This window comes from Miniopterus natalensis, chromosome 3 (assembly GCF_054644295.1).
Source record: "Miniopterus natalensis isolate mMinNat1 chromosome 3, mMinNat1.hap1, whole genome shotgun sequence".
NCBI classification, from domain to species: Eukaryota; Metazoa; Chordata; class Mammalia; order Chiroptera; family Miniopteridae; genus Miniopterus; species Miniopterus natalensis.
Genome location: NC_142083.1, coordinates 63,253,802 through 63,325,890, shown reverse-complemented (window position 1 = coordinate 63,325,890; position 72,089 = coordinate 63,253,802). Strand labels below are relative to the sequence as shown.

The window sequence follows — 72,089 nt, the reverse complement described above, 5'->3', positions numbered from 1 at the left end:
CCCGCGCGGGTGGGCTGGGGCCCGGCGGCCGCGCGCGGCTCCCCGGCGAGCCCGGCCCCGCGTGGGGAGCGCGCGGCCCGCTCCGGGGGCGCACGGCGGGCGCGGCGCCGTCCTTTCAGCCACGCGGTGCCCTCTGATGGGAAAATCCACGCAACTTTCTACTGTTCTTGTAAGTTTCACTTTGACTGGAAAACCCATTTTTTTTAAAGAAACCTCCGAGCCTTAGGCAAATAGCCCAGCGTCTTAACCGGCTTAAAGGTTCTGCGCGAGCCTCAGCCCGGCACAGACTGCTCACGGTTTGGGTTGTCTTATTTGGCCTCTTGCCCAAAAGCTAATTTGGATAAAAACCATTTGGGCAGGCAGCTGTGAGCTAGTTTTCAGTATTATATTAGTGAGGACCTCTCCAGTTTTCCCTGGCAGTAAAATTTTAAAAATGGGGGGGGAGGGGGGTCTTTAAAATATGATCTATTTTAACACTTTAAATAGTGTGTTGGTTATAAACGGATTAAGCAACTCTTTTATATGTAAGCAGCTGGAGAGGAGCCGGGGTAGAATACTGTCTTACTTCCTTTTGAAGCACAGGGAAGGCTACTCGTTCCAGCTGTGTGACACTTAAATATACACCACCTTTATACTGTGGAATCATTTGCTCCTCAGGGCATTTTCATTAATTCGTTTCACAAATACGAGTCAGCTGATAAACCTGGTCTTTAAAGAATTCCCCCCTCCCCCAGACCAAACATCCTCTTCTAGGACTCCCCCATTTCTTTTCTCTCTTATTTAAACAACCACCAAAAAGGGGGGGGGGGAGCATCTGAATACTTTCAGCAATAAAGATGAATTTTTAAAAGCAACCTTCTTTAAACGACTTGAGGCCTCTTCTGCCCTCTCCTCTGGGCGTTTTGTCTCCATCGGCCCCTTGTCACCTGTGGAATCCAGTGTCCACGCATAGCTTTCACTTCTTACGACAGGCGGTCGACGGTGCCCTCCTGCTCCTCGAAATGCTCGCTTGGTTTGGCTGCCTGGTCGCCGCTGTCTCCTGCTTTCCCTTCCACCTGCTGGTGCTCCTGCGTCTGCAGCTTCTCCTCCCCCAAACCACTCAGTGTGGGCCATTTTCCTTCCAGCCGTACTTTATCCCAAGGCAATTTCTATCCCAAGCCATAGTCCATGGCTGTGAATAACATCCGGAAACGTAAAGCTTCCAAATTTTTATCTCTAGCTTTGCTTCTCCTGGGCGCCAGATGCACACATCCAGCTGTTGACTCACCACCTCTGCCTGGAGGTCTAATAGGCATTTAAATGGGGTCTGTTCAGAATGACGGACACCACAACCACCCAGGCCTCCCTTCTGATTTCCCCTCGGTGAACGTTACCGTCCTTCAGCCAGACTGAAACTCTAGGAATCATCCTTGGTGCTTCTTTTTAGCTCCGACCCTGCATCCAACCATCCAGCAAATTCCATTGACTCTGCCTTGAAAAGAGGTCTGGTCTGACCACATCTTACTCCCTTTCTCATGCAAACTACAGTCTGTCTTACCTAGATGACTGTGAAGTCTCCGATTTACTCTCCTTGCTTCCGCCCCTGTTCCTCTACAATCTTTCTACAAATAGCAGTGACTTTTTTCAAATATAATCAGTTTTCACTTCCCTTCAAAACCTGTTGGTGGCTACTTATCACAGTCATGAAAATCAAACTCTTACAATGGCTTCAAAGCCCTGTGTGACCTAACCCCTGACGGACTCTTTCTCTGACCTCATCCTCTCCCTCTCCCTTGCTTACTCCACTGTAGGGACCCTGATCTTGCGGCGATTCCCTTTGCCTGCCCTGGGCCTTTGCTCGACCGTCATGGGCTGTGCACCTTCACTTCCCTCACTTCCCAGCTGAAATGCTCTATCTCAGCGATTCCTGCCAGAGTCCTTTTGTAACACTTTTTGTTACTGCCCCTCAGGTGGGTTGCTGTTAAATACTGGTATTCCATGAAGCTGCCGGTTGCTAGGACTCTCTAATGTTAAAATGCACAACCATCTTTCTCTTGAGCCTCATTTTGATAAGATATACAGTCCGCCCTTGAATTCTGTGTTTTTATAAAATGTTCTTCCTGGTTGGGAGAAGATTTTCCCTTTAGTGCCAGTTCTCATTTTTAAATATAGAAAATGAAAGAAAAATACCACCCAGTTTACAGAAAAGAATATGCAATAATGATTTTAATCAGCTCCTTTGCTTCAGTAGGAAGCAGTGGTCTCTGATTTGGAGACTTTCTGAATGGTACCGGTAACTGGTAATTTAAATGGAAAAGAAAAATGAAGTCACTTTTGTTCAGAAAATATTATACAAGTTTTTTAAGTGTAGGGACTAAGCAGACATCAGAATATCAAGATTTTACAGCAAAATTTACTTCTCTTTTTAAAATATATGGGAATGGAAATGAAAAACAATATTTTTATCTTTAGGAAAAGCTGTTGGGGAATAAAGAGACTATTTAATTTATAATGCTTATTTATCATTTTAATCCCAAGGAACTTGTTCTGTGATGTTATCAGTAGTATATGTATTACTCTACCTTCTTTTAGAAAAGGAAAAGAATTGTTGTTTCAGAATTGGGATGCTTGAATAAATATGTGCAATGGAAGATTAAATAAAATTTTAAAAATAAGTGGATTTGGAATGTAGATCAAAGAGAAGAGTAGGAGGATTAAAAGGAAGCCAGGCGGGAAGTTAGAATCAAAACATGTGCCACAAGCTTCTGTCTGTGTGAACTAGAGAGCACCCAGCACCTGGAGCTTCCCAGCAGCTGAGCCAAGAGACAGGCTTCACAGATGAAAAAGCAGGTGCCCAGGGAAGGTCTGTTTGTGTATTTTTGCTTTTTTACCTGGTCGAAGCAGGTGTGTGAGTGTGTGTGTGTGCACACAAGCACGTGTGTGTGTTTGTTTTCAAGTAATTAAATGTCTACTTGTTCAAGGACCTGTTTTGGGTACTATGGAGAGGATACTGCTCTGTGGTGCTTGTAATTAAGGAGAATATTGGAGAATCCCATTTTGGTTTAGAGTTAGCAAACCCAGACTCTTGGAAATTTTGCATATAGATAGAAAACAAGAGGTCAGAGTTAAACCTGGAGATGGGCCACACCCATCAGGAATGTGCAGGTGTGGCTCATAAGGAATAGACTTATATGGGCACCAAGTGAACATGATCTCTGTTTAAAATACAAAACCTAGAGAACAATTTTTTAGATTGTATTATTGTAGAAAAAGGATATTTATAGTTATACATACATTCACACACCTGCCGAACACAGATAACCAATGTTACCTTTTTGCTGTGCTTTTTTTCTAATCTACTCTAGTTTGTTTTACAAAGCTGAGATCATACTGTATATCCTATTTAATATTCTACATTTTTTCACTTATTATTATGGAAGCATTTTCTCATGCCATTAAATTATTCATAACATTCATAAATGTTTTCAATGATTTAATACGATTGAATTCTATTATGTTGTTGCTCTTCCCCAGCTTTTGGACTTTCTGATTGTTTACCTTCAGTGGAATTTTGGCTAGCCCATGACACTCTGTTAGTAATAAAAAAATACAGTGATATAACTCATACTTCAAAATTGCAGTAAAATGTCTTCATTGATCCTGTGACAAGAGAAAGCTGAGCAAATTGGAGGATCTGAAAGAAAAACCCATGTGCAGGGAGCTGGAAGAAAAAAGGGGAGAGAGGTAGGAGATGAGGTTGGAGCTGAAGGAGTTAGATACAGGGCAGCATTGACCATAGTAAGAAATTTTTATTCTAAGAGCAGTAGAAAGCCATTGCTGGGTAACAAGCAAATGGGAGTAACTTGATCAGATGTATGTGTTTAAAAGATCCTTGTGGCTGCTGAGTGGAGAAAGGATTAGATTGAGCAGAGTGGACAAAGGAGACCAGTTAGGAAGCAGTGTAGTGGACTAGGGGAGAGATACTTATCTAGAGTGAAGATGTGGTAGAGAGGGAAAGTGGAGCAATCGGAAATGTATTTTGGAGGTTGAATAGACAGGACATGGTGGCAGCTGGAAGTGAAAATGTAGGAGAGGGAGGGGGGTCAGTGATGCCTCAGGTTTCTGGCTGTCATACCAGGCAAGTGATGATGCCATTCACCTTGATGGAGTATTCTGGGAAAATGAGGTGGAAGCTACCGCCCAGGCTACCAAGGAAGACAAGTTAAGAGTGCTGTGCAATACATATTATAAGAGATGTGAGCAGGATATTATGGGTGTCCAGGGGGGGAGTACTTAACCTGACAATAAAAGAAAATGTTTTCTGCCAAATACGATCCTTGAGCTGTGCCTTGAAATGCATGCACCGTATTTATATTCACTTAATTTTCAGAAATGCAACATAATCGCTCATTTAAAAAATCCAACAAGATATATTTGGATTGACTAGTCCTATTCTGATTGAGTCAGTAATTTATATAATACAGATGATAAAGAGCTATCTATTTGGCTATCTCTCTAAACCTCAAAAACTATGTTAGTCATATTTGGAATTGTCTCATTCATTCATTCTGAAGGTGTTTTTGAGTGGTTACTATGTGCGAGACTCTGGGGATATAGTGGTGTACAAGACAGATTTGGTCATTGTTCTAGTAGATTTTACAGTCTAATTTATAGCCTACCAGTGGGAAAAAAGAGAAACTGAGCAGATAATCATACACGCTGTTAATTAAATGTAGTCGTGTTTAGTGCCTTGAAGGGAAGATACAGCGTACTACACTCCTGTGGAGCCCATAACTCTAACCTTTCTAATACAAGCTCTGGTACCTCATGAAAAATACAGGCGCTGGTTTACTTAGACTATAAATAAGTATCAATAGGTAATATTTTCTAATTCTTTTATTTATACTGGGCCTTTGCCATCCTTATAGATTCTGTGCAACCTCCAAAAGAAGAAAATAAATGACAACTGATACGTAATAATGTTATTTCAGTATAAAATCAGGATGGATTCAGATTCCACCTATTCCTGAAAGTATTGATTACCCTAGTTGGGATTTAAAGGGTATTTTCAGCGTGAAGTGAAAGGCAAGTCCACATGTTCCTTGTCTGGAGGACACAGGTCTGTCCTGTCATGTCCTGGAATCATGGCACTCCCATGCTGTCGTCCTGGGGTTGGCAGACTTTTTCTGGAAAGGGCCGGATAGTAAATATCGTCAGCTTTATGGGCCATATGGTTTCTTTAGTAACTACTCAACTCTGCCTCTGTAGCATGAAATTAGCCACAGACAGTACATAAATAAGTGCGCGTGGCTGTCTTCCTATACAGCTATATTTACAAAACCAGGCGGCAGGCCATGTTTTGCTGCTGACCTGCTGTAACTCCTTGTCGTGAATTTGGATGCTGTACCAATCACAAGTTAGTTGCAGAGAACAGAATCTACTCTAGCTAGTTGAGGCAGAGAGGTATGCATTAGAAGGTATTATAAGATTTACAGTCTCATCAGGAAAGTTGAAGAGCTAGACTCCAGGTTGAGTTTCTAGGGAAAGCTCCTAGCACCACCTAGCAGCATTGGCCTAGTGTTTCTGGGGCCTTTGCCACAACCAGGAAACCTGCCAAATCAGGAAGCTGCCAGTTCCTGAATTACACCAACTCTGCTAGCGTCTTAACCAGCCACATAGCGGCCTCACGCTGTGCCTGCCTTCATATTTCACCCAGACGTGCAAGCACACCTGACTGGCAGAACCTAACTTACATCTTCAACCCTAGCTTCAGGGGAGTCTGGGAAATAGAGCTTTTAGTACTTGTGTACAGGAAGTTCAGGAAGGTACACTGAAAGGAAGTTGGAATCAATTTTGCATGAGCAAATCTGCAGGAGTACCCCTTTGATGACTTCACGTCCACACCCCCTTCTTTCCTTACCGAAACTTCCAGACAACAATCGTAATGGCAGTATGCTCTCTTCCAAGATAATGCAACTATCCCTCATAAAAACAGAAGTGCGTTCACCTTCTCCGCAGGAGGTAAAACCCAGAGTCCACAGGTCAGCACCTTATCGGCAGTGTTTGTCACGAACATTGTCCCCATGACCTAGCACACTCAGGAACTGCGTGGCTTCTCTGCTTTCCTAGGGAAAGGGGAAGCTGCAGAGAGAGAGAACTGCCTGATGACTGACGGGATGACAGCTCAGCCTTCAGAAGCTCCCACCCATGCCTTTCATCCTTTCTCCCAGCAAATTGCCTCTGTTTCTAGGCGTTCCTGGTATCACTTCTCTCAATGAAATCCTCTCCGGACCCTGCGTTCATTTGTAGCTATTGGCCTGTCCTTTCCCTCTTAGCTGAGCTTTCCCCCTGCTCAGGCCCCCGCTTCCTTAGACTCCAGCACCCTGCATCTGGTGTGGGGCTCCCACCCTTGCTCTGTAGCTGCTCCCACACACCTCCAGGTGCTAAAAGTGGACTCTGGCCCCTGCTGGGCGCACGCCCTCCTCTGGCTCCAGATACCGATCCGATCAGTGCCTGATTTTCCTTCTGCTCCTTCCTCTCCTTTGTGGGCCCCTCCTCCTCAGGATGCCCTCAGGCCCTGCTTCTGTCTCACCTCTCCTTTCTTTCTACAGTTTCTCAGTTCCTTACGGGAGCTAGCACCCAACTTTTATCCCCCATACATAAAGATGCTCTCCTGAGCATGTAAGTGCCTATGTAAGTGCCGCCTGGACAGCTCCTCTTCTAGGTTACGGGGACCCCACCCTCCCTATATCCCAAACTGGATTAATTAGTCACACACACACCCCCCATCTTGGAGAATGGCAACACCACCAAGTTACGCGAGGCTCAGGCTTGGGAGGCACACCTGATCCTTCTTTCTGCCACCCGCCCGCCTTTGTTACTTACTGCATGTCTTAGTCTTCATTATCACGTCCTTCGGTCAGGACTCTGCTTTCTCACTAGGTTATTGCACCAGCCTCTCAACGGATTGTTCTCCCAGTTGAAGGCCTTACCGCCTCCTAGCCTAGTCTCCTTACTGTAGGCATTTTAACCTGTTTAAAACAAGTCAGGTCTTGTTACTCCCCCACTTAACACCTACCAGGGGCTCTCTATCTGCCAACGAGATCAGATGCAAAGTATCTAGGCCCCTTAAGCTCTCTAATCCTGTTTATCTCTCCAGTCTTATCTCTCACCACTACCTTCTTCCAGCCCTCATAAAGGTGGACTGGAGCCACATAAACACCTGGTGCAAAATGATCCTAACAGAATTTGCCCTCTGATGCCTGTGTTTTTGTGAATGCTGGTTCCACTGCATGGAAAATGTCCACCTTTTTCTCGGCCTTACTAACGCATGTGCTGTTCCCTGCTGCAGGTGCCCTTCCTGAGTGCTTTCGTAGCACCTGTCCTCCTGAAGGAAGCACCAGTGCAGTGTGTCCTACTTATCCTGGCTTCACAGCCCTAAAACCCAGCAGGTCTCGGTGCAGAGTAAGTTTTCAACAACATTTATTAATAACATCGAAATGTATTGACAAGTGAAGAAACCATTGATTTTAATGTGTATGTGCCACAAGATGGTGCTGTTTAGATAGGAAAGAAAACAAAGGCTGGAGGATTCAGGCTCTGTACTAGAGGTCTTAATTTTAAATGTGTTAAATTTCAGAGGCAGTGATTTAAACACAAAAGCATTTTCTGTGGTAAACACATGGACAGATTTAAAAATTGTATACATGTATGTAATCTATTATCAAATTATTACTGATTATTTGACTTACTGTTTGGGAGCTTCTCTTCTCAAGTTAAAAACGCAAAAATTAACTCTTAATTTTAGGGCAACAAGCTTTTAAAGAAGGTGGTATTAGGGTTCTCCAGAGAAACAGGACTAATACGTCAGAGAGAGAGGAAGAGATGGGGAGATGAAGGGAGGGAGGAGATATATTTTAAGAATTTGCTCACATGATTGTGGGGGCTGGCAAGTTGGAAATCCACTTCCCTTTTCTATCTGTACTCATTCCCTTAATAATTTCATATAGTCTTTAGGTTTAAAATACAATCTACACACAGATAAATGCCAAATACACATCTCCTAGCTGGACCTTTCCCCCAGACTCCAGGCTCTCTATTCTGTGCTTAGTCTACATCGTTAGCAAATCTTGTCCTACACTGTGCTGTGTTGCGTATTATATTGAATTACATCAGGAGACATATAACGTCTGGCTGTCATCATTAAGACTGATCATTGGATTAGGGTGGTGAATCTGTTCTATCTTTGAATTTTTTTGTTATGTTCATTGAATTTTTTTTCCAGATGCATTGGTTTTCATTATATTGGCCTTTTAAAAGAAATCTCCATAGCTATGTCTTTTTTTTCAAATTGCTTAAATTTTCTTTCCTTTTTCCTGTCCATATTCTGTGATTTTTTTCAAGCCTTTCCACCATGTTTAACTGATACGGTTTTGATTTCATATATTTCATTCTTTGCTGTTTCTATTTTTCCCTGATGGTGTTGGGTCCTTGATTTGTCTACAGCTTACCCTCTCATCTAATTCTGTTATCTCATCTTTAATATTTTTATTTTATTGATTACATATTCTCTTTGTGTCTCCCAGAGCATTATTCAAGGTGGTTGTCTATAATATAAGAAGCATGCACCGAGAGTAAACCATGCTGCTTTCTTCATTGAGAATGTCTTATAGCAAAAAAAGTCAGCTGAACTAAACAGCACACTTAACTGCTGTAGTTGTTTGACATCCTGGCACAATCTCTGTATCTTGTCATAGACTGGCACCAAAAATTTCGGAGACTAGCAATTTGTCCATGGACTACACTTTGAGTGGCACTGTGCCAGAGCATAAGCATTTGTCGTGTAAATTTTTAGCTTCTTTGTTATATACTCAGTAACAGTAATAGCCGTTAAAATTTGGGGGCAGCAGTGTTCATAATAGTAGTAAACTGGAAACAGCTTACACATCCAGGAACAGGGGACAGTTATAGTACATCCCTATGCTGGAAGATTGTCATTATAAATAGGAATGAGGACGTTCTCTGTGTGCTGATATGGAAAGCTCTGAGGTCCTAGAATTAATGGGAAAAGCAATTTGTCTGTATACTGGTGTTTGCCAGTGTGTGTATGTGTGTGTGAGTGCACTTACCTGCCGCAGCTAGTTATCAAGACAATGATGTTAAGTTGCCTTAACAAACCTATCTCAATGAATAGTGAAGATTGTTGTAATTGGCACAGTAAATAGATGTCTCTGAATGGTTTGACAGTTATTTTGTTATGCAGGGGAAGCTTCCTTCTTTCTGCAACTTTGCATAGTAAAACCTTTTTCATAATGCAGTAACAAAGCCAGCAGTTAATCCTAACTGGTGAGGAGAGTTCAAATTCATTTGTTCTTATTATTTGGTATGTATGTATGTATGTATGTATGTATATAGCTGTTTAGAGTTATTATGCCTAGAATACCTCTTGGCGGTTGGCATAATATACTATGGAGTCAGAACCTGAAGTACAGATATAATAAATGACAGTAGATGACAATTCCTTCACTATTCAGAGGTGGCAGCAAACCCTTTCACTCTTTATATACCTTAGGAAGAAGTTCTCTGTGATTTCTTATCTTTTCTTCCCATAACAATTTTTTACCATTTTTGCTGAATGGTTTCTTCTAAACCTGAATTATTTTCATATACGAAGCTGTATTACTTATGTCATTGTGAATGTGATTCTGATTTCTTATTGAACTCTGGCCTTTGCCCATGAACAAAAAATAAAAATGCTCTGGAAAATAAACAGTGTGGGCCCATATTTTAAAATATGGGTTCTATATTCATGTATTCTAAATTTTCTCTTTTGATAAAAGAATCCCCCTTGTGACTGCCTATTTTGGAATTACATTACCAACATTATCTGAACATTTATTTAAATTAGAGTCACATGGAATACTTTTCTTTCAGGCTGACCTAATTCTTCCACTCTGAACACAGAAATTTTAAAATAAAAGAATGAGAAAATCACAAGTGTTTGTTTCTATATTTCACTTCCAAACTGAGATGTTAATTTTTCCCTAAGGGAATAAATAGTTTTACTCAGTATTCCCAGGATTAGCTGGAGAAAAGTATTCCTTACTTTTCATAACCCTTCTTATAATTTCTCCACCAGCCCCATGACAGCACTGATGCCTGACCTTAGACAAACAAGAAAGCTCCAAACCAGGGAGATTTTTGCATTTTTGATCTTTTTGTGCTGCCAGTAGAGCTGCCTGCTGGCCAGCTTTAGGGTATTTGCATGCTGTACTGTATTTGTGTTTGATGTAAAAATAAATTTTATACTTAATATTTGAATATTCTGTTTCTTTAGCTTTTCATGTTTCTAATCTACATAATAATTTGATAGTGGAGGAGTTGGATTTTAACTCCAGATGGATAGAGTGGTGTGGAACCTCTTCACTACAGTACCAAAGTAACTCATTTTAATCTGGAGGTTCATAGTGCTAATATAGTACCATTTAAAAGTTCCAAATGCCTCCTATTATATTCCCCTGGACCCTCGGTTTAACGTATCTTTGACTACCTGTAGTAGCCCTTTGAAGCTCACAAGAAACAGGTGATTTTGTTTCTCAATGATCTGATATTTCTTTTCTTAGGACCTATATATTATCTTTTTTAGCTTTTCACGTTGAATGCAACTTTCTATCTTTAATGTTTTGATTACATTTACAGCGTTCTTCTCTCTGTTATTTCTTCTTTTAGAATGAAAAGAAATGCTGAGAAATAAAGCTTTTCTCCTCTGACTTGGATGTTTATCATGGGTATCGGGAAGTCTAAAATAGATCCCTGCCCTCTTTCTCTCTCTCTGGGTAAAAGCCACAGCGTGGATACAAGTGAAAGACGTCCTGAGCCAGAGTCCGGGAGACGCAGCGTCTCCCTGCGCGATGTCGCCGCGCCCAGCGGCACCGTGGAGACAGCGGCAGGAGAGCAGCGGGGAGCTGCGCGCGGGGACGGGGGGCCTGAAGAGGAAGCGGAAGAAGACGTGTTCTTCAAGTTTGTGATACTGCACGCAGAGGAGGACACAGACGAAGCCCTCAGAGTCCAGGATCTGCTCCAGAATGACTTTGGCATCAAACCTGGAATCATCTTTGCTGAGATGCCGTGCGGCAGGCAGCATTTACAGAATTTAGATGATGCTGTCAATGGGTCTGCGTGGACCATCTTACTGTTGACTGAAAACTTCTTAAGAGATACCTGGTGTAGGTTCCAGTTCTATACGTCCCTAATGAACTCAGTCAACAGGCAGCACAAATACAACTCTGTTATACCCATGCGGCCCCGGCACAGTCCCCTACCCCGGGAACGGACTCCCTTTGCTCTGCGGACCATCAATGCCCTGGAGGAAGATAGTCGTGGCTTTCCTACACAAGTAGAAAGAATTTTTCAGGAGTCTGTGTATAAGATACAGCAAACTATATGGAAAGAGACAAGAAAAATGGTACAAAGGCAATTTATTGCCTGAGATGGAGCAGAACAAATGGCTGGCTCTTGTCTCATAAAACAAATGATTTGTCTTCACTTGAGAAAGCAGTTTCCAGGAAAAGTTTAAATAAAACAGATCCTATTCTTATAGGAACCTAGGGAGCACGAGGAAGATAAATTTCTGCTGGACAATCAAAGAATTGTGGTACTTTTTGATGTTTCAGTAAAGTCGAGAATGTCAGTTTCAAGAACACTAGTGTCACAGTTTTCCTAGTTCATGAGCATGACAAAGGATATTCTCAATTCACAGTCTTTGTGTTGAACCTTGAACAAAAACTTGTATGATAGACATTTTAAATATATAACACTTTTCCCTGGCTGGGTGGCTCAGGTGGTTGGAGCGTTGTCCCATACACCCAAAGGCCGCAGGTTCCGTTCCCAGTCAGGGCCCATGCCCAGATTACGTGTTTGATCCCTGACTGAGGCACATACGGATGCACCTGATCGATGTTTTTCCTCTCACATCCATGTTTCTCTCTCTCCCTCTCTCCCTTCTCCCCCGCCCCCCGAAATCAATAAAAACATATGCTCAGTTGAGGATTAGGAAATAATAATAATTTAAAAACATTTTCACTGAATTTTGTTTTCAAAGGACATGCATAAGAATGGCCCAAGGGATCTGATCACCCCTCCTCCTTGAGACACCCCTCATGAATGTTGTGATAAAGCATCCACCCAGTTGTTACCCAGAAATCTGGTTAGCCAGAATAGAACATATGGAATGTTGAGTGCTGATGAACATGAAATCAGAAATAGACGTGAGAATGGTGGGACTTTTCAAAAGAATCCAGTCAAATGTATTTTTCTTTCTGCTGGAATTTGCATATTTGGAGGCAAGTCCCACCACTGGTGGTCAGAGACTCCATGGAGCAGGGTTGAGATGTCCTGAGAGCCCGAAGCTCCCCATGTTGGTCATCTTCTGTAATCAGGGCTTCATTTGCAGAGCTTCTGAAAGGTGTATGATTGTGTGTCCTCTGCCAGATGTTTTTTTAAAATCAGTTACCTCTCTTATGGCAACCTTTAAAAATTTCTCTCATGTACAGGGTTCTATCCAGGAAATATTTCTCAGGTGTTGAGAGTAGTCTCTCTCTGTGTCTCTGTCTCTCTCAATATTTAGAGTTGGGATAAATAGAAGTAGGAGATGTGTTTTATCACCTCCTAGTGTCCCACACTCATAGCAACTCAGAGAAGCCCCAGACAGACCTGTTCCTTTCCCTGACAGCCCTTCTGCCCCAGCTGAGATTCAGGGAGAGTCAAGCAGAGACCAGGATGGAGTGGGGTGTGAATCATGTCATGTTATAATGCAAAAAGTGCCAATGGAAGATCCGGAGACCTGGGCCTAGTCCAGTCACTGCCACTGAGGATGAATGTGACCATAGGCAAGCTGCTTACCCTCTTTATCTGTGAAATAAAAGGACTGGACTGATGGGTCTGTAAAGACCTTTGTTCTCTCCCAGAATGTGAACAACTAGGAACCAGAAATGGGAACAAGCAAAAACCAGAATTTTGTAATGTGATATATAATAGTTTTAGGAGACTTTATATATGTTTACAATGAAAGAGTTTTCTTATATGTTTACAACATTCCTCATGCTGTCCATTAGACTTTTATAGTCACAGAAAAAGGAATAACACTTGCTTACATTTTAAAGAATATATTTTTATAGGGACCCTTGAGCAAAGACATCCTGCCTGATTTTCCTTTCTCTTTATCCCACTTCCCAGTGTCTGCTCACATCTTTCTGCAGTCCACCCCTTCATACCAGGAGCCAAAGTCTTCCCTGAGGAACATTCCCCCATAATCTTGCAAGAAAGTCTAGGCTCCTTCTATACTAATACTTATTAAAGAGGAGATTGTTTTCAGTGCACGGTGACATTTTCTTAACCTCAACCCCCTTTCTATCATAGTGGCTTACTATCTTTTTCAGTTTTAATAGTAAGTATTCTTTTTTTTTGCCATACTGCTTCCTGTGTCTCAAATTTCATACACCAACAAAACATTAATCGCCCACTCTTCATGCCTGCCATACTCAGCAATTGCTGCTGGAAAGTATTTCTTAAATAAATGTTTTTATTCTTTACCCTTGACTAAACTTGATTGTTACTAACTCTATTGAAGATTGTGGAAAAGTATTTTGAAAAGAGGCATCAATCCGTACTCCTCTGTAGAGCACCACACACAATGTCTCGCTCTATTTGGAGTTCAATATTTTATGATGAAAAATGCTAAGTACTGAGTAACTGTACATGTTGAACTTGACAGTTGTAAGCAGTATCAAAATAGCTAAACTGAGGCTGAAAAGAGGTAAAGGTGGGGGCTTAGTCACGTGTTTGTGTGCATATATATACGTGCACATACATAGATTTAGGTTTACACACACCCCCTCAGGGAAATTCTGGAAAATCGTGTCACGTGCTAGAGAGCTCCCGTTTTGAGTTCTCTGTGGGCCTGTCACCCACCCTGGAGCTTCACAGAAGAATCTGAGTTGTCAGGATTCTCAGCTGTAGGAAACTGAAAACCCAATGCACATGACCTACACCATAAGGTAAACTTACCATCCACCTTAACAAGAAGTCCCCTAACATGGTGCCTCAAAGATGTCATTAAAAATGTGGGTTCTTACATACAGTGGAATATTATTGCGCCTTAAAAAGGCATAAAATTCTGATACACGCTACAACATAGATACAACCTTGAAATCATTAAGCTAAGTGGAAAAAAGCCAAACACAAAAGGGCAAATACCGTATGTACCTAAAATAGGCAAACCCTAGAGAAAGAAGCGTAGAGGCGGCCAGAGCTGGGGGAGGGAAGAATGGAGGGTCATGTTTGATGGTTGCAGGGTTTCTTTGGGGATGATGACAAAGTTCTGGAAATGGATAGTGGCGGTGATGGTTGCACAACATTGTGAGTGTACTTAATGCCGCTAAACTGAATGGTTAAAATGGTAAATTCTGTGTGTATTTTACCACAATAATTTTTAAACTCCAGGTCCTTGCCATATCTTAGCTCAGTCATCCGCAGTGTTGCTGTCCAGCTCCCCTCGGTTGTACCGTGATTGTTTCACTGTCAGCACTGTATTCAGACATGACAGCGCCCAGCCGTATAAGGCCGCAGGAGGGATCCACCCAGGTGAGGAAGACAGTTTCATCACTGCTTTATTGAAAATTGCCTATACATGGGATAATGTGAGTTGGTTTTATTATTTTAAAAGTTTCTCCACCTGCACCTGAGTGGATTTCTCCCACCACCTCTCCTTCCCCTCACCCCTCCAGTGCCAGTGCTGTGGAGTCAGCCCATCTGGGTTTGAGTCCCACTCTGTCCTCTCTAAAATGTGATCTTAATCAAGATAACTAGCTTTTCTGGGTTCAGAGTCCTTATCCAAAAATAAAGATAATACCCTCCTGGTAGGGTTATTTTGAGGATTAAGAAATATATGTGAAGCACTGAGATAGTGCCTCATAGCTACTATACCAGCTCTATGCTACTAGACCTACTATTGTTGCCTACACACATTTAATCTGCACCATGGGGTGGGGGGGAGGGCAAATATGAGTTTATAACCACCCACATCCAAATTCTTGGAACCCTTGCGACTTGTAGGAAATAGATTTTAAACAGAGAAAGAAAGATGCTGGGCCTTGTTTTTACGTGCAGTAGTCCCATACGGGCACTGAAAATTGAGAGGATCCCCCTGAACAGCAAGAGATGTGTGAGCTGTTCATGGTAGGTGTGGGTGTGGAGGGAGCCCAGGCCAGGAGGATGAGAGCCTAGCCCTGGACTCTGACAAGCTAGGGAAGCGGGGCCATACAGCTGGGAAGCAGGGAGGTGGAGTCCAGCAGTACCAGCTCTGATGCCAGTTGGGAATGGCCCAGGTGTGGATGCCTCCGCTGTGTGTGGCTCCTCACACTCAGGAGCGGTGGATAATTGCAGCGTTCAGTTGAGGGGGCGTGGGAGGCCTTACTGGGGCTGAGCAACTCCTAGTTCATTTTCCCTCATTTGGGAACACAGACTGTTCCCTCTTAGGGTGGGTGGAGGAGGTCGTGAGAGAAGCACTCAATCACTTTGCTCCTTCCTGTCCTAACTGGATTTCTACCCTGAATTCAAGGTTGATGGCTGGACTTAGTCCCTTCCGGAGCAAGTCATGGCTGTTTTCCATTTCATTCCCTTGTCCTTCACCTTTGCAGATCCTAAGGCATTAGTTGGGCCTTGGCATGGACCCAAAACCTCCGGTAAGGGCCCCAGGCTAGTTACAGAAGCAGCTTCCCTGGGTCCTCACATTGACCGCAGCTCATTCTTAAAGCCCAGTCACTTCATCTCCAGGTAGTAAATACTAAGTTCACACGTAGATGAGGTTTTGCAGAGCAGCGGACCCTGCAGGATAGAGGGCAGAGTGGTTTCACAGATTCATGGGGAAATCTGAGTTGGCACCCAAGTTGCAGAGAATTTAGGGTGGCTCAGTATAAATATCCACTTCAGAGTTGTCTCAGTCCATGAGCCACACCTCACTGCTGAGTCAGGCTGTTTCCTGCCTCAGGTAAAAGCCTCTTGACCCAGGACTGGGTGGGGCTGGCCCACGGCTGAGGAGGCGGCGCCTCAGCTGCACTGCTGGCCCGATTAGATACAGTGTACTGGCCTTGGGCAGTCAACCCTGCGCCTTTCCTCCTCATCACGGTCTTAACGTCGCCTGCTGGGCGGGTCACAGGACGTGGCTGTACCCTCGTCTGAAAGGCAGGGAGGAAATTTCAAAAAGCTGCCAAGAGCCTGACGAAATGAAACCACGGTATCTGGAAATTGATGTCCTTAAGCCAGTGACTAAAAGGAATGAACTAGTACAAGAGAACCAATGTTGCCCATGAACCTGATGTTTCTTACGTGATTCCAAGTAGGAGAAAAAAAAGTATTAGAATTTGAACACCTAGTAACTAGATAAGAATCTGTATAAATTTTTATCCTAAGTCATATTTGACAACCCACATTGTCAATGAACACATTAAGTTTGAATTGGAGTAAATAGTATTTGAAAGCGCCACTAATCAATAACTCAGAGCATGGAAATTATTTGATTTAAAGCTCAATGAGTTAACCTGTGTGTGGGGGGCGCGGGGAGAGGTTGAAGGGAAGGGAGACGGTTGCTCTCTCTTCTCCTTTGCCGATTTCACACTGTTTACTCCAACATCTATACTGGTTCACACCTTTCTCCCGTTCTGGCTTCAAGAATTGTTCTGGGGGAAAATAACTCCTTTATTTGGTATAACACTCCTCCCATTCTCTTCAAATAGAGTTAGCTCTGAGTCATTTTACTCTGAGGTGAATAAAAATAGGAATGCTTTTTATAGCAAATAACAGGAACCTGCATTTAAGCAGTTTTATAATCTAATTAGGAATGTTCCTTCCAGCTACCTACTCAAACAACAGGTTTAAAACAAGGAAATCTGTACAAACCAGCTCCTCCTAGGGGATTTCCATGGATACAGTGGACAGAACACATAACCAGCTTTACAGATAGATGTCTTAAGTACATTTATAAATAAAAACACTATTACATGAATCTAAAATTATATTGTGAAGGTTGCACAGTTCAGCAAATATACTAAAAGCTATTGCACTCTACACTTTAAATGGGTAAGTTTTATGGCATGTAAAATATATCTCAATAAAGAATAAAAAACCCACAAAAAAACAAAAGCTGCAACAACAAAATGCTATAATGATTTGGGACATAATTTGGCAATAGCTAGTAATGTTGAAAATGGGCATATCTTATAAACCTAGCAATTCCTCCTCCAGATTTGTACCCTAGAGAAATTCTCCCACGGGTACCCAAAGAAGCACTCATGAGGAGGATGTCTATTTCAATATTCTTTGTAAGCTTGGAAAAACTGGAAGAAAATCTAAATGCCCACCAGTAGGAGCATGCAGAAATACATTATGGTAGGGTCATACAATAGAATACTATACAGAACTTAAAATAACTAACAAAGCTACATATATCAACATGGTAAACCTGAAAAACATAACACATGGGAGGGTGGAGCAAGTTATAGAATAATATGGACAATCCGATACCATTTATATAAAGTTTTAAAACATACAAGACAGCACTATATTTTTAATGGATACATACAAAGGTGATAGTATATTATTTTCTGTGTTTTTCTGTATGTTTGAAATAGTTCATAGTCATTTTTAAGCTAGCACATACTTGTAGTCATGTTAAGTGCTGTAGAATTTTGTTACACATGCAATGATTTGAGGAATGAAAAAAATGAGATACTCAATAGATTTATAAATTAAAGAAATATATACTGGTGATAACTGGTTTCATTTTTTTTATCACCGAATGTGTTGGGCACTTAATTTACATAATCTCCATGTTTTCACATGATTAGTCTTATTAGTCCCTGGGTAATGAAGCTGGAGACATAAGTCATAAGCCCAAGATCACAGGCTGCTAGATGATGGAGTCATTGGAGTCAAGTGGTCTGGCTCGAAGCCTGGTGGTTCTTAGGCTCCATAGTGCTGCTTCTCAGTGGATCGGTCTGCTTTTCTCCCGGTAGAGAATCTTAGGGGAGGTCAGTAGCACGAAGAGAAACCGTAGCGATTTCTAGGTGAAATCAAGCAACAGCATGGTGAGGTCCAGGGGCCCTGTTTTTGGCCTGCCTGGTATGAGTGACCCGTGACTAGGGGTAAGGAGACACACGTCCCAACTCCACTGTGCTGCTGTCAAGCTAACTTTTCCAGTCTTCAGTGCTTAGGACTGAAGTTTTGTCCTAAATTTTGCTTAGGACTCCTGTCTTGTTTTATTTGATTTCTTTGCTCACATGAGATGATATGTACATTAAATGAAACACTGCTTTGATTTAGAGGGAAGAAGAAAAATGAGGGGGCCAGGATAAGTGGGAATTGTGTTTATTTCAGGAAAATTAGTGTTGCGAAGCTCCTGGGTACATATAACTATGTCGTTTTTTATGTCTTCAGAACAAAAAGTTTCAACAATGTACAAAACATTGACTAAGGAAAATAAATATAGATATCCATATTCACCCTGATCTATGAGTTTCAAGAGGGGCTGTTTCTAACAAAAATTATTACTTTTCATGCTTAGATCACATTACAGGTAGAATTACTGTGACAGAGTGCCATATGTTTTGATGAGCGTGCAGCCTTTGGAGCCACGTTACCTGCCCTCAATCCTAGTTCTGCTATTTACCTCATGGGTAACTTTGGGCCAATTAAACTTTCCATGTTTCAGTTACCTCATTTGTAAAATGGATAGCATAGTAACGACTACCTCTTAGGGTTGTTGTGAAAAGCAAATGAGTTAATACAGGTAAAGTGCTTACAACAAGGGGAGTAAGGCATTCTAGGAAGTCACTTTCATCATGACCTTCCCCATTAATCACGGCTGACTGCTAAGCGATTAGCTAAGTAATTAGATCCAGATTTCAATAGTTGCCCTATTTTTTTTTTCCTTCCAGACCATATGGGTTCACTTTCCCCACATAAGTTTTCCTAAAGCCAAAGAACAATCCATCTGCCACTTAAAAATAGATCTGTTGCATTTAACTTTAAAAAGAATGTCTACAAAGATGAGCTCCACCTTATGGCGGGCCTCATCTGCCTCCTTCTCACCGAGGCTGGGCGCTGGTGTAGTCAGACATTCGGTCACTGGAGCAGATCAAGAGAGAGAATTCAAAGGCTGTGCTCTGAAGAGGAGGTGACACATAAGGTTTGGTAGTCACTGGTCCCAGAGACTCCAATATTTTCTTCGTTTCACTGTGTTTTATATCAGCTAAAGAACTGGAAGGCTCCAGCCATTCTTTCATTGCCAGTGTAAGTGTGTGCTGTATGGCTTCTCCATGGCTAGCAAGCAAGGAGAGGAAGGTGAGGGCAGCTACAGTCCTGATTTCGGTCACGGGAAATTCTGGCATTGGTTAGTACTCTGCTACCAGGTTGGCATGGGGACTAGATAATTCAGACAAGAGGGGATTTAGTGGAACAATAGGTCTTATGCTCTGCTGAGATATTTCTCTTATTCTTCCTTGGACTGCTTCATTAGGATCCAAGCTATTTTCTGTGATTACAAAGGCCTACTCAACTTAAAAACTTAACTTAGTTCTATTTAATTTTTAAAACAGATAATACATTCAAATGCTTCAAAATTCAAAGGATATAAAGAAGCAAGCCAGTTTCCATTCTCAAAGCCAATTAATATTCCCAGCTCCTAGGTTGCTCTTCTAAAAATACTCTATGCATATATAGTCAATAACACCTATACATATGTACATATATTATATATATATATCTACCCATAGTTATCAATCTATCTCAAAGGTCATCCTATATGAATACATGAAGAGCTTCCTTATTTTGTTCTTCTTAGCTGTCTAATATTTCATTATTTCAATGCATGATTTATTTTAATCAGTCCCTATTGATGGGCTTTTAGGTTGTTTTCAACCTGCCATTACAAAGCTCGTGTAACAGATAACCTTATATGTGTGAAATTTTGCACATGCATGAATGATTAGGTGAGTAAGCTAAAAGCCTAGTACTGGACTTGCTTGGTTAATGAGCATGTGCATTAAATTTTTATAGATACTGCTGAAGTTTGTATCAATTTATACTCCCACCAACATCATATGAGAGTGTCTTATTTCCCAAGGTCCTTTCAAACATGTCACCAAACTTTTTGATCTTTGCCAATCTACTAGATAAAAAATAGCATCTCAAAAAATAGTATCTCATCGAAGTTTTAATTGACATCTTTTAAAAAGTGAGATTGAACACCTTTTCATATGTGTGAGAGCCTTTGGTGTTTTCTTTTTCGTGAACGATCTGTGTATGCCTTTTGCCCAAGTTTTTATTGTATTATTGGTCTTTTCATATTAATTTGTAGGAGCTTTTTATGTGTGGAATAAATTAGCCAATGGTGAGATTTAAGTTGCAAATATTTTTCTCAGTGTAGGTTTTGACTTTGCTTATGGTAGTTTTTTCCATGTAAACTTTATTTTTAATTTGTAAATAATAGAATTTATCAATTTTTTCCTTTTTTTTTTGAGTTTTTCTTTTTTCTAGCTTTTTTATACTTACAAAGGACTTCTTCATGTAAATATTATTAAAAATTGTCCTCTGGTTTCTTCTAGTACCTTTGTGGTTTTATTGTTCACATTAAAGTCTTAGATCTCTATGGAATTTATTTTGGTGTATGGTGAGAGATGTTGGTGTAATTATTTTTTTCCAGTTGCTTTAATACCCTTTTGTGATAACCTTTCTCCAATAATTTTAAATGCCACCTTTATAATCTATTAAACACTCACATATACATTTTAGGCCTCTTCCTAGACTCTGTAGTGTTTCATAGTTCCCAACTGTTACAGTATAGAGCTATTCCTACCCTCGCCTACACCTTCACTCAAAGTCTTAAACTGAGCACACACTATGCATCATACATTGTGATACAAATAAGAGGCTGAAGATATAAATAAGACACAGTTCCTGCTCTCAAGGAGTGTTCAGATGTGTGAAAGACACAAGTCAAGTAGAAGTGTGGCCATAGTAATGAGAACACTCCCTGTACTAGGTATTGTGAAAGACAGAGGAAGAGCACTTGAGCTCTGAACAACCACCTAGAAATTTTTGTTTGTTTGTTTTAAATCCCTTCAACTTTTTCACCCAGCCCCCCAAGCCCCCTCCCTCTCTGAGAGCAGTTGGTCTGTTTTCTGTATCTATGAGTCTGTTTCTACTTTGTTAGTTTATTTTGTTCATTAGATTTTACATATAAGTGAAATCATACGGTACTTATCTTTCTCTGACTGGCTTTTTTCACTTCGCATAATACTCTCCAGGTCCACCCATGCTAGAGCAAAAGGTAGGATTTCCTTCTTTTTATGCCTGAGTAGTATTCCAAAGAGGCCCACACTAAGATATATCATAATTAAAATGGCAAAAGTTAAAGACAAAGAGATAAACTTAAAAGCAGCAAGAGAGTCCTGGCTGGTGTGGCTCAGTTGGCTGGGTGTCATTCTACGCACCAAAAGGTTTCTAGTTCGATTCCTGTTCGGGGCACATTCCCAAATTGTGGGGCTCAATCCCCAGCAGGGGGGCATGCAGGAGGCAGCTGATCAATGTTGTGCTCTCACATTGATGTTTCTCTCCCTTCCTCTCTCTCTAAAAATCAATAAACTATTTTAAAAAAAAAAGCTACAAGAGAAACAGAGTTTTTTACCTACAAGGGATCTCCCGTAAGATCAACAGCTGATTTCTCAACAGAAACATTTCAGGCCAGAAGGGATTGGCATGAAGTGATGAAAAGCAAGGACCTACAACCAAGACTACTTTACCCAGCAAGGCTATCATTTTAAATTTAAGGAGAAAAAAAGAGCTTCCCAGACAAGAAAAAGGTAAAGGAGTTTGTTACCATCAAACCAGTATTACAAGAAATGTTAAAGGATCTTCTTTAAGAAGAAGGAGAAGAAGAGGAGGAGGAAGAGAAGAACAGAGGAACATAGTTAAAAGAATAAAATGACATAAATGCATACCCATCAATAATCAGTTTAAATGTAAATGGCTTAAATGCTCCAATGAAAGGACAAAGGGTAGCTGAATAGATAAGAAAACAGGATCATATATATGTTGTCTACAAGTGACTCACTTCAGTATGAAACATATACCGAGACTAAAAGTAAAGGGATTGAAAAGGATACTTAATGCAAACTGGGGGGAAAAGGTGTGGCTTAGTTGGTTTTAGCATCGTCCTGTACACCAAAAGGTGGTGGGTTCGATTCCTGGTCAGGGCAAATAACCAGGTTGTAGGTTCGATCCCTGGTCAAGGTGCATGTGGGAGGCAACTGATTGATGTTTCTCACTCACATCCATGTTTCTCTCTCTCTCTCTCTCAATCTCCCTTCTTCTCTCTAATATCAATTTTTAAAATGGGCTCTTGGTCAAGCCTGATTCCTATTTAAAAAGAGAAAAGCTGTGTTAGCAATACTTATATCTGACAAAATAGACTTTAAAACAAATGCTATAGTGAGATACAAAGAAAGACACTACATAATGATAAAGGGAGCAATCAATGAGGATATAGCCCTTGTAAACATTTACGCACCCAACATAGGTTCACCTAAATATGTAAAGCAAATCTTTTTATTTATTTTTGCCTGTTTTTGTTTTTACTGGAGGCTCAGGTGGCACATAACAGTTCATAAAATGGCTTCAGAGGTAGGGGGTAGAGGGGAGACAAAAAATAAACTGGGGTGGGAAAGAAAAACAACCAGGAGGAGGTAAGAGCTGACTGGTTCCCTCTCAGCCTGATTTAAGGTGGGAGTTGATGTAAAGCAAATCTTGATGGATATAAAGGGAGAGATCAATAGTAATGCAGTCATAGTCAGGGATTTTAACACTCCATTAACAACAATGGATAGATGTTCCATACAGAAAATCAACAAGGGAACAGCGGCCTTAAATGACACACCAGATCAGATGGATTTAATTGATATCTTCAGAGCATTTCACTCCAAAGCTGCAGAATATACATTCTTTTCAAGTGCACATGGAACATTTTCTAGGATAGGCCACATGTTATGACACAAAACAAGTCTCAATAGATTTAAGAAGATTGAAATCATATCAAGCATCTTCTCTGACAATATGGTATGAAACTAGAAATCAATCACAAGAAAAATACTTAAAAACACACAAAGACATGGAGGCTGAATAACATGTTACTAAACAATAAATGGGTTAACAATGAGATCAAAGAAGAAATCAAAAGATACCTTTAAACATGAAAATGAGAACACAACAACCCAAAATCTATGGGATACCGTGAAAGCTGTCCTAAGAGGGACATTCATGGCATTACAGGCCTATCTCAAGAAACAAGAAAAATCTCAAATAAACAATTTAACTTTACACTTAAAGGAACTTAAAAGAATAACAAACAAAGCTCACAGTGAGTAGAAAGAAGGAAATGATGAAGATCGGAGCAGAAATAAATAAAATAGAATCTAAAATAACAACACAAAAGATCAATGAAACCAAGAGCAATTATGGACCTATATATGTTGTCTTTTTTTAGCTTTTTGGGAATTATGGAGCATCTCAGTGAAAGGGAATTAGAAAGAATGCATTATAAGGTTGGGACTTTGGTTGGATAACGTGAAGGAAGGAAGGTCTAAGGAGGCAGGGGTTTGCTCTAGATTAGATGCTACAAGGAAGCAGGGGCAATATCAATAAATATTATCTGTAGAGAGGGGAGATTAGAGCAAGGATAAAATTGTAAATGACCAAAAGTAGCAAACATCTTGACCAAGGGAGGAGACATTTGGTATTTTGTATGCATCACACTGCCTTTGTTTTTGTCTGTGCTTGGGCAGAATTATGGAGGGGCCTTATTTTGTCTCCTTTGATCATGGTCTTAGAATAACCTTGTCTGAGGTTGATGTTCTGTGAGATGGTTTATGTCTAATGCGAGAGTAACATGGCCTAGTTGTGAGTTGACGTATGGCTGGCTTTTCAATGTCAGGGACTGTCATTTTTGTTCTTTGTCTCAATGCAAAGTGCAACAATGTGTGACGCACACGTGATTTTCTACATGTAATGCTGTGCTTTGAAATTCAGAATTAAAGTCAATAAGGTGATGGCACCTTCATATAAAGGGAGAAAAATGCTGTTGTTCCTTTTAATGGTTCACGTTGTGGAAATTCTCTAATTCCTTTTGGCTGATTTAAGGAAGTTGCACTAGGAGTACCCCAACAATAGCAGGAAAATATTTCCTCAGAAGGGTGTGTCTCAGGCTGGCCCTGTCTTTCATCCTGGTACAAAAGACAAAAAAGAGGAGTTTCTACTTCATGCTTTATTCATCCACTCTTCTTCCTCTTATTATTATTATGATTATTATTTGGTAATCAAATCCCAGTAATCATTCTTAGTTTTAAAAAAATCTTTTGACTATTCCTGCTTTCTCTTTTATCTATTCTTGTTTATGTATTTAACAAAACATTACAAAGGGTCATGGTAATAACTTGTTAATTAACATACAGAGAATGGTATAAATGAGCTTCAGTTGATGGGTTTCAGTTCTGGAAATATTGTAACGCCATGAGGCTAGTTGCACACTAATAATAAATCATAAAAACACAGAGGTAGGCATGATGATGAAAGCTGCAGTTAGATTCTGGATTACAAGTTGGAAAATACATTACATAAGAAAAAGCTAAGGAAACAATGAAAGCATTTTAGTAATTCTTATTTCTTAAATGTTTTTTAAATGATAGTACTCGCATAATAAAGTGACCCCAAATAGGCACAAAACTGTCTCTCTCACACACACAGCACTCCTAAAATGCATGATTTTCACTTAGACAGGGTTTTATTTCTTATTTCATTCACTCATTCATTCATTTCACCCACCCACTGCTGCTCTCCTCTCATATGGCAGCCATCAGCTTGTTCTCTCTATCTCAGGGTCTGTTTGTTTTGTTTTATTCATTTATTTTGGTTTTTAGATTTCACATATAAGTGAGATTCATACAATATTTGTCTTTTTCTGACTAATTTCACTTAGCATAATACATACTAGGGTATTATGTTAATGTCCCTCATTTTTGTTGCAAAAACCATTTTCTTCATTCAGGAAAACTATAGAAACACCCATATTCTAAAATCTTTTTGTTTTTCATGTGAACAATATCAAGGGTGAAAATTACCTCTGAACTTTTCCACTGCTTTGCTTTTGTCCTTTTGTGCCTGGCTATGGTAAGCTACTATTTGTCTTTTCCCCCTTCTCGTCTGGATCATATCCCACATAGATTTGTTCCTGTGGTAATAAAGGGTGGGGCAAAAGTAGGTTTGCGGTTGTTCATATGGAAAAGAATACAATAATTAATAAAAAATAATACAAGAATAAACTCTGTTCTGCATACTCACAACTGTAAACCTACTTCTGTCCCACCCTGTATTTATAATCTGTTATAAGCCTGTCTTGAATTAATATGCATACATGCAGCTCAACAATAATCTACTAATACCAACAATATTCCCCAAGCGAAAAGCAAATGGACAGCATTTTGTCTGTTGCTCACCTTCCACGTGCCCTGACCGAAAAGCTCTAGTGTAAAAATAGAGGAAGCAGGCTAATGGCTTGGTCCCACAGTCCTCAAGATGCTTTTCAGTGGAAAGTAAGAGTGAAGACAACTTTGCTGTGGCTCTCAAACTTTATTGCACATCAAAATAGGATGTTCTAAAACACCAATTGCTGAGCCCTGCCCCCAAGAGTTTCTGATTCCTGACGTCTCAGGTAGGGCTGAAGAATTCGCATTTCCGATGAGTTCCTGGCTGGTGCTCATACTGCTGATACAGAACACTTTAAAAACCTTTACTTAATAGTATATTTTTATCTGTTGAACCCTCAGCTGTGTGGTTTATATGCTCCTTTTTCAGATTTACCTTTCAACACACCGAGATCAATTCCGGGGAGCCTAGTCTCAAGTCTCCTCTTGTTGCTAGTCTGCAAGTCTCTTTCCTGGACTCCTGTCTAGGGCGTGAGTCTTGGATCCCAGTCTTCTAAGACCAGTTTTGCAGGCTCCTTGCTCATGATCTTGACCTTTTTTTTTTCTCTAATATCTTAGCCTGGGCTCTGTATCCTTAAAACATTTCTTGGCCTTGCCTCGAGCCTGCCTCCCACACCTATGTAATCTGCAGTGCCTGCCAACCCATCTTCTGCCTGCATCCACCATTCTTGGCCTGACATGTTCTGTTATCACCCAAGTCCCTTGTGAAACTTACCACCTATAGAATTTTTATTTGGTACAGTTCCATTGCTGTGATTAATATAATGTATTAGAATTTCCTTAGGGACTAAAGGAAATAAAAACGTGTGATTTGATTGAGTTTGAAAGTAGGGCTATGTGATTATTAGCTGTTGAGTTATTATAACTAAAAAGAGAATGAGCACTTGACCATTTGAATAATAATTGACCTCAGTTATACGAAGGCAAATGTACATTGAACATAGTCATATGTATTTAAGAATTGTATTCGTTTTCTCTTGCTGTGTAATAAAATTGCCACAGACTTAGTGTCTTAAAGTCACACCCATTTATTAGCTCACAGTTCTGTCTGTTAGAAGTCTGGGAAGCAAGAGTTGAGTTCATGACTTGATGCTGCGGAGGCCGAAATCAGTGTCAGCTGGCTGCTCCTCTGGAGGCCTAAGGAAGAATCTGCTTCCAACCTCATTCAGGTTGTTGGCAGAAGTCAGTTCTTTGTGATTGTAGGGCTAAGTCCTTGTTGTCTTGCTGACTGTCAGATGGGACCACCCTCCACTCTCAAAGGTCACTGACATTCCTTTTCACAGGCTCTCTTGCAACACAGCAGCAACAGAATCCTTCAAGACCAAAGGGGCATCTCCTCGCATTGAATCCTCTCATGCCTGGAATCTCTCTGACTTCTGCTTCCACCAGCCAGAGAACACTCTCTCCTTTGAAGTGCTCACATAATTAGAATAGGCCTAGCTGGATAATCTCCCTTTTGAAATTTTCTGTGACACAATCCTGGGAGTGATATCTCACCATATTCATAGGTTCCACCCACATTCAAAGGGGAGGTGATTATACAGGACTGAGGGACATTGGGGCAGAATTCTGGCTACGTCAGTCCACCCTCTGACCCCCAATCAACCATGTCTAGTCCGCATGCAAAATATATGTACCTCCTCCAAAGCCTCCCAAGGGGCTTATCCCTATATAGCATCAGTTCAAAGTCCAACATCTCATCTAAATATTTTCAGTTCAAATGTCCAAAATATCATCATATAAATCAGGCACTGATGAGGCTCCTGGGTATAATTAATTCCGTACACAATTCCTCTCTATTTATAGACATACAACGGTGGGACTGGCATAAGATAACAGTTACAGGCCTTTCAGTTCAAAAAGGGAGTAAATGGAAGGTACAAAGGAGTTATCCAAAGCAGTTTGATATTCAGCTGGGCCAACTCCATTAGGTTTCAAGGTCTGGAAATATTTCTCCCTCACTCTTTGCTTCACTCTCTAGGCTCTTGGTTTCTCCCTCCTGGCTTTTGGTTCTGCCCTCTGGGTGAGGGCCATTATTAGAATAATGCTACTGTAGCAATTATTTAATTTTTTTGTTATAGCTCACATTTCAGGTTTCTTGAGTAATTTATGGCAGATACATAAAGAATCTATGTATACACATATCTCGTGTTAAGCATAACTCCAATGTTCATAAAGCTAATAAAATAGCTTCCAAGTTTTTAAGCACAATGATATTAACCATCATATCCAGATTATGGGTCATTCCCCCAGCAATGAGTTCATACCTACAAGATGATGACTTCTAAAAGAAAGGAGCATCCACTGGGAATAGTCATCTATCTCCAACAGAGTATGAGGAAATTAAAGAACTGAGAAAAAAGTTCACAATAAATGCTTTAAACAAAGACCACTAGCATTTCTTTAAGCCAAGGTTTCTCTAGAATAGTCAAATCTCATCAATAAGAAAAATCCAACCAAATCTCATTTGCATTTGGTTAATCCCCAAAACCTAATCTAGAGCACAGTGACCAGCATATGGAAGACTCTTTGGGGGGAATTTTGACAGTGGCATTTCAATCATACAAACTTGGATGTCACTTCCACTCAAGGCTGTCCCAAGTGGGACCCTTGGACAAAGGCATGAGAAGGCTGATAGGGGCAAAAGAGAAGATCTTTAATTTAATGATTTGTAGCAGATAGGGGCAAGTTAAGAACCACCTAGAAGGGGAAGCCTAGAACTTAATTATGAGTCTGATTCTGATTTAGAGGGAATTTTTGAGATTTCTAGAGGGAATAGGGTTAATATTGTTGGAACAGCAGGTCAGAGATAACGTTGGCAATAGAGTAAAAAATGGACTAGTGGAAGGGGGAAGAGGTTACAGTGCTAATGTGGACATTTCATTCCTCAGATATTAAAACAACTGTTTAAGTTCACTGTGAGCACACGATGTTCTCTGAGGTGTTTTTTGAGTAGCAGTGATGGATTTGTGCTCATATAGTCATCATTTCTTGTCCAGACTCTCCTGTGAGCAAGAACAAGTATCACAGTGTGTTTCTGTTAAAATTACTATAGTGCATAGGGTTATTTATCAGTTTGTAGTGGGAGAATCCTACAAATTTAGCCAGCACAGATAGAACAAGGATTCTGGCTTCTGGCTTTATTACAATATTACATATTGAGTGCTTCCTGTGTGTAAAACACTGTGCTATGCATTTTACAAATGTTATCTCTTTTAGTTCTCAAAGCAATCCTTTGATAGTAGGAACTGTGGGTCCATTTTATAGTTGGGGAAAGTGGGGCTCTAAGAGAGGTTGCTATTTGCCCAAGGACACAATTATAAGTGGTGGTTGCCTCTGAAGCACTCTGCATACTTTTTTCATAGCTTGCCCCTGAAATTGAAATGACCTGCTTATGTGTCTTTTGCCCACACCAGACTGTAAGGTCACCAGGAGAGGGACTCTTGTCTTATTTTGAACCTAGTACAGGTGATACATGTGTGTTGAACTGAATTGTCTGCCACTAAATCCTGTGCTCTTATCATCTACCCAACCTTAGTAGCTGTAAGGGCATTATAAAAATGTGGCATGGACACAGTTAAGGCTTGCAGGCAAGGAGAGTGCAGAGTTTAGCATTAGAAGGCCCCCTAGAAATGATCTATGTCCTTCTTTTTAGAAGAGCCCTCAAAATTCTTCATTCATCCAAATTCTTGTTGATGATGAGAACCTGGACTCCATGACAACACATAGAAAACTGTCGTAGAAATTCTCCCTTCCTCTAACTTCCTCTCCACCCGCCACCCCACCTCCCAGAGCACACAGAATACTGAACAGATAATTACTGCATGTTTCCTATGTTCCTGGCACTACTGCTTGGCACTAGGTGACAGAAAAGGATTGGGCAGAGGCCCGTGGAGCTCACAGATTAGCAGACAGTGACCAAGGCCTGACAATAGTGAGGAGCAAGGACCTATGGGAATACATAGTAGGGAGACCCAAGGTAGGCGTCAGGGTTTGGGAACATGTGAAGGATATTTCAGTGGAGGCCTGAGGCAGTGTGGTTCAGTAGGCATTCGTTGGAAAAGCATTGTGTGTGAGGCCTGAAGCCAAGTGATGAGCCAGAGTGTGACACGGAGACAGAACTGCAACACCTGGAGGGCAGGCGAGAAGGCGTGGAGGAGAGTGGTGGGCACGAAGATGGAGAGTGGGGACAGGCCAGATCCTGGAGGGCCTTTAAACCTCCTTAAGATGTGTAGGCTTCTTCCTAGGAGCAGTGAGAAAGAAGCCCCTGGATGTAGAGGGGTAGCCTGATATGTACGCTTTCCTCTCTGGGTAGCTGAGCGGAAAGTTAGTTGAAGGAGGCAAGAGCAATTGCTAGGAGATGAATGCCTCAGTCTGGGAAGGTTAACGGGACAGTCTTTAAACGATTCTGCCCCCTGGCAGCACCGCGACTACATCTACCGCCAAGTTATTTCTCTGCCAGGTGAAAGCTACTTTGCATCCAGCAGGAGTCTGGACACTGTGAGAGCGGCTCTGGGCTGCTTGGTCCGGCCCGTCCTGCTCTGCAGCTTGTCCAGTCCAGATTCTCTCGTCTACCACACTATGCACATTTGGGCTTTCTTTCACTTTCTCAAATGCACTGAGCTCTTTTTTTTTTAACCTCACATTGGGCTCTTAGTAAACGGTATTTACTTCCACTTGGACCACTCCTTCTCCCTGCTCTACTCATTTCCACGAGTTAACTGCTTCTCCTCTAGCCTACCCTGACCCCTAAGAGTAGGTGAGGCCCCTCTCATACTCTCAAAAACATCCTGTTTCTCCTTCCTAGTGCTCATCTCAGTTTGTATCTATTGCTTATTTGTTATTATTTTTCAGAAATCTTTTGATAGCAAATGAATGAAACCCTACTGAAACTGGCTGAAGCAAAAACCAAAAGAAGTGGGAGGAGAGATGTACTGTCTCACATAACTGAGTGGCTGGGACAGGATTAGCATGTTGTCTTACTCCAGGGAGCACCATTCGACAATTCCAGAGGTAAGCAGCACAGTGTTACTGGTTTATCTGACCTCTGAAATGGCAGGATCCAGGGGCTCAAACAAAGCCATCAGCCTTGGTGTCTGTCCACATCTCCTTCATGTATGTTGATTTCAGTTTCGGGTAGACTCGTTTCGTATGGTGGCACCCAGCAGCTTCAGGCTCCTATTCTCCCAGCTGCAAATCCCTTGAGTAAAAATTCGTTTTTATCACCAGATCCACAGGAAGTCCCCAAATTGATTTCCAATATAATAGTATGATATAAAAGGAAGTTTATTCCTCTCTGATGTAAAAGAAATCCAGAATTAAGTACTCTCTGGCTTGCATGTTTCTCCTCAGTGCCTGGGACCCAAACTCCTACCTCTTCCTCAGCCCACTTCTACTTTATGGCCCAATATAGCTGCTCTGGCTCCAGCCATGAGGCTGTGTTTCAGCCAGACATGAGGGGAAGAAAGACAGAGTCTCTTCCCTTAAAAGCATTTTCCTGAAATTGAACCCAAAGAAAATGAGTGCTGTTATCCAAAGGAAAATGGCTCCTGGGTCTTGAGACTTGAGTTCCATGCATCAGTTATGTTTTAAATTTTTAAGCAATGGAAAACTCAACTCAAATATTTGTAAACTTAAAGGAGACTTATTGAATTATGTAAACAAAAATTCCACAAGTAGAGTGAACTTAGGAGTATTTGATTTAGAACCTGTCATCTGTTTGCTGGATTTACATTTTTGTGTAACCTTCATCCTATCTGGCTTTCTTTATCATGGCTAAACATTGGCAGCATTTCCAGATGTCACGTTTGCACACCACATCACACCAGGACTGTGTCATGCAACCACTTTTGTTGTGAGAGACCAACTGGGCCTTCACCATTTTCCCACCTCCAGGAGGTGGGGATGGTGTCCATCCCAGTGAAATTGCAAGGCTACCACAAAATGAGAGAAGGAGAATTCTCAATAGTGACGTCTAGGTGCTGTTAGGGAGTAGAGAGAGGGAAGGACAATTATTGGAAACCAGGGAACATTTATCACCCTCCATGTGAGCGGAGACTAAATCTCTAATGCCTAGCACTATGCTTATACAAGTAGATGGTCAATGAAGATTTGGTGAGTGGGTAACAAAGCACAAAATAGGTTAAATACATACCTCTACCATAACTTTTGCCATCTGGCCCTTGGGGCTAATACTACCCTCAGGCCCCTTTTACCTTGTGGGTAAAGTGAACTGGGCACAAAAATGTTCCAGATTTACCCTGTCCACAGACCAAGGCCTGACATCTAGGCCCCACACTAGCATGGGCACCCTCATGGAGGCCTATCATAGGGGGTAAGGTTCAGAAAGAATTTCCTGGATCAGCCAGACACAGCAATAGGGAAGGGGTAAGTACAAACCATAATCACGATGAGCCACCCACACATATTCCAATGGAACATGGTCACATATCAGATCTAAAGTGCAAATAAGTTTATAAATGGGCAGTGAATTCAGGGAGCAGGAGTCTAGGAGTCAGAACTGGTGAGAAGACAGATAGAAAACAATTAAGGAAATAGCTGAGAATATAAACTGTTAGCAGGACCAAGGTGGAGGGCCCATTCTCATTGGCATTTCCCCAGTGGCAGAGGGGCAGGCCTGCCAGCTAAAGGTTGTGGGGCAGGTCCTAGAGGGATGGGAGCCCTTCAAGAAGGCAACTATAAGCAGAAGCTCAGCTCCAGCACCTGGGGACTAAGGTTGTGGCACCTTAGCAAGCAAACACCATTACAGAGGAAATGTATTGAGGAGGCAGTGTAGCACAGTGGTCAAGAGTTTAAATTCTAGAGTCAGATTGTCTAGATACCAATTCCAGCTGTCACTGACTGACCATGTGATTTTGCTCAAGTTACTCAACCTTGCGATGCCTTGGTTTCCCCATCTATGTAATAGTACTTAACATTATTTGTTAGGAAAATTCAATAAAGTAACAAAGCTTTTATGCATAGCCCCTTATACACAGAAACACTAAATAAATGCTCACTATTATTGTCAGCAGCAGCAAGTACTAATTAGGAAACCCATGATCAGCACTAGAACCCTAAGATGCTGCCTCTGAATTGCCAAGCCCCTCTTTTCCTTCAGGATTTTGCATAAGATACTCCACATGCCTGGAACCTCATCTCCCTCCTCTGTGTCTAGCTACAACTTCCCCACCTCCTTTAGGTCTCAGCTCACACATCTCTTACTCAAGGTCAGGGGCTCCTGCTGTTCTGATGAATAAGGACATTTGGGTTTGCCTCCCGGTGTCTGGTTTGGTCTGGGAAGTAGGGCAGAGGCTAAGTCTTCTTGCTCAAGGTCCAGCTAGGTACCTGACATAGAAACAGACTCAGACTCAGAGATGAGTCACATTATTGTAGCTAAGGGACCAAGGTTGATGGTTTTACTTTAAACACACACACACGCGCACACACACGCACACACAAACATACCCTGGATATTATTGTTTATTCTGAGGGCAGATGAGGCAGAACTTTAACAGGTAGGGCTCTTCTGGGCAAGGAAAATATGGGATTCTAGTGCCAGAACCTACTGAATACATGTACTGCATTAGAGTTTGGGTGTGTGCTGTTGTTTGTTTTGCTGTTGTTGTTGTTGAGAGGGAGATGAAACATGGAAATATTGCTTTTTTTACTCACTGACCCAGAAGGCAGACCTGGAGATTCTAGGTACAGACTTGTCCTCTGGAAAGCACCTTGGCTATGGAACCAGTAACTTAGCCAGTTTCCAGCATCATGTCTGGCTTGCTCTCAGTAAAAGCAGAAGTTGATTTTTACCTGGCACCCTTTAGGCTAGCAGAAGCTATACCTGGCCCTGCCCCATTTGCTCAGGTTTGAATTCCACCCAAAGAAAGTTGTATGTCATCAAGTTCAAACTATTTTACATGGTTTTCTAAGATGATCCTTGACCTGATTCCTTCAAAACTTTGCCTTTATTTCTCACCGCTGCCTGTTGCAGGTTGTTTCTCAGCCATATGGGACTTCTTTCGGTTCTTTAGATGCCAGGCACTCTCTGGCCTCTGAATCTTTCCCTCTGCCTAGAACTTTCTTCACATCACCTCTTCATCTGTGCAGACTTCTGCATAATCATTGCTGCCTCTGGAAAGTCCCCTACTTCTGCATAATCATCACTGCCCAGCCCAGAAGAGGTGTTTCAGATGCTCCAGGATGACACGTTCAACATGATCTTGCTCATGCTCACTGTATTCCAAGGCCTCATTGCTGGGTGCTGGGCATAGCACAAAGTCAGCAAAAAATATGTGTTGAAAGAATGAATGACTGAATGAATCAGTAAATGAATGAATGGATGAAATATGCCTGTTCATCACAAATGGCCAATCAGAGGGTTTCTCTGAATAGGGGCCTAGAAGGTGAACGATTTTTTTGGTGTTCTTAGATTGGGTACCCTAGACTAAGGAATTGAAGCCTGTCCAAAAGGCATGAAAAACACTAAGGTAAGATAATAAATAAATAAATAAATAAATAAATAAATAAATAAATAAATAAATAAAATAGTACACTGATATAGCCAAAATAAAATAAATCATGGTAAGTGGATTGTACTGAGCCTAAATACGATGTACTGAGTACAGCAGTACTCAGCTTCAAGGATACATCTGCCAGTCTGCTCCTGAGGATTTGATCTCTACTTCTCAAGAGGAGAACCTTATGCCTATAACACAAATCTACCACTAATTTAAGTCCTCAGTTGGTTCCTCAGGGGCACTCGGCAAGAGTACTAGCCTCACAAAACAGACACTATGGGCCTTATCCCCTTCTGACTGGGAATTCTAAGTCAAGATTGGATTATAAATAGGGTGGGCTACTCTGGCCATATGGGGAGGGAAGAAAGGCTGAGATTTAGCATGAGACCTACCTACTAGCATTGGACAGGCCTTAAAAGACTAAGTTAGTTGCAGAGAATGATACAATAGGAGAGCCAGACAGGAACCACTATTATAAAGAAATACAGCAGCCTCTGTCACAACTGAGGCAACAGCTGGCAATGGGTTTCCAATCATAAGTTTTGGAAGACTGAAGTTGTGTTCATGGATGGCTCTAGCGTCACGGCTGAATTCAGAACTAGAGTAGACACAAGACATATTGGAACTGCCAGTTGGTTGCAGGAGAAAGAAGCCAGAAACAAGTGGGGTTGGGGTCAGGGAAAGTGACTCCGCTGTAGCACTGGCCTTTTTAGAGAGGGGTCAGCAGTGAAACGCACTGGGGCCATGTAGAAAGGACCTAAAGAAGGAGTGGGAGGCACAAAAATCAGTGGAAAGTCACTAGATGCTCAGGAAGTCAGAAGGATAGGAAATGAGGTGGAGCTGAATCACCTTACAGAATTCCACGCTAGGATATAGTGGATTTCACTGGGAGCACAAATGGCATGAGGCTCCTAGAGCTGTGAGCACCTAGGAGGTGTTGAGGCAACTCTAGAATGTGGGGTGGTCACCTTGGCAGAGATAGAATCCTCAATGATGATCCATCCCTATGTATGAAGGAGAGGGCCTTCAAGCTGAGTGTCCCAGGAGGTGGCTGGGAGCTCCTGCGTGGGGACGTATAGGTGGGTGTGAGAGCAGGCAGCTTTGAAGTAGAGTCTGAAACTGAGGCAGGATGTGAAAACACAAAAGGAGTGAAGGTTAAAAGCAAAATTTATTTCCTGGGCTCTGTAAAAGGTAAGGCACCAGAAGGTCATTTGGGTGTTTAGGGCCTGGCCATCAGGGGCTTTGGAATGGTGTCTAAGGCATTGTCCCCAGGGCTGGGAGAGGGGGTAGGAGTGCCCTAGATCCAGGTTGGGGTGGCAATAGGGTACCTAAATGGACTACTGGGTTAGAAGCCATCTGACTCCTCCAAATAATGTGTTGCTCCTAAGACTCTGGGTGGGGTCTCATGTTTGTAACTGACAAGAGCCTGCCCCATCTCACATCAGTGTGGGTGGTGTCAGAGAACTCAGCATCTCAGTTCCTCACTTGGAGTGTGACTCATCAGGCTGTCAGCCAAGTTGGTAAATCCCCAATAAGCAAATCTCACAGCATTGGTAGGGTAATCCATCAGCCATAAAGCCATATCCTCAGGTTAAAGAGCTCTATTACAATCTTGAGTTTTCTGCCCAGTGTGTCCTACTGAGCAGATGCTAACGTAATTGGAGGAAATGTGGCTAGGATCCACACCTTGATGTCACCTTCTCTTTAGAAAATTGTAGGACAAGAACCTATATAGCCCATGGTCCTTATGGGAATAAGAATTGTCTCTAGGATTTATTAAAAATGCAGACTCATGTTTGACATCAAAACTAGTGAATCTTAATTCCTGAGAGTGTGTCCCAGAAATCTTCATTTTAAACAAGTTTCCTAGGTGGTTCTTATGCCTGAGATCTGTGGATCATATTTGAAGAGACACATGGAGGCCCATTCTGCTGTAGCAAAGAGAGATGGATTTTTTATTTTATGGGGATTGGTGAAAAATGCCCTGATTTGGCTTATTTATGCTAGCCTAGATGTGGCTATAAGCAGTTTGGAAGAGATGTGGTCATCAGACAGTGCAATATTTGATAAAAATTATATAAAATGGATAGATGTTGAGGCTGGATAATTTCTGGACTCATCAGGCTGACTGGGGCTGGGGCCAAGGAGTTACTGGTGAGGTAGGAGCTGTTCCTTGGTGATTGGATGGACATCCACACAAGCATGGACAGCCAGTCAGGGGCATGGGCAGAGGTTAGGGCAGGAGGAAGGACTGAAAATGAAGCTGTAGCCAAGGTCATCAACACATAGGGATCATTTCCAACTGTTCTTTATATCTGACAGGAGTGTACTGCTGACAGTGGTCTCGTATCCTTCATCTGTCCCACACCTAAAAGACTCTTTTAAGCTATAAAAAATTCCTCAGCACAGATTCCATAGGGCTTTCTCCATAGGACTTCCTCCCTTCCCCCACTGCCCTTTGGCTGGGCCTGCTTCCACTAATCCTTTAAGATCCAGTTTAACCATCACCTCCTTCCTAGACTTGCCCAAGGAGAGTTAGAAGCTCCATCCTTTAGGCTCTCACGTTTGTTTATGTGCACACGTTCGACTCTGATCTGTTTGATTCCTTGAAAGCAGGGATCACATTCATTTAGCATCTAACATAGTACACAATAGAATTCAATAACTATTGACATGATGAATAGATGTATGACAGTTAAAATATTTCACCATGGCTAAACAAGTTATCAGTGTTAATAAAAGATCTCTTATATAAGAAAGACATTTTTAAATAGTGTGGGGAGCATACACATTGCTATGCTATTTTTGTGTAACTTTTATATTCTTTAAAGTAGATTCTTTTCATACTTTTAAAAGTCAAATTGTTGCCCAGTTAGTTACTAAAAACAAGAGGTTTTTTTTTTTTGTTGTTTTCATTCATCCTGCCTTTCCCCAAATTTGACCAAGTAAAAAGTTTACCAAAACCATGCAAGCCATTTCATTGAGGTTTTTGGTTTTAACAGACACTAGCAAGAACTAAACAGCTGAAAATCCCCAGAAGGAAAATTGTAGAAGGAATACTATACTAATTATAGGAGATTATATGGACCAAAAAAATCACAAGAGGGGCCAGGCAAATTTGGGAAGGTTTGATGTATTATTTTACACATACTGCTAGCTTAGCAATAATTTTTAAAATATCCAGCGGGACAAGGTTCTGTGAATTCAGCACACTCCCTTGCCACTAGTATAGCAAATTGGCCTTAGTGGGAAAGCAATATGACAATATGCATGAGAAACCAGAAAGATGGGCCATTCCTGGAAATTTATTCCAAAGCAATACATAAAAAGAAGAAAACAACGTATACGCTTGAAAACGTTCATTGTTCTAGTAATAAGGGTGCCTCCTCTCTGCTAGTCCAATTTCTTCCCAACACCTTTTCAGGAATGGGGTAGTGTACCCTCTTGGGCTTACAAGTCCCCTGTAGTGGCCTTATTGGGAGGTAGCCTCACAAGCACTTGCGAAGCCTTAGGTGTCAGGTAAGGCAGATGAGTCAGAGCTGTGGACGCAGTGACACAGGGCCCTCCCTCAAGGGCACACTGGCTATTTGCCTTGGCTCCTTGCCCTCATTCCTCTTTGTCTGCCATCTCTGGGCACTGACTACAGTGGGTCATTCAGAGGCTCCCTCTGCACCCTTTCCCCTTTCCCAGTCTAGTTTCCACCTGGACCACCTACAGTCTCCTTAAACTTGAGTCCATGGTTCTTCTTGTTATACCCCCCAAACTATTCTAAGGTGTTCAGGAAGACAGTGATTGCTGATAAAACCAAAGCCTTAACGACCAAATCAACGCAAACCAAAACAAACATGCCAAACAAAAACCATTTCCTTCTCATTCACAGAGGGTAGGGAGGACGTGGGTGTTTAGAATAACAATGTAAGGTCTTTCAACAAAAAAGAAAAAGGAATTTACATTGAATTTCCACCTAAGAAAATAAGAAACTAAACAAAAGATTCGAAGAACAAATATTGCCAAAATCTTTAACAATAGAGACAACCTCCAATAGGGTGTTGAGTAAATCAGTGGTCTTCGAACACTTTTGCTCACATACATCAAATACTGTTTACCCTCTTACATATTTTTAGGTTAACATCTAAAGTTTTTCAAGAGTTCAAGTAGTTTCAAAGGATGCAATTCCCTGCATACGGTAAACATTGACATTTTAAAATAGTCACTCTTTTAAATGAATCCAATGAAATCTAAATATTACAGTAATCATGCCTACTACCACCTATTTAGAAACTATATGAACAAACTTTCCTATCTACACTATATTTTACATAATTTATTTTTCTCCTTACACTTATAACTCCATTCCATATCCCCACCCTTCAAGAGGGTATCCTAATTTATTGTATTGTTATGTTTTAATGTGTTTTATCAATCACTCTATTATATTTCTCTGCAATGAAAATATGTATACACTTAAATTTTAAAAATTTAAATTTCCTATGACTGAAAGACTATGCTGAAACATTTTCTTCTACATTGAGATATCATTACATTTACTAGTAATAATCAAGTGTTCAAAACAATACAAAATATAATACAAATTTTTATAATGATTAAACGTAATTTTTTACAATTAGCGCATGCATTTGTTGTTAAATATTACTTCTTACAAGAATGAGACAGAGTTTGGCATTAATGTTTTCTCAATTTTCTATTTTTATAAATTCTAAGAATGTCTTTGCATTAATAAGTGGATGGGGCTGTAAGAAGTTTTGTCATATCACTGTCGCTTAATTCTTTGAATTCCTTCCAATTTATAAACTCACTTAGGGATTTTAAGGTCATACTTTGTTGAAAGTGATTATGCGTAAATCATTGGACTTGTAAAAGTATTTGTTACCTAGTCATTAGATGCATACACTATCTGGACACAGCCTAATCTTTTAAATGGATTAAGAACTGACACGAGTTGCCTGAGGTTTTTACAGATCATGCCCTTTTTGCAATTTGGCAAATATATGGCTATTGTGAAAGAGAAAATGAAACAGGGAGACACCTTAACTGCATTCCTTCACCCCCAAATCTGTTTTAGGAAATATTACATACTGATGCAAGTTGAAGATTCAGAAACTGGTGGCCTTAAAACTAAGCGTGTACCTACCCCTCCAAAATCCCCTTGGGGATGCACATCTCAGTTTGAAGATCACTGGTGTCAATTTTTGTGTCATCGTATTGAATTTGATGAGAGACAGGTTAGCTTAGGTTTGGTCTCAGTTGGGACACTGTACACTGGTGTCTATACCTTGGCAGTATAGAATTGCGACCTGTACACTAGGGACCAAACAGCCAGTCCTCTTGGTTGTTTCATTTTTATAGATGGCTGACCTCATCCTTTATATTTGTTCTGTATTTTTTTGTCAGTGGCAGTGACCTTAACTTCAACTTTGGGGTAGTTATGTTGAGCCTATATACTGACTATCTAAGGGAAATATTGTGCCCCACTTAAAAATGATTATGTCAACTGATGGTTGTTGGCACCAATTCAACTCCAACAAGAATCCCCAATTTGGGGTACGGTGAAAAGGAAACTTTATTCAGTACAAAGTGCTGTGAAAACAGCACAGCTGTAGAACAGCTCTGGAGCAGGGCCTCTCTCTAGGTAGACACATCTGCTCTACTGGATTGTTTGCCCTTTCTGCTCAGGGCAGGTCTACTTTATATGGCACTGGAGAGACATCTGTGGGTGCTTTTCTTTTTATTGGTGAGAGAGAGAGAGAGAGAGAGAGAGAGAGAGAGAGAGAGAGAGAGAGAGAGAGAGAGAGAAAGAGGGAGGCAGGGAGGGAGGCAGGGAGGCAGGGAGGGAGGGAGGGAGGGAGGGAGGGAGATACCAATTTGTTCCACTTATTTAGGTACTCATTGGTTGATTCTTGTATGCACCCTGATTTGGGGGGGGGGGGGGAAGAATAGATCGTATTGATGCCCTAATCAACTGAGCTACCTGGCCAGGGCCACACCTGTGGGTGTTTCAGCTCAGTGAAAGACAAAGCAAGCTGTCCCAGCCACAGGGCAGCCAATTTATATAAACAAAAGTCTTGCCTCTGGTCCCTGATTGATCTGCCCTCATGCAAATGAGGACTCCAACTCTTCACAGTTTGATTGGCCCAAAATGAACTGTCTTAATTGGTCAGAATAGAGCCACTCTGGTTGGAGCTTTGCAGCTCTGATTGGGTGGGGAAATCCTCAATCCTATTGGTTGAAATAGGATTCCAGAAACTCCTTTATAGGGTGGCTCAAATGGCAGCAATACAATGCAGGCGGGCAGTTCAGCGTAGAGGCAGGTAGGCAGTTCAGGGCAGGCTTCTCCTTGAAGTGGTTTGTGTCAGAGGCCCCTGTGCAGAAAATGGCTGCTGGGGTCTGTTTTTTAAAAGTTGAGCCCAGTTAGCCTGTTAGCCACCAGGCGCCCTTATGAGTTGTCTTTTTTCCCATTTTTTCAGGGTTCACAATTATTGCCACTAAAAATATGAGAAGTCTTTAGAGTATGATAAGGGATATAAGCAACAGTTACAATTTCAGTTATGCAAAACATAAACTTCTGGACACTATAAATAAATATGCAAAAATGAAGTGACTTTTTGTAAAATGTCTTCAGTGCTGCAGGACTCAAAATAATAATAAGTTAATGATGCTGGCAGGTCAGCTAATCTGTCAAATCTAATACTCTCTTTTTCCCAATGGTACTGAGAAACTGAGAGTTTAAGTTCCCTAAAATAAAGTGTTCAAGAGAGTGAAGATCCTTTTTTCAAAAACTCATTTCTCATCATGATTCATTATGGGTGTTATTCCCCAAATATATTTAACCTCTTCTTCGATCTAATTGAACACATCTGATGTCTTAACGTGACGAAGTCCAGAAGTTTATTTCCTGCTGTGTGAAGTAGTAATATTCTCATTCATATTAACTTTTTAGCTTTCTTTCATTTACTGGTTGTTCAGAGTTCAAGAGCTCGACCTTGCTTAACTTTTACTGCTCTTAAGTTTGACCATTCGTTATAGCCTTTATATTTTTTAAAGTCCGTATTAAAAAAAAGTCATGTTTAGCAGTCTCCCAATTTGTTTCTCGTGGGGGTTTGTTTCTTTTTGGAAATCTAACTATGAGCTCGGTATATTCTAGGGCCCACCGAAGGAAGGAGAGGACAGTTCATGCGTGTGAGAGAGTAATACTGGTTACCACCCCTCCGGGACCCAGAGGTTCCCAGAAAGAAGCCTCCGGAAACCAGAGCCCAGAAAGCTGAACCCGCCGAGACCGCGAGACGCACGTAGCCTCTCCCCTGGCCTCCGGCGGCCGCCACACCGAGCGGCCCCGCCCCGCGTGGCACCTAGTCCCCTCCGCCGCCCCCTCCCACCCTACCGCCGCGCCGCACGCAGGCGCGAACTCCGCCAGGCTCGTGGCCCCGCCCCCTCCGCGCCGGCCCGCCCCCTCCGCGCCGGCCCGCCCCCTCCGCGCCGGCCCGCCCCCTCCGCGCCGGCCCGCCCCCTCCGCGCCGGCCCGCCCCCTCCGCGCCGGCCCGCCCCCTCCGCGCCGGCCCGCCCCCTCCGCGCCGGCCCGCCCCCTCCGCGCCGGCCCGCCCCCTCCGCGCCGGCCCGCCCCGGCCGCCTGCTCCGCCCTTAGGCGGTTGCTCGCGGCGGCCGCCGCCCTCCCTCGGCCCAATGGCGCGGCTGCCGCGTCAGTGATGTGAAGCAGCGCCCAGGCTCGTCCGGCTCCAGGCCCGCAGCCCATTACACCATCCGCCGCGGCGCTCGCTGCGGCCGCTGCAGCCCGCGCAGACAGGGAGGGCGGGAGGCGGCTCGGCGGAGCGGGGCGGGGCGGGGCGAGCGGCGGGGCGGGACTCATTCCTGTGGGGCGCGGGGCATGGAGGAACTGTGCGGCCGCGGGCGGAGCGGGGCGGTGCAGGCGGCGGCGAGGACAACGGTTTCAATTTGAAGGTGGCGGCCTGAGCCCGAGCGGCCAGCGGCGGCTGGAAGGACTAGCCCACGGGCAGGTAGTGGCGGCGGCGGCGGCCAGCCCGAACCCGGGCTGCGGCCTGAGGCGCCGGCGGGGAGGCCCGGGCGGGAAGGGGAAGGAGGGCGCCCCGGGCAGCTGAAGGTGGCAGCGGGCTGGAGGCCACGGGCTGGTCCGGTCGCCCGGAGGGGGTCGTGGTCGATGGAGGACCTTGGGGAGGGATCTGGAAAAGGTAGAGGTGAAGGTCCTGTGGGGGCGGCTGTGGTTTGGGGGACCTCCGATCCCTTGGGGGCGAGAGGGGGGGTCAAAATGGGGCGGGCGAAGTTAGCTAAAAGGCAGCCGGATTTCCTGAGCGCCTCGAGTAGTTTTAAAGGAAAGAACCTTTCGGATGAGGGTTTGGCATTAGCTGGCCGTGGTTTGTTGTGTCTGACTTTTGTTCCTCCACGAAACCCATTCTGGCCACAGCGAGGCCTTCCAGCCGCGCGCCCTTGGTCCGCTCTCCTCTGCAGATGTGAGAAAGAGGAACAGTTCCGAGCCCGCGTCTCGCCGCCTTTGGCTGTACTCTCCCTGGGCGTGTGCAGAACAAAACTAGAACTAAAGCTTGGCTAGTTAGGAGGCGAGAAAACCGGTTGCCTGTAGTGTTTAAATTTACCATATGTGGAGAAGAGACCGCCTCCCACCAAAACGTTTGGGTCTGTGTGTAAATTTTTGTATTCTCCTTTTTCACCTTTTGGCGGCGGGGGTGGGGTGGGGGGTTGGGGCCGAGGTAGTCCCTAAAGTATGGCTTTTCCTCCCTTCCCACAGGAGTAGAAATTAAGAAAAACACTAATGGTTTTTGCCTTTACCTATGAAAATTTCAAAACTACTACTTTTTTTTCTTTCTTTCTCCAGTTTGGTGCTCCGGTTGTCAGATGTTGGAAGGCAGCAGGATAAAACATACCTCCATGGTTTTTTAAATCCGCCCTGGGGTTCGGTGGTTAAAAGTGAACTTTGGTTCCTGGAACTCTTGCCTGTGTCGATAGAGTTAAGGTGGAGCTTTGCTTTAAAGGATAAGTAAAGCACAGCCTCTCACCTGGACATAAATGGATCTAAAGACGGCAGTATTTAACGCAGCTCGGGATGGCAAACTCCGGCTTCTCACCAAGTTGTTGGCAAGCAAATCCAAAGAGGAGATTTCCTCCTTGATCTCTGAAAAAACAAATGGGGCCACACCACTCTTGATGGCGGCCAGGTATGGGCACCTTGACATGGTGGAATTCCTCCTAGAGCAGTGCAGTGCCTCCATAGAAATCGGGGGCTCGGTCAATTTTGATGGTGAAACCATTGAGGGGGCTCCCCCTTTGTGGGCCGCTTCTGCAGCAGGACATCTGAAGGTGGTTCAGTCTTTGTTAAATCATGGAGCATCTGTCAACAACACGACTTTAACCAATTCAACTCCTCTTAGAGCCGCCTGTTTCGATGGCCATTTGGAAATCGTCAAGTACCTTGTAGAACACAAAGCCGATTTGGAAGTGTCAAACCGACATGGGCATACCTGCTTGATGATTTCATGTTACAAAGGACACAAAGAGATTGCTCAGTATTTACTTGAAAAGGGTGCAGATGTTAATAGAAAAAGTGTTAAAGGTGAGTTTCGCTTCTTCATTTAAATTTTTTAATTGTTTACCACTTATTTTCTGGAAGTTTGATACATAATTATGAGCAGTGGTGTTGAGTAAGCCAACGCTGACAAAATTGTTTTGATTAGGTATCCCTTCCAGTATAACCTTGTTGATTGTTTCTTTGATATTTGATAATATTGAACAAGGGTGATAGAAAGACCTCTATTACTGTGTTAAGCAGCATTTTCTGTCTCTTATTTGGAGTAACTTCTAATTGCTGGGAAATGGGTTCTTCAGAGTTACAGAGCATGTTTGTGGCAGTTGAATCTGAGCCCTTAGCTTGTATTTAATCTTCGGAATGTACTTCAATGTAATATATTTTTCTTAGCTTTAATTTTTGTACTACACCCTTGGAGTAAAAACTATTATATTTAGTGAGTCATTTTCTTGTTTATCTTTAGGTAGGCATTTCTTTTGTTATTCTGTCAAGGAAGGCTAGGACAAACTGACCTGGAAGGATTAGTATCGATGGAAAAGGAGAAAAATCTGTTCTCTTATTCCCTATTTATTGTGTGGCCAATAGGAAATCTTTTTATATAGAACTTGTATTAAGTATAGCAAGAAAGAAAACAGATTTTTAAAAACTGATAACAATACAGAGAGCAAAACAAGGATTAGGTTAAACAAATGTGGATTTGTTGGCTAGCAACAATGTAAACAACCTTTGTGCAGAAGAGTTAAGGTTTAGGATGGAGTACAATTTCCAGCTATTGTAATAAACTTAACACAGCACATGATAGTTTAGAATGTTTTTAAATTCTTAAAAAACAACTCTTGATACTGTAATTTTGATACTTGAAAACCTATTTTTCTTAAACATATTTATGCAGCAGCAAAATAATTCACAGCCTAATTAAAAAAAAACTATTAAAACTTAAAAGTAGCATATATACATAGTAAAAAAAAGTATTCAAACAGTACAGATTGGTTTACAGTGTTTATAATGAAAAATAAGTCCTATCAGCCCTGATTTCTAGATCTCCAATCGACCAGCAACCACTATTTATAGTTTTTTGTGTGTGCCCTAGAGATAGTCTATGCAAATATAAGTATACTTCTCTGTATCACTCTCACCTTTCCTCTGTTAGTTGATACATACTGTTTTTTAAAAAAATCTTAATTTATCTTGGATGTCATTCAACTCCAACACATATAGCTACCTCAGTCTGATTCATGGCTACACAGTACTTCATTGTATATAATTTACTTATCTAGTCTCTATTGATGGACGGTTCTGTCACACCTAATATAAACAATGCTGCTGTGAATATTCTTGAACAAAAGTGTTGCACACTTGTTTGAAAATAGCTATATTATAAATGCCTGTAGGTGGAATTGCTGAATCAACGTAAATGTGCATTTATCACCGTGATAGTGTCCGATTGCCTTTCAGAGATGCTGAACTACAGTTATGGGGCATGTAGTTACTGGGTATATTTATTAAAGTTATTATCTTTTTAAAAAAGGTTTGTTATAAAAATGAAACAGGCTCATTGTTATTTTTCTGAAAAATTTTTCCCCAGAGGGAATATAAAATATCACAAAATTCAGACACTTAGAGGTAATCCTTCCAAAGGTATTTCTGAATTTTGTGAATAGATATATTTATGCAGTTTTATTTTATATGCTCTTCTATAGCCTGGTTTTAGCTTAATAAATATTATCTTTAATGTCACTAATTATAGCTCTTTAATTTCAATAACTGCGTACTCTTCTACTAATGGAGTTTTATGTTGCTTCTAGCTTTTCAGTATGGTAAAAATGTTTCTGTAAAGCATTCTTTCTTATAAATGTTTTCAACTGTACCTGATTGTCTTTGAGATAGGTTGCTGGGTCAGAGGACAGCATGACTTTTTTTTTTTAATAGTCATTATTGTTTTAAAGAACACTTGTTTTAAGAGAACAAATTACTGCTTAGAGACCATGTTAATACTAGGAATGCTTTAAAATCATAACTAAGAGAGAAAGGGTTAAAAGGTGTGGCTGCTTGTTTAGGCTTGTTGGATTTTCTGTTTCTTTGTTTTGGGCTTTTTCTTTATCGGCCTTATGATGGACAGATTGTTGATAAGCTCATGTATTTAAGTAAAATTGGGGTATAAAACTCTTATATGTCATTGGAGAGATGAGTACTGGTATTATTTCCCTTGTGTTTTTCAAAGCTGCTTTTTTTACTCCTGAAGATACACTATTTGAGAGAAATATACTATAAATAGCTCATTATTTTGTGAGCATTTTCCTTAATAAACTGTGAACAGTATTTAACTTGATTACCTTTGCTATTTTAGAAGAATATTCCTTTTTAATTGCTATCATCATATAGCCATGTATGTGAAGATGTGTATACTCCTTTTGGCCAATGGTCTGCTTATTCTAGAGTTATTTTCCCCCCCAGTGTCAATATCAGATATTTATGTCTTTAAAAAATATATGTAGTCCCAATTTTATGTACCTACTTATATACACATATATATCTATGTGTTTTATATATATAATATATATCACTGTGTGCTGTACTTTTATCTTTTCATGGTGCATTTTAATTTCCACATTGATTTTTAATAATTGTTGGGGCAGATTAAAGTACATTGTGTTCTTCCCCTACTCTGATCCTGAAGCTTCCATTCTTTGGTAATCACTCTCATTGACTTCAGATTTTTTTATGGGTTGGGGTAATAAAAAAGCAAGGATCAATTGAAACTGAGGTGGGAACACTGGAGAAAGATCTGATAGAGCATCAAGAAGAATTTTTTCCCCACATTTTTACCCCCATCTAAAAAATGGAAAAGACTGATAAGACTAGGGATGAAATGGAATAGTATCTTAGGAAATTTCATTTTATTTTTATTTTTTAAAATATGTTTTTATTGATTAGAGAATGGAAGGGAGAGGGAAAGAGAGAAAAACATTGACAAGAGAGAAACATCGATAGGCTGCTTCCTGCAAGCCCCCTACTTGAGATGGAGCCCACAACCTGGGCATGTTCCCTGATCAGGAATCAAACCAGCGACCTCAAGGTACATGGAACGATGCTCAACAAACTGAGCCACACTGGCTAGGGCTCTTAGGGAATTTTCTGTCAGCTGTTGGAAATGGTTCTGAAGAAAGAAAATGCCAATAGATAATGCTTGGTCTGCTTAAATATAAAATGTATGTAACTTCTACATTCCCTTTTTAACAGGCAGTTGGCATTTGAATATATTATTTAACCTCTATACATTACTTTTTAATAGGCTGTTGGCATTTTGAACATGTTTTAACCTAAGGTGGAATTCATTAATTGAGAGCATTTATTGAGTCCCTCAGTGTGCCAGGCTGTTAGACTTAGGATATACAAAGATGAGTAAGACAAGATATCCAGTCCTTGATTCCCTGCCCTTGAGGAGCTCGTGGTTTGATCGGAGAGACAGGTTCATAAGCAGATACTTAAACCACAATATGGTAAGTGCAACAGTAGTCTTTGTTAGATATTTGGGAGTGCTTTATCCCTAAACTACTCATTGCCTGAGTGGGTTCCTTCTTTTCCCATGGCATTCAGAAATGGGAGACAAACTTTGAGATAATTAGGAATACTTCTCCAGTTTAACACAGTTGATTTTTGAGACAGGAGGGTTGGTTGCTGTTTAAAACTATAGACCCCAAATCAGAGTGATTATACAGGCCAATCTTGGAGCTGTCACATTGATCTCAGCCCTTTATAGTTGTAGTCATCTTTGCGTTTCTTTTGTTCTTTATTATTATTTTTTTTAAACTTAGAATAGGACCTTGCAGATCTATGGTAAAGTTACTTAAAGCCCTTGAATTATGCTTTTATGCCAAAATTCAACTGGTATTGAGCAGCTGGAAGTGATTGAGTTCTACACACCAATGGAACAACTCTGAGTTGGAATTGCGGAGACTAGCCCTAGAGGACACAATATCCTCATGCATGGGTCAGTCATTTTAGATACCCAAGGTAATTATGTAAGTTGGTAGTAAGATAATTATTGTGCATTTTCTGTAGGCCAGGCATTGTGGAGGCTATGAGAAGATACTGGACATCACATTTGTTAATTGTTAAAGGAATGGTATAAATCTATACTGTAGGATTTTATAAAAGTACACTTAGTAAGTATTCTAGTAGAATGCTTCATGGAGAAGTTGAACTGGGTGGGCCTTGAAAGGATTGTTGGGGTTCAGATCTGCAGAAGGGATTTGATACAGTTTTTAATGCTTAGGAAATGGCATGAGGAAAGACATATTGAGAAATGTGCTCGGAGGGTCAGGAATTGGAAAGTAGGTATACTGTTCGGACCAAAGGGCACTGAGGGTTAAATTATAAAGGACATTGACTTCTAGGTAAGGGTGTTTGATTTTATTCTTTATCCAGGGGTGGGGAACCTTTTTTTGCCAAGGGCCATTTGGATATTTACAGCATCATTCGCAGGCCATACAGAATTATCAACTTAAAAATTAGCCTGCAATATTTGGTCAGACAATTAACTCACCCCTAATGTGATGGCTGGAACAGATCTTCTTTGGTGAGGCCTTGGAAGGGCCAGACCAAATAATTTTGGCCCATGGGCTGGACATTCCCCACCCCTCCTTTATGCAGTGGTAAGCTAGTGAAAGTTTTCAGCAGAGGAATAATGGGTATTTTTAGAGAAGCCCATCTAACTACATTCTAATTAGCTCTTTGAGGCTAGAGACCTGGTGTTTGTATCCATGCATTACAAAGAGTATCTGACCCATAGAGAGTATTTAGGAAATGGGCTTGTTGAATGAATGTCTTGGATTTAAGAGAGGAAAGATTATAAGCTTCATAGCAAGGACTGTGTTTTGTAGTCCTTTCAATGTGGAAATACATACATATGTGAAGAATTGACAATAATTGTGAAAAATGAGTGGTATAGGTGGAACTCTATAGTGGTTTAGAAAAGGGAGAAATCCAGGTGGGCTCATGTTAAGTATAGCTAGCTTGTAAGGTTTTGAGAGAGAGCTAATTTAAGCAGTTTACTTGCCTTTTTATTATTGAAATTTTCTAATTTATATGTAAGTATAAAGAAGAATACATTGAACCACTATGTACTTATCACCTTGCTTCAACAATTATCCACATTTGCCAGAGTTTTAAACGAATATATTTCTCCTCTCTTGTTTTCTGCAGCAGTTTAAAACAAACCCCAGGCAATACATTATTTCTGTCTCACAGTATACGTATTTTAGGGTATAGATGTATTTCAGTCAAGAAAATGTAAAAAAAAAAAAAAAGAAATTATATATATATTACTGTTAATACAAATGAATTTCAAATAAGAAAATCTACCCTATAAATTAAGAACTTAGTTTTAAGATAATCAACAAAGATAATTGTTGTCATATAGATAAATTATTTCAGTGTACTACAGGACTATCAGAGTGTTGGAAGGTGAAGTTCCCTTTTCCTTGGCTTCTCAGCTGTTGGTTACCTCAGCATACCTATTTGCAGAGAAGAGTAAAAGGGAGGGACTTAAAATTTTATTCTACTCTCTAACATATCTGTATTTATTTTGATTTAATAATATTTAAATAGCTGACTAGTTTAATTCATTAACATTTTAATCCCACATCATCAGTTTGCTTGTGCAAGTTGTTCCATGTTCATTCTTTTCCTTCTTGTATCTCCTCAAAGCTTCTCTTATCCTCGGGGGACTTGGTATCCTAGTTGGAGAAGCTAAGCTATAGATGATGTGTAAATTGAGTTCAGTAGGAAAATAGCGTACCCTCTAACCCTGGAGATTGGGTTTTGAAATGTGTTGATCCTTTGCACTACTGCTATTTCTAGAGCTGTAGGCAGCACCATGAACTTAAGGCAGGGATTAAGTTTTACTTAATGACCTGTGGGTACATGTGGTTCTCTCACATAGTTCATCTGTATCAGATTTTTCTAGATTGATGGATTAAATTTGTTTGTTTAAAACAGAATTCAGGCCCTAGCTGGTTTGGCTCAGTGGTTAGAACGCCAGCCCACGGACTAAAGGGGCTCAGGTTCGATTCTAGTCACGGGCAGGTACCTCAGTTACGGGTATAGGTTCCATCCCCGGGCCTGGTTGGGGTGTGTGCAAGAGGCAACCAATTGATGTGTCTTTTTCATATTGATGTTTCTCCCTCTCTCTCTCCTCTGTGCCCCTCTCCCTTCCACTCTCTTTGAAAAGCAATGGAAAAAATATCCTCAGGTGAGAATTAAAACAAACAAACAAATAAATAAAACAAAATCCAGGAAGCCCTTGGCATCCTAGAGATTTATGCTAGTGAGACACCAGGATGTAACGTGATGGAAGATGGAGGTGGAAGTGGTGGGGAGAGGCCCAGGTAAAGAAGTCACAAGGATGCAAATCTGACTAAAACATGTCTTTCTCTTTTTCCCCTCCCTTTGGGAAGAGCTGCAGTTGCAGAGAGTGAAAGGAAATTTTAATGAAGTATGAATTGTAGTGTTGATGTTTTTATAAACTTTACATTGTGTAATTTTTATCAAATTACACTGTTATTAGTTGTTTTAGTCTTGATTCCTTAGCTTGGGTGCTCTTTGCCTTGAAAATTCTACTTAATATCAAGAGCCATTTCAAAGGCAATTTTTCATCCCATCTGAGTCATAAGAATACGTCTTACCTCTACGGATGCAGGTGTTTTTCAGCATTTAACGTTGTCATGAGCTCAGTGACCTGTATTGTTAAATATCTGTATGCTCCTAGCTCAATGCCTTATACCAAAAAAAAAAAAAAAAAAATGGAGGTCACATGGTAATCTTGGCTCAATGAGTCTGATCTTATTTTTCATTTTCCCCCACCCCCAACTCCTGTCCTTGAGTATCTTAGAATATACCTGGGGAAGTGAAACATACTTAGCAGTTGGAACCCTTCTAGTGCTCCTATGATATCCTAAAGTGTTTCTCTCTACCGGTACTCACCTCCTCCCTTAACACATACCAGTTAGTTATTCCGGGAATAAAATACTTGGAATTGACATTGTTATGCAGTTGAACTGCTCATCCTTTCCCCATCTTTACAGGTAGATCTCTTATGGACTCAGCTTAGTCCCAGCTCCCAAGTTGAAGAAGAATGATGCCAAACACTGTAGGCTAAAAGAGGTCTTATTGTAACAGATTTGGGCATTTCCAGACAAATCTGTTACAATAAAAGACACTTTAATTGCTGCTTCTATAAGTCAAAACTTACACTTTTCCCAAAAACACGAGTACTTTGATTTTAAAACAGCTTTCACATACCATTCCCTGATTTAAAGTACATATCGGTGGTTTTTAGTATGTTCACAGACTTGTACAACCATCACCACAATCACCTTTTCATCCCCACCTACACCCCCACAAAAAAAACTCCGTATCCATTAATATTCATTCCCATTTCCCCCCTCCTCCCTCATCCCCAAATAGACTAGTTTTAGACAACCAGTAATCTTTCTATCAATTTATTTGTCCTGGACATTTCATATAAATGGAATCATGATATGGGTCTTTTGTGACTTGCTTCTTTCACTTGCTCGTTCATTTTGTAGCATGTCAGTACTTTCTTTTTATTGTTGAATAATCCACTGTATAGATATACCACATTTATTTATTCATCAGTTGATGGACATTTGGGTTGTTTCTACTTGTTGGCTATTAGGAATAACGCTGCTGTGAATATTCGTGTAGAAGTTCTGAGGATGTATGTTTTCATTTCTCTAGCATAGGTAGAGGTGGAATTGCTGGGTCACATACATGGTAACTCTGTTTAACCTTTTGAGGAACTGCCAAACTGTTTTCCAAAGCAGCTGCACCTTTTACATTCCTATTAGCAATGTAGGAGGGTTCCACTCTGTCCACACCCTTACTAACATTTGTTATTCTCCTTTTTAAGATAGCCATTTTAGTGGGTATGAGGTTGTATCTCATTGTGGTTTTGATTTTTATTTCTCCAATGGCTAATGATGCTGAGCATCCTTTCATGTGCTTATTGGCCATTTGTCTATCTTTGAGGAGTGCCTGCATATCCTTTGCAACCTTTTAAATTGGGTTATTTATCTTTTTATTACTGAGTTGTAAGAGTAATTTATATATTCTGAATACAAGTCCTTTATCAGATATGTAACTTGTAAATATTTTCTCACATTTTGTGGATTTTCACTTTTGAAGGTACATTTACAGCAATTTGGATTACATTTCACAAACTAATTAAAAAAAATTTACCTGTGGGTCACTTACTTAGATTTGACTTAAACAAGAAAGTTGTTAGGAATAGCCTTCCTAACAGGAAAGGGGTTTACTAATACCCTTTACTAAATAAACAGAAACTTTTCTGTGGATGAACTGTGTAATCTACTTGCAAGACACACCCTGTTTCTGCTATGGCATATAAATGTTTAAATTTAGAGTAAAGAGGAATAGTGAAGTTTTGTTTCTATATGGTGTAAAACGGCTGTGACCTAACTCTCCTTTTAAACTTGTAGTCATATCACTTGATATAGCTAATAGATATGTTAGCTATATGGCAATTATCTATATAGTAAGTCCTCACTTAACATTGTCAGTAGTTACTTTTAGCGAAAGGATGTATAATGAAACCAGTTTTACGATAGGCTAATTTTACGATAGGCTAAGTTCCTACGACAGACATCTCATCAATGTTATAATTAAACGATGCTGAATGGAACGACATTATTTGAAGACCTGCTGTGTAGCAAACAAAAAAATAAGATTCCTTCTCTATTTCCTTGCTTCTCAAAATAGCAAAGGCCAGCAGCATAGGCACCACTTGGAGCCACCCCTAGATCCTCTGAGTCAGATCTTCATTTTACTGTGATCCTCTGGTGTTTGTACACTAAAGTTTGAGAAGCACAACTTTGACTTATACTAAAAAAACACAAACACAAAGCTTGTACTATGTGATGACTTGATAGACAGTGGAATCTGTTGAATTGATACTGCTAGAAAAAATAATTTATAACGAACGTTTTGTGTTTGTTAAATATTTTACTGCCTTATGAGGACAGTTTTGTTTCATTGCAAAGATAAATTAATTCTGTTTATTGTGGGAGTGGTTTAGAAACTGACTTAATTCTCATCCTGGCAAGTAATCTTATCCAAATTGAGATATTTATAAATGCTCTGTTGAAGTTCTTTATAATTTAAGTGGTTGATTGATAACATTCACTTGCAAACAATCACCTCTAGTTTAGTCAAACCCAAACCATCTGGTTTGGAGCCAGGAAACTTGGGGCCCAAAATAGTTTTTACTCAAAATACTAGTATGTTTCAGATTGCTTATTTTTAAAAACTCTTGACGCCATTGCTGAACTATCACAGTTGAGTATGAATTCCTGTCTTTTATGTGCCTGCTCTCAAAAGATTAGAGGTCTCTTTAAAATTACAACTAAGATTGACCCTTCAGGTGTTCTTAACGAATACTACCATGCTTTAATGCATGAGCACTTCCCATAATTTCCTTCTCTTAATAGCCATCCCAGAAGCATCCCAATCAATATGTCTTCTTTTTATTCTTTTAAATTTTCTTAACACTATTTCTATGTTAAATTATAGAGTTGAAAATTAATGTATTTGGATCATATTGTTTTAATATCTGCAACAATACTTTAACTGAGTTAACATTTAGGTTACTATTATCTTGAGTTTTAAGAATTGTCCATTTAACAGATACGTATTTTGAGAAATAAAAATTTTCCATTATGAATTCAGTTTCAGAAATTTAATTTTTTCTCCAAATTAACTTTTTCTTAATTGGGCATTGAGAATTATATAATACAGTACTTCCATTTTTTCTTTTGCTAAAGGTAAATTCATTTAATATTGTTGCTTAATATCCTCAATTTTATCTAAGATGCCTGGTAGTAGTTATTTTTGAACTTTGTGTTCTATTTTCATTGTCTTTCTCACTTTGAGGATGCAAAAAATAAGACACTAAGAGGTGGAGACACAAAATTTTGCAAGTGCAATTATTGTATTGTGGGAGCATTTTTAAGGGGCATGTAAATCAGAAAACGTGCCTGAGTTGAATTTTCAAAAGTGCTTGGTATATATTATTGTGTACCAAAAGTTGAAATCAATGAAATTACCTAGCAAAAATTAGATATGATTTTATTGGTCTATGGCATGTAACTTAGACTAATCAAAACGTAGTAACTTATTCAGCGTGTTATATTTTTCACAAGAACTTTCATTTAATACTTACAGCATATCTAACACTCTTGGATGAAACAACCGATAGAGCAAAATATACAGCCATGTCTTGTTCTATTTCACTTCGCTTTATTGTGCTTTGCAGATACTGTGTTTTTTACAAATTGAAGGTTTGTGGCAACCCTGCATTGATCAAGCCTGTTGGTGCCATCTTTCCAACAGCATTTGCTGTTTGTCTCTGTGTCACATTTTGGTAATTCTCTAATATTTCAAACTTTTTCATTATACTTGTTATGGTGATCTGTGACCAGTGATTTTTGATGTTACTATTAGAATTGTTTTTGGGTGCCATGAACCATGCCCATATGATGATGAACTTAATAAATGTCATTTGTGTTCTGATTACTCTACCAACTGGATGTTCCCTCATCTCTTTCCTTCTTCCTGGACCTCCCTATTCCCTGAGACACAACAGTATTGAAATTAAGCCAGTTAATAACCCTGTAATGGCCTCTAAGTGTTCAAGTGAAAGGAACAGTCACAGTTTCCTCACGTTAAATCAAAAGCTAGAAGGCATGTCAAAAGGCGAGATAGGCCCAAAATGAGACCTCTTTTGCCAAACAGCCAAGTTGTGAATGCAAAGGAAAGGTTCTTGAAGGAAATTTAAAGTTCTACTCCAGTGAACACGAATGATAAGAAAGTGAAACAGCTTTGAATGCTGATATGGAGAAAGTTGTAGTGCTTTGGATAGAAAATCAGACTAACCACAATACTCCCTTTAGCCAAAGCCTAATCCAGAACAAGGCCTTACCTCTCTTGATGAGAGAGAGGTGAGGAAGCTGTGAAGACAAGTTTGAAACTAGTAGAGGTTGGTTTGTAAGGCTTAAGGAAAGAAGCTGCTTCTATAACAAAGTGCAAGGTGAAGCAGCAAGTGCTGATGTAGAGGCTGCAGCAAGTTATCTAGAAGACCTAGCTAAGATGAAGGTCGCTACACTAAACAACAGATTTTCAATGTCGACGAAATAGCCTTATATTGGAAGAAGATGCCATCCATCTATGACTTTCATAGCTGGAGAGGAGAAGTCAGTGCCTGTTGTCTTATTTTAAGAAATTGCCACAGTCATCCCAACCTTCAGCAGCTACCACCGATCAGTGAGCAGCCATCAACATCAAGGCAAGACCCTCTGCCAACAAAAAGATTACGACTTGCTGAAGGCTCAGGTGATGTTTAGCATTTTTAGCAAGAGTGTATTTTTAAATTAGGTATGTACATTGTTTTTATAAGCATAACACTATTGCACACTTAATAGACTACAATATAGTGTAGCATAACTTTTATATGCACTGTTGAAAAAAAAAATTGTGTGACTTGCTTTATTGTGATATTCACTTTATTGCAGTGGTCTGGAACTGAACCTGCAATGTCACTGAGGTTTACACGTTTACAGTAAATATAATAGACAACTGGTTATCATTTTAAAAAGTACTTCTATATAGAAAGCCCGACTAATCCCAGAAACTGGGACATAGACATGTCATAAAAGAAAATGAAGTTTGTGAACAGACATAGAAAAATATTCTATATAACTAGGTATAAAAGTAACATAAATTAAAATTCAAAGATTGATTCAAGTGCTAGAAAGAATACTATAAAGTGGAACTTCTGAAATTTTTTCATAATTCCTTTGAAAGTGAATTAAAGATGTGTGTTAAGCTTTCACACATTTGTGATTCTGTTTTAAGGTAGGCATTAATTTTTTGTCATGTGTTTATTGAAGTATAATTTATGTATATATTTCATATATATATATATATATATATAAAATAAAATCCATCCTTTTTAGTGTACATTTCTGTAACTTTTGACAATTATTTACTCTGATTTTACTACTGCCACAATAAAGATAGAACAAAAGGTTCCTTCATGCCCCTTTGCAGTCAGCCCCTCTTCCAATACATACCCCCTGGCAATCACTGGTCTGTTGTTTGTCCTTATGTTTTTTAGGCACTATTTCTAATAGTGAAAATTCTGAAACTGTAGATATCCATTAACAGGGAAGTCTTTATATAAATTAGATGTCCATTAATAGGGAAGTGTTTATGTAAATTAGGACATGCCTCCTTGTTTAAACTTTCACCATAAAGACATTAAGAATAAACGTTTAAGTAGTAACTATGTAGTTCATGTAGACCATGTAGTACCATAACATGACAAAATGACCACGATGTAGGTGAAAAGCAGGCAGTAGTTGAATATGTACTGATTACAACTTTATTAAAGCATACTGTGTAGAGTATTAACAAGATTCCCTCAGTTAAGATCCCCTTCTAAGATTTTACTTTTTAAACTTGTCTTCAGAGGCTAAGTTTGAATCACTTTTTTGTGATATCAAGTATTAAAAATGTAAGAATATACCTCAGCTTTAACAATGTGCCAACTGCTATCTGAAATATAAAGGAAATATAGGATCTGTGTACTGTAGTAATATCTAAAGCTTAGGTAGGAAAACCTATTTCTGAAGCAGTGACATTATACTATTGTAAGATAGTACATAATATTATAATAGTAGATGCAATATGAGTACCTATCAGAATGAGTGATACATTTATTTACCAGGCATTTTCAAGATGGCAAGTTGATATGGTGTAACTAAGGAGGCCTCTTTGAGCAGCTAAAATTCTTGGTGAAACTTGAAGGACAAGAAGTTAAAAAGAAAGAGTATGTTGCAGGAAAGTTAACAGCAGAGGATTGGAGATGGGAGTGAGCAAACTGTTCCTGGTGCTGGGAGAGATACTTAGGATGGAATGATGTGAAGCGTAAGCAGAATATCTGTGTTATGTATGATAATGTCTTTTGGATAAGGGTAGGTGTTAGCAAATGGTGGCCCAAGGGTCAGATCATGCCCACTCCCTATTTTTTGGATTGCCTGAGAGCTAAGAAATTGTTTTGTTTTTTTAATGCTTGGAAAAAATTCAAATGAATAATAATATTTCATGATGTGAAAATAATAGAAAAATCACATTTCAGTGTCCATAAGTAAAGTTTTGTTAGAAAACAGCCATGTCCATGCCCATTAATGTAATATACAGTAGTTTCCCTCCTATCGCTTTACATGGTTTCAGTGATCCAAGGTCAACCACGGTCTGAAAATATTAAATGGAAAGTTTCAGAAGAAAATTCATCAATTTTAAATTGCACACTGTTCTGAGTAGTGGGATGAAATCTCACACTGTCCAACCTAGAATGCAAATCATTCCTTTGTCGGGCATGTCCATGCTGTATACACTACTCGCCTGTTGGTCACTTAGTAGACTTCAGTAAGATTGTCTATTGCTACATTGCAGTGCTTGTGTTCAAGTGACTCTTATTTTACTTAAATGGCCCCAAAGTGCAGGAGTAGTTTAAACATTATTATAGGGGAGTGTGTGTGTGTATACACATATATCTATGAAAAAACAGTATACAGGGTGGGGCAAAAGTAGGTTTACAGTTGTATGTGAAACATAGTTTATTCTTGTATTATTATTTCTTAATTATTGTATTATTTTTCATACAAACAACTGTAAGCCTACTTTTGCCCCACCCTGTATGTAGGGCTTGGTGCTATCCATGGTTTCAGGCATCCACTGAGGATTTTGGAATGTATCCCCTGCGGATAAAGGGGACTACTGTGTTGCCTTTGGATCCTTTTCACTATGTGGCAGTTGGCCTTATGGCCTGCAAAGCCTAAAACACTATTTACCCCTTTACAAAAAAACTTCGCCAACTCTTTGCCAAAACTTTGGGCTAGATTTACAGTGCAGTATTCATACTGGAGGTGATAAGAAATGAGGCTGGAGAGGTAGGGTAGGGAAATATTTCTGTCTTTACAATCCATTTCCCATAGTGTATCTTCTTATGTGTATTCCCACTAGCCACGATTAAGCTTTACTTCACATGTCATGACTTCCTCATAGATTTCTTCTTCATAGCCCTCACACGTTCACACAGATGGTGCTTTGAGAATCAATGCTATAGAATTTCTAAAGCCATCTTAAGATTTTCAGCTATTTCCTTAGAGGAATCATGAAGCTTTTGAGTTGGAAAGTAATGTGATTTGTGAGAACTTTATTATGAGGTTTGAGTTATATTAGGTATAACTTATTCATTGGAATCTAGTATGACTAGCATTTAAAATACGACCAGTCGTCAGAAATGAGTGGTACTCTGAAATGGTGATTGGGAAACATGGGTTTATGTTTTATTATCAATGCCTCTTTTCTATTAGTAGAGTAAGTTTATCTTTTCTACTTTGCATAGTTATTAATATAAGATTACAAAGGGGCAATAGTTAAATTTAGGAAAATAAAAAATTCTGTGCTAGCATACTGATACCTTTTTCTTCATTATTTCTGCTTTTTATTATTTGCTTTTACTTCCTCTGGTTTTAACTTACTGTTTTTTCCCTATAACTTCTTGAGATGGAAACTTAGATAATTTTTTAAAAGCCTTCTTCTTTAATGTACATTTAAAGCACAGTTTTAGCCATATTCCACAAGACTTGTCACTTAATGTTTTCATTATCATCCAGGGAAAATATTTTCTATTTTCCATTGGAATTCCTTCTTTGACCCATGGGTTATTTATAAATTTCAAATATATGGAGATTTTCCTAGTTTTTTGTTTGTTTTTTTATATCTAACTTGCATTATGAACTTAAAACATGCTTAGTGATTTCAGTCTCTTGACATTTGTGTGAGACTCATTTTATGGCCAGAGTATATGATCAATATTTATATACACTCCATGTATCCTTGGGGAAAAACAGTATTTTACAGGTATTGAGTTCTGTTAAATGTCAGTTAAATCAAGTTTGTTAATTGTGTTCAGATCTTCTATATCCTTATTGGTTTTGGTCTTTTATACTGAGAAAGGTGTGTTCACCTTTCTGGTTATGATTATGGGCTAGTCTGATTTCCCTTATAGTTCTGTTGATTTTTCCTTTATATAATTCAAACCTGTGTGTGTTTTTTAAAATATATCTTTATTGATTTCAGAGAGAGGAAGGAAGAGGGAGAGAGAGAGAGAAACATCAATGATGAGAGAGGCATTGATTGGCTGCCTCCTGCACGCTCCCGACTGGGGATCGAGCCCGCAACCCGGGCATGTGCCTTGACCGGGAATCAAACCTTGATCTCCTGGATCCTAGGCCAAAGCTCAACCGCTGAGCCATGCCCGGCCGGGCTCAAACCTGTGTTTTTAGATGAAAACAAATTTAGAAGTTTATCTTTATGTTGTTTTGAACTTTATATCATTATAAAATGTTTTTTCTTTATCTCTAATTGTGCATTTTACTTTAAAGTTTACTTACTCTGATAATTTAGTATCAGACAGCTTTCTTATGGTTAGTTTTTGCAGAGGGCATATATGTATTTCTTCATCTTTTCACTTCAACCAGTTTCTTTCCTTATATTTAATGTGTGGTCTCATAAGCAGCATGCAGTTCAATTTTATGTGTTTGCATTTTTAGTCTGACAGTTTCTATCTTTTAATGGGAACTTGTAGTGTGCTTGCATTTAATGTAAGTACTGATATATTTGGGCTTTAATCTACTAGCTGCTTTTTGGTTTTTATTTGCGCTATTCTTTTGTATTCTTTGCCTCTCGTTTTTGTCTTTGTTTGGGTTATTTTTTATTTAATTTTTTTCTCTGTATTAGAGAATATGTAGTAATTATATGCATACCCACTATTATTTTAGTGGTTATCCTTGATAATACTACCTTGTCTTATCAAAGACTAACATAAATTTCAAATTTTACCTCTTTTCAAGCAATGCAGACATTTTAGAATACAGAGTGGGGCAAAAGTAGGTTATGCAGTTGTTTGTATGGGAAAATAGTGCAATAATTAATACATAATACAAGAATAAACTGTGTTTTGTGTACTCACAACTATAAACCTACTTTTGTTCCGCAGGCTGTAGTTTAACTCCAAATACCCTCCTTACTTCTGTACTATTGCTGTCAAGCATTTTACTTATATATGTATTTCAAGCCCTAAAAGACATTATTTTTTAAGTCAATGTTTATTTAGAATTTTTATAAATTACCCTTTTTGTTGATGTTTATGACCACATCTCCAGGCTTCCATGTAGCTCATTTTCCTTTAGCCCAAAGGACACCCTGTAGTGTTTAATTTATGCCTGCTGTTAATAAGTTCTTAGCTTTTTTTTCTTGCTTTTCTTTCTCACCTGAAATGGCCCTTTATTTCATATTTATTATTATTTTTTTAAATCCTCACCGAGGATATGTTTATTGATTTTAGAGAGGGAGGGAGGGAGGGAGGGAGGAAGGAAAAGAAAGAAAGAAAGAAAGAAAGAAAGAAAGAAAGAAAGAAAGAAAGAAAGAAGGAAGGAAGGAAGGAAGGAAGGAAGGAAGGAAGGAAGGAAGGAAGGAAGGAAGGAAGGAAGGAAGGAAGGAAGGAAGGAGGAAAGGGAAAGGGAAGAAAGAAAGAAAGAAGAAAGAAGAGAGAGAGAGAGAGAGAGAAAGAAAAGAAAGAAAGAAAGAAAGAAAGAAAGAAAGAAAGAAAGAAAGAAAGAAAGAAAGAAAGAAAGAAAGAAAGAAATCTTTGCAAGAGAAACATCAATTGGTTGCCTCCTGTATGTGCCCCAACTGGGGATCGAACCCACAACCTAGGTATGTGCCCTGACTGGAAATCATACTGCAGTCTTTTGGTGTACAGAGCAATGCTCCAGCCAACCAAGGCACCCCACCAGGGCTCTTTCATATTTTTGACGTGGGTATAGAATTCTAAGTTGGCAGTTATTTTCCTTTATTGCTTTTAAGATATCATTCTCTTGATCCCTGGCTTCTGTTTTTCCTGATGAAAACTTTTTTGTCAGTCTTAACTGTTGTTCTTTTGCAGGTCTTTTCCACCTATTCTCTGATTTTAAGATTCTTCTCTTTGTCTTTCGTTTTCAGTAATTTTTCAGTAGTGTGCCTCAAAGTGATTTTTAAAAATTTATCTTTCTTGGTGTTTTTAAAACATATTAAATTTATAGTTAATCTTTGATCAGCTTCAGAAAGTTTTCAGACTTTATCTTTTTAGGTATTGCTTTGGGCCAATTTTCTTCCACTAGCATTCTGGTTTTAAGTATGTTAACCCTCCTGATAACATTCCCTCTTTCTCTTACAGTCTCCTTTTCTGCCATCCCTTCACCTCCATGTTTCTTTTATTTTCTCATTCACTAGTTCTCTATTCAGCTGTGTGTAGTCTGTTTTTGAAACCACCCACTGGGTTTTTCTCTGTTTTTGTTTTTAAAATTTATCTTTATTGTTGAAAGTATTACAGATGTCCCCTTTTTTCTCCCATTGATCCCCTCCACCCAGCATCCGCCCCACTTCCAGGCCTTCCCCATACCAGTGTCTGTGTCCATGGGTTATTCATATAAGCAACTAAGTTCTTTGATTAACTTCTTCCCACCCACTCCCCCACCCCCACCTTCCCTCTGAGATCCCTCAGTCTGTTCCATGCTTCTTTGTCTCTGGATCTATTTTATTCATCAGTTTGTTTTGTTTATTATATTCCACGTATGAGTAAGATCATGTGGTACTTGTCTTTCTCTGACTGGCTTATTTCACTTAGCATAATACTCTATAGTTCCATCCATGCTGTTGCAAAGGGTAAGAGATCCTTCTTTTTTATAGCTGTGTAGTATTCCGTGGTGTAAATGTCCCACAGCTTTTTTATCCACTCATCTACCGATGGGAACTTGGGCTATTTCCATATCTTAGTTACTGTAAATTGCTCTGCTATGAACATAGGGCTGCATATGTTCTTTCTGATTGGTGTTTTGGGTTTCTTAGGATATTTTCCTAGAAGTAGGATCACTGGGTCAAATGGCAGTTCCATTTTTAAGTTTTCATAGTGTTTTCATAGTGGCTGCACCAGTCTGTATTCCCACCAGCAGTGTACTAGGGTTCCCTTTTCTCTACATCCTTGCCAGCACTTGTTGTTTGTTGATTTGTTGTTGGTATCCGTTCTGACAGGTCTAAGGTGATACCTCATTGTGGTTTTAATTTGCATCTCTATGATGATTAGTGACTTTGAGCATTTTTACATATGTCTCTTGGCCATCTGTATGTCCTCTTTGGAGAAGTGTCTAGTTAGCCCTTTGCCCATTTTTTATACCCACTGAGCTTTTCATTTCTAGAATGCACATTTGGTTTTTCCTTTTGTAATTTCCAGTTTTCTATCTAATTCTCAATATTGTTTTTTAATTTCTCTGAATATGCTAAGCATTTTTATTCTATTAAAGTGTGTGTCTGATAAGTATATTATCTGGATCTTCTGTTAGGCTTTTCTGTCAGCTCTTCTCTTGGTTTTTCTGTTATGGTTCCTTGTTTTCTCTTCTGTCCATTATTTTTGATTGGATACTAAATATATCTGTGAATATAAAAAATAATTTGAGCCTTAGTATGATACTATCTTCTAAATACTATTTGTATTTGCTTCTGGCTTTTGATTATGTATATAAGCAGTCTTGGATTACTTTATTATTGAGATGATTTAAAATTGGATTTTAGTTCCTGTGATGGCTGGTCTGTTTGCAGTTCACCTTAACTTCTAGAGTGTAGACCTTCAGAGCTATTACCCAAAGTGTAGGGGGATTTGTGCGCCCTGGACTCTAGTTTTCTTTCCTAGCCCTGTAAGGTTGTCAAAAAAGCTCTACACTCAGTTTTTCATCTGCCTCTAGAATTGGTAGCAGCCATTGAGGGAAGCTTCCCCAAATTGTGCACTTCTCTAATTTTCTTTATTCCTTTGGATGTTGTCCCCTTGTTAGCTCTTACTTGATGTCAAACATATTTTTAAAAACACATTTTTCAGCTTTTCTAGTTCTTAGTGGGAGGGTGATCGTGTTACCTCTGCCAATTCTAAATGGAAAGTCTTCCTTATTTTTTTTCAAACCACCATTTTTTTTCAATATGTGGGGTATTCAAAAAGTATATATTCTGTATTTTTCCAATACATCAACTCAGTTAATTGAAAAAAACAAAACTTGCTTTTGTTGTATAATTATTCTTGATTTTGTTACTGTGAATAGAGAATGCCATCTAAGCCTTCTCTTTATTGGGGTGGGCAAAAGTAGGTTTACAGTTGTGACTACACAAAACACAGAGATTAATCTTGTATTATTATTATTGTATTATTTTCCATGTGAACAACTGCAAACCTACTTTTGACCACCCTGGATTTATATTTCTCTTACATTGTCTATTTCTTAAAGAAAAATGAGAATATTAATGATCCTTAATTCAAGAGTTTAAAAAATATACTAAGTGTAGTAGTCATGTTTAATTGCAATTATTTTCAGCAAATCAACAAACAGTAGTCTGAAGTTCTGGACTCTTTCAGTGCTTGGTTACTGTACATATTGCTAAAACATTTTATCAGACACCATTCCATTGTAGACCACTGAAATCCTGGGTCAGAATAAACATATCCAAATAATTATTTAGTCCCTGTAGATACCATGGAAGAATAAAGATGATAAACTTGTGGAGAGATTAAAGTCCTAGTGTACTATTACTTCTACTGTTGTGGAATTTTAGTTATGGAATTGTTATGTGAAGCATTCAGATTTAAACTATTTTCTAGTATACACTCTGTCTGGGGTCCACAAGCTACCCCCGTATTTGGAGGTGAGTCAGCATATAATTGTACTCACAGCTAAGATTTATTACAGTGATGTAATAAAGAGATGCAGGTGGGTCATAATGAGAAAGGCACAGGTGAGGTCTAGAGGAATCTGTGCAGGCTTTTTTATGCTTTCTCCTTCTCATGAGAGGTCACACAGGTCACAGTCTTCCCCTAGCAACACAAATGCATGTGTGCAATGTTTCTGCCTAGGGAAGTCCATTAGAGACTCAGAGCCCAAGATTTTTATTAGGTGCTGGTCATGTAGGCACCCTTTCCTGAACACATATCCAAAATTCTAAACTCCCAGAAGGAATGCAGATGTTCAGCATAAACTGCATTGTTTGTACGGTGAGCCACCCTTAATCATTTAGGAAAAGTTTTATGTCTTGGAGCTGTTTCCCAGATGGTTCCCGATGCCAGCCAATGGCCTTGCAGGAAGGTCTTTCTAAGGATAGCTGTCTCAGCTAACTATGTTAACTCTTTTCCGCACATAAGCCTAAAACGACTGTTGAAATTTTCTGTAAACATTGTATATGAATATCAAAGGTCTGCGTGAGAACTTTTGTTTTGATAATTAGTAAAATGTTTATTAAACTTATGTAGCTAAAATATTTGGGTGGTTATAATGTCTTACTATGTTCCATACAGGTTTTTACTAATGTGCCAGTGCCTGTTGTCAGTTTTAATCCATATGTGGGAAGAACAAGACAGTGTTAGAACATTTAGTTCATGTAAAAAGATTGTTTAGAAATTAAATTACAATGTGAAATAATCTATTATAAAAGGACACTTCAGATGTCTCCTTTTAAAGTTCATATTGAACCACCCACATATTTTTCAGATTTCAGTGGACTTGTTTTTCTTATGGGAGCTTTTTGAGGAAAGTACTTTGTTACCAAGAATTTTGACTAGCACAGTTTTCTCTTGGTAATCAGAAATAATGAAAAATATAATTCTGACTACCATTAGAGTCAAATTGGAGAATCTTAGATATTAGAGACTAGATTTCTCATTTCCAAATGTAGAAGCTGACCCAGGAAATCGACTATCAGTGAAATTGAATAGCTGGTTAATTTCATTTCATCAGGTTTTAGTTATAGAATGTGTACTTAAAAATATCAAGAGGCCATAAATTAATTTTGAATTTCATCCTTGGGTGTCTTTTCATGCCTAATTTGGTCATTTCATTTATTCAACAAATTTAACAAGTATTTCTTTGGTCCCTGCTATGTGTCAGACACTAGTTTTAGGTGCTGGTTGTCATTTTATTTATTTGTAATCAAATTAAAGTATGTCCCACCAAGGATGGCTTAGAGCTGCCTGCTCTGTAGGTTCTAAAGTATATGCATGTATTACACTGTATCCTGGTCCCTCAAAATATTTTGTCTTTTTTTCCCTCCCCTTAAGGTAATACTGCATTGCATGATTGCGCAGAATCTGGAAGTTTGGACATCATGAAGATGCTTCTTATGTATTGTGCCAAGATGGAAAAGGATGGTTATGGAATGACTCCCCTTCTCTCAGCAAGTGTGACCGGTCACACAAATATTGTGGATTTTCTGACTCACCATGCACAGACCAGCAAGACAGAGCGGATCAATGCTTTAGAGCTTCTGGGAGCTACATTTGTAGACAAAAAAAGAGATCTACTTGGGGCTTTAAAATACTGGAAAAAGGCAATGAACATGAGGTACAGCGATAGGACTAATATAATTAGCAAACCAGTACCTCAGACACTAATAATGGCTTATGATTATGCCAAGGAGGTAAACAGTTCAGAAGAGCTAGAAGGTCTTATTGCTGATCCTGATGAGATGAGAATGCAGGCACTATTAATTAGAGAACGTATTCTTGGTCCTTCTCATCCTGATACCTCTTACTATATTAGATATAGAGGCGCTGTCTATGCAGACTCTGGAAATTTCAAACGATGCATCAACCTATGGAAGTACGCTTTGGATATGCAGCAGAACAATTTGGACCCTTTAAGCCCAATGACCGCCAGCAGCTTATTATCTTTTGCAGAACTATTCTCTTTTATGCTACAGGATAGGGCTAAAGGCCTGCTGGGCACCACTGTTACATTTGATGATCTTATGGGCATATTGTGCAAAAGTGTCCTTGAAATAGAGCGAGCTATCAAACAGACTCAGTGTCCAGCTGACCCCTTACAGTTAAATAAGGCTCTTTCCATCATTTTGCACTTAATTTGCTTGTTAGAAAAAGTTCCTTGTACTCTAGAACAGGACCATTTCAAAAAGCAGACTATATACAGATTTCTTAAGCTGCATCCAAGGGGAAAGAATAACTTCAGCCCTCTTCATCTGGCTGTGGACAGGAATACTACATGTGTAGGGCGGTACCCTGTTTGTAAATTTCCGTCTCTGCAAGTTACTGCCATACTGATAGAATGTGGTGCTGATGTGAATGTCAGAGACTCCGATGACAACAGTCCTCTACATATTGCTGCTCTGAACAACCATCCAGACATCATGAATCTCCTTATCAAATCAGGTGCACATTTTGATGCCACAAACTTGCACAAACAAACTGCTAGTGACTTGTTGGACGAGAAAGAAATAGCTAAAAATTTGATCCAGCCCATAAATCATACCACGTTGCAGTGTCTTGCTGCTCGTGTCATAGTGAATCATAGAATATATTATAAGGGGCATATCCCAGAAAAGCTAGAGACCTTTGTTTCACTTCATAGATGATAATTTGACTCTATTTTAGCACTGTTAAAGCACGAATTAACAGTTGTTTCATACATGAGCACTGTTGTGATAACACCAGCATTCATTTAGCTTGATATCATCGTGCTCATTGGCTAAAGCATTATAAGCATCAGATTTACAGGATTGGTTTCCCAGTATTTAATATAAATATACCATATAATATATTGTTTGTGAATTATTGAGAAATGTAATGTCATAATTCAAATTTCTAAAATTGTCTGCCAAAGGCTTATTCATTCTGTTTTTGTTTGCTGTTGGGTGTTTGGGACAGTTAACCATTCTTCAGTGGTATCTTTATACTCTACCGGTTTGTGAATTTTATACAATTGAAGATCTTTTCTGCTTTTTCCTTCTCTTATCCAAGTTTCTCCCATTTCCACTTTATTTTTTTCTTAACCATTTCTACTTATCACGCCCCCCGCCCCATAGACCCATGCTAGGTTGTACAGAATTTATGGACCTGTTACCATATGCAGTTACCATAAGTGCTTTATCTTCTCTACGCACCGGCTTAAACTTGACTGTTGTATGTTAGCTTATTTTCTATGCAGCAGTTGGTCAACTTCAACTCAAAACACTGTTGAGTTTGTTACAAAGTTCATTTTATGAAAGTACTCTTGTAGCATGACAATTTTTAGAGCTATTGGTTAGCTACATGAGCGCAAGCTCCCCCCCCCATCTGAGATTTCTTTCTCTAATCCACTGAAATTATTGTGTGCTAAATTTGGGAAACAAATCTATTCTGACTCATTAACCCAGTTGAAATTTAGGTCTGTTATCTTAATATACCATGCAGTAAAAGGGAAGACTCTTTTTAAAGCGACCCACCTATCATGCTGCACCAGCATTGTCCTGCTTGTGCTGATGGTGTGATTAAGTGTAGAGAATTCGCTTAAATTAACCTAAAGTTTATCACACAGCTTAATGAGTCAGTCACATTGAAATATTCAGTAATTGAACTGCAAATCACTTTTAGTTACAAAAAGAGCTAAAGCATGTCAGTGGCATGATGCTTGCCAAGCAGATCTAGACATCTAGGATAATTAAGGTATTTTAGTATGCAGTTGACCGCCATAGTATCAAAGGTCAGTAACAGTGTTCTTTCTCTCTTCAAGCTTAAGTGTACCTTTAAAAATAACTTGCATGAATTACTTTGGTCTCAATTATTTGTTACCATAGTTAAACACAAAAGGTTGCAGTGCTTCCTTTTCCCTTACTGAAAGTTAGCTTTTCTTTTCTTTCCTTTTTTAAAAAAAATGTTTTTTAAACAGCTTTGCTAATGCCACAGAAAGGGCTCTTTTAACTTAAGATCAGTGAAAAGTACTAAAAAAGATTCAGGTAATTATCATTCAGCACTTTATTGTTATTCAGAATAAAATTTATGATGGCATATTTGCCCTGCAAATGTCTTAATGAAATTGTAATAAATAAAAACTCCTTATTGGCTTGAGAAAAACTCAGTTTAGCTCTGAGTTTAGTGAGCTGGATCACTGGGATTTTTGTGTTGACATTTTTTTCTGAGGGTTGATATAATGGTATTTAAGGAGTCATCATTGCAAACAGTCACATTAGGTTTATTTCATCTTTATCTTTATTCAGTAAAAAGCTTGTAATGAAGAGTAGTAAATAAAACAGCATTAGACTTTGTGGTTAAATAATTGAGGTTTAATTTTTTAAAAGATATCCTTATTTTACTAGGTTGTAAATTTAATTTCACCATTGAAAACAGTGAATTGGATTGAAATGGTCACTCTACAGCCTTTTAATGAAGAGATTTTAATATCTTACCATGGGCAAATTTGATGAAATATTTGAACTGCCACATATATTAAGAATAATTTGTGATTTAAACAAATATTCCAGAAATATCAGACATCAATATTTTTAAATCATTGACTTTCACCTTGTGGTACAAGAATTATATATGCATAAGCTACTTTAAATAAAGAAAAACCTTTTCCAGTAGAATAAATCTACATTAGTTGATCTCAATAATTGGGGGCTAAAAGATGAGCAATTGGATTTTTAGGTATTTTAAAATTTCCTCCTTTTTTGGGCGGGAATAGGAGGGCCAACATGCTCTTATAGTAAGGAACATCTCACACTGTTTTACAGGTGAATTTAAATTGTACAGCTCTAGTATAAAATAAGGATTTCTTTACTTAGCATTTTCCTACCACTAAATATAACTTAGAACTGTTCCTCAGTTTTGATAACTGAAATTCCTTATTTCATTTAGGATGCAATTCTCCTCTGTTTTCCATCTCCCCAAATGCCATTAGGAGCGCTTGAAAATCAGTTGGTTTAATAGCTAAAAGTTGTCCATGATTTTTAGGAGGTTGGTTAATAAATGTGACCTCAGACACTGTTTAGGCCTTTGTCAGAAAGTATTCTCAAAATTGTTGTGAGACTGAATAAAAAAAATAAAATTTTGTGGGTTTTTTTTTTAAATCCCAGTTGAGTAATTTAATACTCAGTGAGCTTAATTGTACTCATTTGAGTCAATCTAAACTTTACACTGTAGCATGGTGGTGTTGGCTGGAGTTAATATGTAAGTTTTTATTACATTTCTATAAAAATGCCCTGTTACGGCCTGCTGAATTTTAGATGTTCCACTAGTGATCATTTCTATAAAAGAAAAGGTCACTTTACTCAGATTTGATACCAGTCTACTTTATCAAGACAAGTGGATTATAGATTTAAAAGATCATCATTTTCTTATCCATAAATATGACAGGAGCATAAGCCCAAGTCAGCAAAAGATAATTTGGTGCCCAGTATGATTCTGAAGTTAAGTAATTGCTTACTCATAAAGTGACTACCTAATGTATAATATTCTAGAGACCCCCATCTACTGTGACTTGGGAAAATTGTTAGGCTATATGTGAAAAAGTAGTTCTTTAAAATCATACTGCCCAACAGAAACCTAAGGTTGAATTTTACAGGTATAATAATCCTTGTAAGTTAATTTCTTCAGAATTGTGGGGGCTGAATGAGATAATAATCATTCTTGTGCACTGTAACAGCATTATTGCTTGGAACTTTAACCATTTTAGAATTAGATACTAAGGAAACTAAAATTAATTGGTTATCATCTTTTTTCCCCCCTTACATGTCATTGAACAACTAGTTTCTCTCCCTTTTGTCAGTTCCCATTGTGTATTTTTCAGAAGAAGTACTGTATTCAGGTGCCAGACAATAAATTGTCACACAATGGAAAATGATATGCCACAACATTCATTGTAAGGTTTAATAAAATTAAATTTGCACCAAATACAAGTGTATTCTTATTAACTCTTAATACTTGATTGATGTACTCTTAATGCTTTTGATAGTAGATTCCTGCTTCAAAAAAACAATTTGTGGTCAGAACTTAAGAGAGAGCGTTTATTATTAATACTTCTATGTAAAAAAAGATGATGTAGGTACAGTTCATTCTAACTTTTTTTCCAGTGAAGACCATAGAAACTAAAGATGGGAAGACTTTTGTTGTCAAATGCATGGGAGACAGATTGCTCTTAACTTTTGTTCTTGCTTTTTTTTTAAACTGTTTTGGTATTAAGTATCAGAAGCATGTCATAAATATATTACTATAAAGGTAAGTTTTATAAATTTATTTCCATCACTTTTAAATCATAAAATCATAAAAAGTGCTCCTTGTCTTTTCGTTATATGTAAGCTTTGTAATACAAAAAACTTTAATAGGTCCAGAAAATGCACTGGCTGTAATTTCTAAACTCCAAGCATAGACTGAAATATCCAATTGAGTAGGCTTTCTCCTTCTGAATCATTAACCTTCCATACCTGTAACAAATACGGGCTTTGTCATCCTTTTGACAGGACCCCTTTAAACCTTAGTCTTCTTTACCCTTGGTTCTGTGGTGGTTCTGAGCACCGGCACCAATATTTAAAAGGAAATTTAAATTTATTAGGATAAGGATATTATATTTTTAAGGATTTGAACAAAAGAAGTCTTATATCCTCAGGATACTCTATTTTTTAAAGATTTTTTTTTACCCTTTCCCTATCTCTGAAGTATGAGCAGATTCTTGAGTAATTTTGGTTGTGGGAATTTTTTTGGGGGGGGGGGAGATCATGTGAGAGAGAGACATCGATTGGTTGCCTCTGCACACGCCCTGACCGGGCCCCGGGATTGAGCCTGCAACTGAGGTGCCCTTGACCAGAATCAAACCTGCGACCCTTAGTCCATGGGCCGATGTTCTAGCCACTGAGCCGAACCGGCCAGGGCAATTTGGTGTAATTTTAGATTTACAAGAAAAGAGTTCCTGTATACCCTTTATCTAGTTTCTTCTAATGTTAACATCTTACATGGTACCTTTATGAAAACTAAGAAATTAACATTGATACAATGCAATTAACCAAGCCATAGACTTTATTTAGATTTCACAGTTGTTCTAATCTACTAATGTCCCTTTTCTGTTGCTGGACACTATAATGCTTTCAGTCATCATGTTTTCTTAGTCTGTAACAGTTTCTCCAACAGTTTTCTTAGACATTGACATTTTGGAAGACCACTGGTCAGATATTTTGTAGATTGTCCCACAATTTGAATCTATGTGATAGTTTTTCATGATTTTACTGGGATTTTCATTTTCTGAGGATGAATACCACAGAGATGAGTTGCTTTTCTCATCACATCAGTTGGCACGTGATACCAGCATGATTTATCACTGGTGATATTTTCCTTGATCACTTGGTTAAGATAGTATCTGCCAGGTTCTTTGTATACTGGAGAGCTGGTTTTTTTCAGTTTCATATGCTGTTCTTGGCAGTCAGTCACTAAGTCCAACCCTTGCTCATGGAGAAGAGGAATTAAGTTCTCCCTAGAGGGGATATTCACATATATTATTTGGAATTCTAATGTAAGGAAGATTTGTCACTTTCAATCAGTTTTCATAAAGGCTCATGGATATGTATTTTATTTTTGTGTGTTGTAATAAAATGATTATTTCTTTTGATGCTCAGATTATTCTAGCTTTGGCCATTGGGTGTCATGTCCTTTGACACGATCGCTGTTTTCCTCCATCAGCTCTTCCTTACTTTCTGGCACTACAAGATACTCCAAGCTCATCTTATATATATATATATTCTCTGCCCCGGCCTTAGAATCAGCCATTTCTCCAAGGAACCCTGTTCCTTTAATCAGAGAATGGCATTTAGAATCCAAGACTTGATTGTTGGATGTTCTCGTTGACAGTATGTGTTTACATGCACACACATGTATCTATAATTCTGTATTTATCTGTACATATTTAAAATAAGCCTGAGTTTATACTGATATCGCCAATTCCTGCACCACAGAATTTATTCCAGCTTTCTCCTTTTGCTTATTGCTTATTTCTCTGTCAGTGAGAAACCTAACTCCCATTATCTACAATTTATTTACTTATTTTTTCAACTCTAGTGCACATATAATGTAGTTTCAGAATTGCTAACCTATTATCCTTGTGAGAAATTTACCTACGAAAGTACAATGCTTATTTTTTTTCCATTTCTTTTTGTTGTTAGCCTTACAGTATCCAGACACCATTTTCTAAGGTAACTTAAGGCAGCACCTTTTGTCTGTAACAAAACTTTTTTTTAATGACTATTTCATATAGGTATCAAAGAGTAACTATTGTGCAATGTAAGATTCTGACTAAGCTATAGCTCACCATCAAAATAAGGAAGTATATAAAAGACTATATAAAATGTTAAAGTAGAAATGTTTACATTTAATCTATTGCCAACTAAAATGGCTCTCTTCTTCCTGTCTTAGCTGAATGTTCA

The 72,089-nt window shown here is 39.4% G+C and overlaps 2 protein-coding genes across 5 annotated transcripts; both read left to right on the top strand.

The window, feature by feature from the left end:
* The first annotated feature begins 95 nt into the window (after nt 1-95).
* On the top strand, nt 96-11,982 carry TICAM2 (TIR domain containing adaptor molecule 2). Of its 2 annotated transcripts, XM_016224937.2 has the most exons (3): nt 96-169; nt 7,331-7,443; nt 10,708-11,982. In XM_016224937.2, the coding sequence occupies exon 3, from the start codon at nt 10,754-10,756 to the stop codon at nt 11,465-11,467; it is 714 nt and encodes a 237-aa protein (XP_016080423.2). In that variant the 5' UTR covers nt 96-169; nt 7,331-7,443; nt 10,708-10,753; the 3' UTR covers nt 11,468-11,982. The 2 variants fall into 2 exon arrangements, with proteins under 2 accessions (XP_016080423.2, XP_016080425.2); XM_016224939.2 differs by lacking the exon at nt 7,331-7,443.
* A 30,051-nt stretch (nt 11,983-42,033) lies between these two features.
* On the top strand, nt 42,034-69,396 carry FEM1C (fem-1 homolog C). 3 transcript variants are annotated; one of them, XM_087815500.1, is made up of 3 exons: nt 42,034-42,114; nt 42,966-43,700; nt 64,969-69,396. In XM_087815500.1, the coding sequence occupies exons 2-3, from the start codon at nt 43,157-43,159 to the stop codon at nt 66,276-66,278; spliced, it is 1,854 nt and encodes a 617-aa protein (XP_087671626.1). In that variant the 5' UTR covers nt 42,034-42,114; nt 42,966-43,156; the 3' UTR covers nt 66,279-69,396. The 3 variants fall into 3 exon arrangements, with proteins under 3 accessions (XP_087671626.1, XP_016080422.1, XP_016080421.1); XM_016224936.2 differs by lacking the exon at nt 42,034-42,114 and adding an exon at nt 42,417-42,766; XM_016224935.2 differs by lacking the exon at nt 42,034-42,114 and having other exon boundaries at nt 42,786-43,700.
* Nucleotides 69,397-72,089: the final 2,693 nt, after the last annotated feature.

Coding starts and splice junctions, on each gene's coding strand:
- TICAM2 (XM_016224939.2), top strand. CDS start 10,754: ATGTTTATCATGGGTATCGGGAAGTCTAAAATAGATCCCTGCCCTCTT.
- FEM1C (XM_087815500.1), top strand. CDS start 43,157: ATGGATCTAAAGACGGCAGTATTTAACGCAGCTCGGGATGGCAAACTC. Junction 43,701..64,968: donor TAATAGAAAAAGTGTTAAAG/GTGAGTTTCGCT, acceptor CCTCCCCTTAAG/GTAATACTGCATTGCATGAT.